The following is a 72,089-nucleotide window of genomic DNA, read 5'->3' as shown; positions in this document are numbered from 1 at the left end:
ATATTCTTTTGCGAGAAACACCGAGATAAACTTACTAATATATCAAAGAAAGCAAAATTATTCTTCATATATTCTTTATTCTTCTATATATCAAAAAACATCATATTACATGCACCATACCATTACATTAAGTTTAATTTAGAATTTAAAGGTACTGACTTGAAAATGTCGCTAACAATGTTAGTACAATTCTACCTACACGCTCCAAATATTCATAAAGATACTACCGATTAATTGCATCGTCGTAAAATTCTTTCAGATTTCTCCATAAATTATCGTAATTAGAATTTACTCATTAACTTTCAACAACTCGAACGTTCCCCACTTTCTTATATCTTAATCAACATCTCCGAATCGTTCCTAAATCCACGAACGAATCAGTCGATCATTTGTCAGACGATCTCCAGGCAACTTATTTTTGGAACAAACTGTTCCTGCGCCCTTGAATGGCAATAAATATAGGAACAACCCTCGGAGATGCTTCCATCTAGCAATTTCCCTCTCCTTTCTCTCCCGGGCAAGTTTATCGCCCCTTTTGTCCTATTCGTCGTTCGCGATGCGCTCTGTCGTCGAATCGCTGCTGAACCCATCCTAGAAAGTTTCTCCATTATATATATATGTATATATATAGAAGAAACTTTATCCGCCAACGAATCAGATTGATATCACTCGAGCTAGATACGTGGAAGTTGTAAGAGTGAGTCAACTAGCCAAACGTCCGCCCGATAGCACAGCGTTTCAACGTTATCGGAGCTTTTGAATGTTTTTAGAGCATAAAACATCGCTGTTTCTTCTGTGACATAGGTATTCTTCAAGCAGTCGTTTCGAGTGAAATTGGCGAATAAATTTGCACGATTTGTTTACATACAGACGTGGAATCTAGCGTGAATTTTTAGAAGTAAGACAATTTCTTGCAGTTATTATTTTCAACTTAAATAAATTTTTATCGACCAAAAAAAAAAATTCCATTTGAATGTGGATTTAATCCAATTTCAAAAATTATATTACCATTTTCCGTACCATTTTTTTAAATTAGATTATTACTTATAATTTTTGACATTGAAATTGCTTCATTAAGTCCAATAACTTTTTATTTAAAATATTTAAATTTTTATTATATAATTAATTAATATAATTTTGTTATTTATATTTATAATATTATTTACATTAATCATAGAATGAATAATAGGATATTTATATTGAATGCACGCGTTGGGACTGTTTCATTATTATAAATTATTTTCTAAAATTTTTTAACTATAAATAATATCATTTATATTACATTATTATACGTACACTTACATATAAATATTGAATAAATATCAGATTAATCTCGTTTAATAATTCCAAACGTAATTGACGTTTTATCGATTAAAAGATACAAAATAGTAAATGAATGTTAGTGAATCTATAGTATTTAAGAATGAAATAATACAGTACTTAAGGACTATAATATAACACTTAACATGAGTATTTCATTTTTGCCCAAGGCACCACGTTCTATTTCACTCGATGATCATGAAATTTCCAGTTTAGTAAATAACTCAATTTTTACAAATATTTAAAAATTCTTGACAATTATCAGTCCAACTTTTTTTTTTTATCGAACCAAACAAATTACAACGTAAATCAAACACAGTCTTATAAACAATCGAATAATTTCAAGAATTTTCGTTTCGGACAAAATTGGCAAACAAAATTAATCTACACAGACAGACGTGAAACTTGCGAAGGCAATTGTGACAATCCTTTCGTTAAAAATAGATATTACAAAACTAGTAAATTTTAATGCATGTATCAAAAACTTAATGATTCTATCAAATTATTTTATGAATCCCTTTTGCAACAATTGAATAACCAAGAGTCCCCGCCTATTCTTGTCCCGAAAGTAATCTGCTAGATCGACACGTGCCCGTTTCCCATTCCAGGAGCAGAGCCATCGGCTCTGAAGCTGCAAGGTAGCCCTCGCAAACAAGAGAAACATTCTGCAGAGGAGGATGCGGCGATCTATAGAGAGCAGTTGCCGGGAGCAGAGCAACGAGGAGGACAGATTTTATGGGGGGAGGGGGATTGTTCGGGAGGCTGGGAATCGTACTGACGGAGGTCGTAAAAAAACTGGGCGCCCTCTCCAGGATACGACGGGGATAGGATATGTTTTGCCAAAAGCTGGGAAGCGCCGCGACGGCGCTAGGAGGTCTGGCGCCAATGTCCCGGGCTCTGCCAGTTCCTGTCAATTCCAACTGGCTTTCATTCCACGGACTCGTCCCAAAAACTACATCGCCGACGAGCGTCCCCTTTATTTTCACTGAATTTTACTACCGTAGCTATCGTTCAAACATTATACGTTGAATACGTTGAAATTATCAACGAAATTATCGAGAACTTGAAACGAACAATTTCTAACTTGTATATAATCTTAATTTAATTTTTAACATCGGTAAAAATCTACTTGACTTGTGTCGAATATCTTGCAACTTACTTCAAACTTGACCAACGTAATCGTTGAAGTAACTGTTTAAGTAAATTTTACGAAACTGAAACTTGAATTTGAAATAAAACTGAATTTAATTAAATTTATAATATTATATGAAATTTAATTGAAATTATAATATTTAATTAAATTTTTTATATTCACGTTACAATTTATGATTGTCAATGATATCTATTCTAGAGAAACTGAATCATTTTGCCAGTATAACAATGTCGTAACGAGGATTCATTTATCTATAACATCTTTTCAAATTTATCATCGAGTGTATTCGTGACGAAGTCTCTCGGAAGAACCATAATTCTTTCCTCGTCGTGGCGATACGCGTGACGTTTAACAATACAGGAGGATTAACTGCGGGCAAAGGGTAAGATCGAGAAGAATCTTACGCGCAGTCGAGGGGAAACTTGCCAAAGTTTTCGCATGAGGGGTTGGTTCCTTTCGCGTTCTACTGCATGAGTTTATCTCCGCTCTGAACGGAGATGATTTATGAGCGAGATGACAGCAAACGGTGGACATAAATCCAGGAATAAATTCATTTTTGTGAAAGGTTTCGATCGTCTCCGAGGATTAAATTATGGTTTACCCTATCGGTCGTTATTACGCGAAAAGTTTGTATCACGCAAGCCAGAGAAACAAATTCCTTCCTTTGAAGTTTGCAACAATTCATTTACCTCCGTTTGCAACAATTCATTTACCTCCGTTTGCTTGAAAATTGTTTTAAAGAAGTTTCCTACGTGAATTCGATAGCCAGTGAAAAGAAAGGAAGAGAAGTATTCATTTTGTATGTTTCTGATCATTCGTGAATAAATATAGATGATATTTTGTTGTGGACAAAAGTACACTATACAGGATCCTATAAAATATGGTTCGATTAACTTTCTTCTCTTTTTATTATAAGAATATATATTATATAATTGTATATATAATATATATTATTATATATAAAAATATATAAAATATATATAATAATTTTTTATATTATAAGAATAAACATTCTCAATCTATATTTTGTTCATGTTCTATTTCTTATTTCAATTGATTACAATAAGCAACCACGTGAATAAAATGAGACACGGTCACATACTCATTCAAAAATGCTATCTACGTACAATATTAAATAATACTTTATATAAATATATAATGTACATATAATTCTATGTATCAATAGAAAGATTTGTAAAGAATTAACATAAGAGGTAACTTAAATCATATTGTAAACTGAAAGTATTTTTAAAATTAAAATTAAAGATAATTAAAGATAATAAATATAGTTAATATTAAAAGTTGCTAATATAATGTAATTGTTAATATAATAACTTTAACATTGACTAGTAACAAACTAATTAAAATACTGACAATCTAATGTTAAAAGTTAACATGTTAAAAATTAACATTTGACAATATTTAAAATAAGAAATGCTCTGAAAATTTTGAATGGAAATGTACATACATGTTTGCTAATAACTGCTCGATTTTCAAATCATTCACATGATATTCGCAAATACGTAATAATTAATAACAAAAATCACGTTTTGTACACTCGTAAAATCATATGAATAAAAGTTTGAAAATTTTAATGAAAGCTGTTTTGATCAGTTAAACTTTTGATGAAAAAAATTATGTTATCCAAAAATTCTTATGATTTTTTAATAAGTACAGAAGTAATTAAATAATGTTCAGCATAATGATTTCTAATGACAAAAAATACATACGTGTAATATAAGAGAATGCATAAGATATTCAAAACATATTGCTTTCTACAATAAACTAATTTTCTATTCAAGTGCTAACTTCTTTTTCACAAAGAAATTAATTTAAAATATACAACAAATTTTTTAATTATAAAAATGTAATTATTGCATAAAAATCCGTAGTCTACTTATTATTTTCTTTTAAACGTGTTCCAAAACTGAACTGCGGATTTTTAAATGTTCTTGAACATATAATTAACGAAATGGAAGTTTAATAGAAAATTGTTTCTTCTACATATTCTCTTCTTTGGATACTTTTGTCTATTATGATAACGCGTACTTTTACACCTTCAAATTTCCCATAAATGCATGAAAATCCAATTTTAGTCTACCTCCAATTGTTCATAACGATTACAATTTTCAACACATGCAAAAATACACGTGACTCTCATTAATGCTTCACGCATTAACTTGTAATATTCAAGCAATTCATTCGTATTTAGATGTTTCTACCTCATATAGTTTACGATTTTCTCGCCGTCGGGAGAGAGGGAATACAGATACATTACAAGCCCCTAAAAGAGTACAATGGAACGAGCCCTTGCGAGCTCAGTCGAGGATGATTTGACAAATTTCCGATCGTATACATGGGGGATACGCACCGAGAGCAAAGAGCGAAGCGTGTGCGGCTATCGAAATCACCATAAAAAAGTCACCCGCGTCTAACGCGGGAACCGTGAATCGTAAATTCGAAAAGAATTTATGCATAGAACGATCACTGAGTACTCGAGCAGAGGCCATGATTTATAGCACAATATCGGATGCTTGATAGAAATTCTGTAATTTTAATATCCTCGGATATGAATTTCTCCATTTATTCTTTAATGCTCGATAAAGAGTTCAAGTGATCTGTCGATTATGGTGGTCAAGTATAAATAAGTTATCATATTAATAATATACGAGCATACTTCAAGCTGAAGCCAAAAATTTGACAATGGTGTTGACAATTGGCACACTTGCGTAACACGTCAAAGAAAATTTATAGAATCACAAGAAAACGCTGTAACTTTTTAATCAATAATTTGATAATTAAATTTTTCAAGGAAAAATTTGGATTCTTCAACTCAAAAATCTAGCAGTTTAAACAAAGTTTTAGATTGTATTAGTTGTAAATGTCAATTGTTAGACAATGATATTAGATTTCTCAGTGCTTCTCGGATTAACAATGAAATTAAATTAGCTTGAAAACTTCAAAATCGAGTAATTTAAAATTCCAAATTGTTAGAGATTTCAAAATCTAATTAATAAAAATTAATAATAATCAGGGTTATACATTATTCAAATGATATTATATATGAATAACAATATCATCTTATTTAACGTAATTATTATTTGAAATAACTAGGTATGCGTTATTTAAACATAAATACATGATCTTCAGATTATTTCATTATTTGGCTTTCAAACGAAATAACCTTTCACTTTACGCTTGAATAAATCTTCATTTCTCAAATACTTTCTAACTCTCGTACATTGTCAGCATCGCAGACATAGATTTCAGATAATCTCATGTCAAATTAACTCAAAATAAGAAATTATTTATTACACAAGTTATTTCGAAAATAACAATAATAATAATTCGTCGTATAAAATGTGTCCAAGCCTGATAATGAAGAAGAACACAGAAAATGTAAACGTTGTGTCCTTCGACGAGATGTAACTGGAATCCCATGAAACAGCGAGCGTGCGCATTTTCTATAGAACGATTAGCGTAGCGACTTCCGGCGGACACGTACGTCACTCGTTTTTCCCCTACGAACGACGAGTTTCCGGAAAAAGCGTGACGGCGCGTCTCGCTGACAAATGACAAGTCGTGATTCTCGATTCGTCAAAACGGATGTGACGACGTATCACCGGCTTTTCCCGTCGCCCCCCCCCCCCCCCCCCCCCCCCCCCCCCGCCCCTATCTCTTTTCCACCTCCCACCGTAAATGTTTCTTCCCTTGTAGATTCGCCCTCCCTTTTCGTACATAGTCGCTGTTTTCGCTCGACTGACTTTTCAGATTCCATGGAATCATCGTTCCCTCGGCCCCAGCCGTATAAAAATTGCTGGCGGAACCGGATACCGGAAGCGCGACGGGGCACCACCCCTCGTGAGTCGACGAAACTCCAAGAACCATGGAACGAGCTCTCCCTCGAGTTCTACTCCGATATTTGTATCCGTAGGATACAGAGAAGAATCGCATCGAAGTGTAATTAATTCGAATGCCCCTGCGCCGGTAGGCGGATCGTCGTAAATATCCACGAGTTTCGGATAATTAACTTTTATTAATTTCGTTGTTCGTCGGCACGTGTGTAAGTCGATCGTTCGTTTGCTTCGCGGTATCTTTGGTAAATAAGATTCGAACATTTAGATGAATAAGATATATTAGTCTTGTAAAGGTATCATTTGTGCATAATAGAGAGTGTCCAAATTGCGAGAGCTTATTCTAAGGGGGCTAAAAGAAGAAGAAAATGTTTCACGAAGCTTGCGAATTAACGTTTTGTTGAGGAGATATAAACAAATAATGATAAATAGTTGCTCAGTATTTTTGAATCTCGTTTCATCGATGAGAAACTGAATTTATTGCTCCATCTTAGTATCTTGTTGCATTTCAATAACTGCATTTTTAATACGCTGCATAAGATTTACATATGAAGTCACTTTGATCGAGTAAACCTTTTGTTTCAATGTGTGGTTCAATGTGTGTCCCATAGGTAAAAGTCGAGCGGTGTAAGGTCAACACTCATTTCCAATTATGAAACAGGCTCGTGCAAAGGAAAAGAATGACTGAAATACTGAAACTCGATAAAAGTACCAAGTATTTTTGATTATATCTTTGTAATAAAGCGTTAATTCGCAAACTTCATATAACATTCTTTTCTTCTTTTTTCTTCTTTTTCTTCTTCTAGAATAAGCTAGAATAAGCTCTCGCAGTTTGGCGGGAAAAACCTGGGACACCGTGTATAATTCTCAATCAATACTACTGAATTGTGAATTATCTCGATAAGTCTCAATAATTTTTATTAATTTCATTATCTATTGCACATGCGTAATTCAATCATGTTTGCTCCTTGATATTTTTCGTAAATAAAATCTGAACATTTTCTGTTCATTGTGTACAACATTATATATTATTATTGTATTTAATTTTCAAAAAATTTTTATAAATTTTATCTGCTGTGCTCGTCCATGAAGTTCGAACATTTTTTTTTCATCGCATGATATTTCATTTGCATATAATACTACAAATATTATAAACTACAATTCTTAGTTGTAGTATCGCAAATTATCATTGTAATTGTATATTTTTAATTACAATAGTTCTTAAGAATTTTTACAAATTTCGTCTGCTCGACATGTACAATTTGACATTTATATTGATGGATATTTTGTTTGTCTCATGATATTTCATTTGTGTATACATATAATAGATTTAACATCTATTAAATCTCAGTTGATATTCCTGCTAAATTATTCAAAAGTACTCTAATTTAGAGGACTCGTTAATAGAACTGTGAATTTGAAATTTTTCATACATGTATCAACTTAAAATTTTTATGCAATATTGTTTTACATTAATCAATATTGTTTCATATTAAGTTATTGTATATTAATTATAATGACTGTTTCAAAAAGTTGTCATGATTCATGTGATTTTATTCATTCAAAGTGATAAAAACAAAAAATAATTTTAATCTACGCGATTCAAATACTACTCTAAATACTAAAATTAAGCAGAAAAAAAACTGTTGCAAATATTGGTATAATGAGGATATATAATATTTTAAATATACGTAAAATTTCAAAGAAATGGGATCATTCATTTTTGAGAAATCAACGAAATCTCGAATACGCTTGATGTTTTATGTTACAGTTTCAAAATATATATGTACATATATTACTTTAACCTACTATTAGAATAAAAGATATTCTTCTATTCCATAAAAAATTTCAAATTTCAACGATTCAATAATTAACTAAACAACTGAATACTAATTCATTCATTATTTGTTTTGTAACCGTTGTAATTTATTTTGTCTAATTTAACGTAAATTCATAATGTAAAATAAAATCTAAAATATTAGTCTTATAAAAATATAATCCTTCAGAAAAAATATAAAAGGGAAAATCGAATTTTTTATTTCCTTCTTAATGGAAATATCCCTTTAATTTTAATATACTTAATTTCATTCAATATTACATATTTCACGATATCATAAGATTGTTACATATTTTTCTATCAATATTGTTCAATATTGAAGCTTTTTGAATATATCGCTGTGTACATTCAAATTTTTGCAGGACTATAAACCGATTTATTATAGATGCTCGTTATTTCCATGACCATTGTCTTAAAACATCGACCGACGCGTCATACAACTTGAAATGACACACAAAATGGAACCCCTGGGGTTAATTAAATCAGCAGGAATTGTCGCATCATTTCTATACGCGCCATTAAAATTATAAACTCGAATTAGCACACGTGTCGCTCGTAATTTGGCTTGTTACATTAACCCCCTCGTATAATGCGTCGCGTCAAATGTTTTAACGCAAGAAATTCCCCTAGCGGCCACCAAAATGAAATATTACGAACACCATAATCTGTCAAACACAAGTTGAAATCGTATGGAAATCTAATAAAATTTTACTTTATATATCTTACAATCACACTATGATAATCAAATTTATAAAAATTATATCTATGTTGTTTATTTCACAATTTATATAATTTCATATAAAATAATCTACCAAGCACAAGTTTAAATCTAACAGAATTATCTTACAATCATTATGATAATTTAATTTTAAAAATTGTTTCCTTATCATCTATGCTTCTTATTCTATAATTAAAATAACTTCTATATAATTAATATAAAAATAATTTCTATAAATTCATAACTAGAATAATCTGTCAAACACAAGTTGAAGTCGTATGGAAATCTAATAAAATTTTACTCTGTATATCTTACAATCACTATGATAATCAAATTTATAAAAATTATATCTGTGTTCTTTATTTCACAATTTCGTATAAAATAATCTACCAAGCACAAGTTTAAATCTAACAGAATTATCTTACAATCATTATGATAATTTAATTTTAAAAATTGTTTCCTTATCATCTATGCTCCTTATTCTATAATTAAAATAACTTCTATATAATTAATATAAAAATAATTTCTATAAATTCATAACTAGAATAATCTGTCAAACACAAGTTGGAGTCGTATGGAAATCTAATAAAATTTTACTCTGTACATCTTACAATCACTATGATAATCAAATTTATAAAAATTATATCTGTGTTCTTTATTTCACAATTTCATATAAAATAATCTACCAAGCACAAGTTTAAATCTAACAGAATTATCTTACAATCATTATGATATTTTAAAAATTGTTTCCTTATCATCTATGCTTCTTATTCTATAATTAAAATAACTTCTATATAATTAATATAAAAACAATTTCTATAAATTCATAACTAGAATATTCTGTCAAATACAAGTTGAAATCGCAACGAAATCTAACAAAACTATCTTACAACTAGTATTATAATTAAATTTGCAAAAATTATCTCTTTATATTCTACAAGTAAAATAATTTCAACAGTTTTTTCTTCAAATAAAAAACAATTATTATATGTTTAATTTCTTGTGAACGAAGTAAATGTTCAATAATATTAACACATTCGCAATCAGAAATCGAACGTGATTTTAAAATTTGTAGCTGGTTACGAAGAGTGTGATTTTATGTTTTCAAATTTTTACTTGATAGCTACGTATATTATTTAAAAATTTCATAATTGACGCAGCTAACAGAAATCTACGATATGTTTCTTCATACTTTTGGAATTATTATTAAATGCTGCGTAAAATTTGTAGAAACGTTATTAAGTTTTACTTTAGTGTAAGACTATTAGGAATAATTATTTTCGAAAAGTTTGTTTAACTTCACTTTTCCCGGTCATTTCCTTTTAATTTTTTAAATTTATAATATTTAACTTTCTTTTTAATCTTAAAAAGCAAGTGATTACAATATTAAACAAACAATATTTTTTATATCTGTAAGGTTCTTTATATCTAAACTTTATTGATTCTTGTGCAAAATAAAAAAATTGCATAAATAGACACGGTCTACTCATCATTGTTTGAAGCATATCCAAATATATATATATAACGAAAAAAAAGAATGAACAAGGAAAAGAAAAGAATCACCTAAAGTCGATGAATTTTAAAACACGCAATGAGTCATATGCAGTGAAAAATAAGGGAGATTAACATGAACTAAATGACACGATGAGTTACACGTAACGATATACGTTGCACTATGATGCACCGTACGTACGCGTACGCGATCACTTGTAATTCAATATTCGCAGCCCGTGAACTCGTTCATTACTTAAGTCCACACCCGGTACGGTGCATCCCTTTGCTCGTATATCCATGTTCACTCTACCAGGACTAATGCACCGTGTGGCCAAATGCTCGATGCGATTTAAATGCTAGGGGGTAGTCAAGTATCTCGTCTACGGTAGTTAACACCCTCGACACGATTTGCCCGAGGATCTCCTTCTCCCTTTTTTCTCTCCAGGGACTTGTTAACCGATAGTTTATTCGGAATTTATATCTACTATCGTTTATTTGCATTTTTTTTTTTAGCTGTTTCAACACACTCGTTGCCGACGGTTCTGATCTGCGAAATTATTTTTCCAATTAAAATGGTTTCATTAAAATGCCTACATATTTATTTGTGTTGCATCAATTAGAAACAATTATTTTGTCTTGGTTATAATAAAATATATTATGTATACTGAAATATACTATTATTAGATATTATTAAATATACTATTATTAATATGTTATTATTATTGAAGATTATTTTGAAAAGCGATTAAAAAATTTTGCCCTCCTTGAAATTTTAGATGAAATTCCTTAAATTAATTTTTGATCACCGAATATAATTGATGATCACCGAATTTTTGATCAGGCGAATATGTCAATTGTGTATATTTATATACTATTATAGTATTATATTTTGTATATATTTGTATACTATTATAATATTATATTTTGTATATATTTATATACTATTATAATATTATATTTTGTATATAATTTTCATTTGTTGATTGTATATATTTATACAGATTATTCGCATTTTATTATTTATCCGTATTTTTGCACTACCAAATTTTTAATAAATGTGTAAAATTTGCAATCTAACGCTGAATAGACAGTGTTTCATGCATTTATTAATAAAACATTTGAAAATGCAAATATACACGAAAATGTACATATACATTTTTCATGTACGTGCAAAAAATATTTTATTGAAATGTATTTATTAGAATATTGAAATATATTTATTAGAAAGTATAGAAAGTATAATACTGCTTTTAATATTTAATAACTAAAATAACTTTTTACTTAGGTTTCATTTCTTAAACGTCTATAAACAGATCTTTGAAATTTTTCGAACCTCTTTAAATTTGTATACTTAGATAAATCGCTATTCGAAATTTAAAACTCTTGATAAGTCTTGGATCTTGATAGATCTTGAATCTTTCGAAAGAGTTTCGAAAATTTCAATCATCTTGTAAATCTTGAAAGTCTTGATCATATTTTGAAAATCTTCCGAGTTGTGATGAGTGAATTATGTAAGTTCATATCTTTAAAAGTGTAATTTAAAAAATGAAATCTCGGTAGAAAATTGATTTATGTACGAATTACGTACATCGTAGAAAATACTATACTTTGAATATTTTATACATTTCTTGTATTGTATGCATTCTGTGCAATTTTACGGTTTAGAATTATCTCTTTGTGCTAAAAATTTCTTATAAATATATATAAATCCGCTATGATTATTATTCAGTATTTTACAAGCGTCCAATTTACTTTAAGTTTTAAACGTGATTGAAATCGTAAAATCTATTAAAGAGAATCCAGAAAATTCAAGTTATCGCAAATATATTTATTCACATTATTTGTTTTTACAGTTTGCAGTACATATTAAGTGTTAATATCTAAAGAAATAAATCACAAATATTGATATCGTAAATGTCAATTTATGATAACTTGAACTTTCTGGACTTTCTTGGATATTTTATGTCAACGAGACTGTCTGAAGCAAAGTAATCAAAAAGCTTGTAAGACACGTAATGTTCATCATGCTATCAAGCTTTATCGCAACTCTGAAGACTTTCAAAGTATTCAACACTTTCAATCAAAACTTCAAGAGTTTTAAACTTCGTATCAATCAAATTTAAACAAATTTTACTCGAACTAAAGACAAAAAATAAAAATTTGAAATAATTAACTGCTTCAATTACTTTATTATTTTTTGGATAATTCTTTTTTTTCTTATTTATTTGGATAATAAGAAATAAGGATAACAGAAATTGATTACTAATTTGTATATCTGAAGTTAATATTAATTGATTTGTAAATTTGTTAATTATGCGAGGTGCGCATAAGGTGGAAAAACACTGTAAATTATTTTCAAATAATTATCCATTTTAGTCAACTTTTGTCAAAATCCATTTTCTTGGAAACGAAGCTTCAATTTAGAAAAATTATATTTTCACTTATCTTTGCACTCGAAATAATTTATTATCGATTATTTAATGTTATCTAACCAGAAATTAACTAAATTCATGTATAGCTAACAAATTTCCCCAATTTTCTCGAGGACAAAGTTTTAAACGATAAAATATTGATTTACTTTTCTACATAGTACATCAATAGTCTGTATATCAATAAAAGTTCTCTACGATAAATGTTCAAATATTTTCGAAAGTGATTGTACAACTTGGAAATTAGTAGCTTTTAGTCACAGACTAACTCTTAATTATAAGGAAAATTTGCAGAACGCTGAAATCGCTAAAACTATAAATTTAATACTAAAAGTAAGTATGCACATATTTTTTATTTAAAACAGAACAATAATTTAGGAAATTTATGAAAACTATAACTAAAATAGCTTTTTCATAAATTTCCTTTAAATAAATTTTCAATCTTAACTTAATTTTTGCGAATTTCAGCAATGTTAGATCTAATATGCGATGTTTCGTCTACATTAATAAATTCGTATTATTAACGAATTAACAGATTCGTTGAGTAGATTAATCAATAAGTAAATTACATCTTTCAAAAAAAAAAAAAAAAAATACAGATAGAAAAGAAGATCTTATAACATGAATTTACATTCAATTATAACTTCTCAATATAGCCCCTGAGTATCAGTATTTATTTAAATTAGACAACGCTAACAAAGAAACACTTATTTAAATTAGATAACACTAGCGAAGAAACAAATTACGAATTGCAAAACAATTCGCGTTCCCAATGCCATTTTAAACCGCGATACTAATCCCGAATTCATTGCTATTTAATAATTTATTACATGTTGAGCGACATGGAGCATTTTGTCAATTGCTCGCTGAGAATAACCTATTATCCAAAGGATCGTATAGCAACAATTTCCAATTTAATATTTAGAATTTATTATATAATGCTTCATATATACAATGATTGATGGACATGGAATTAAATTGCTATATATCAACATTAATACTATTTTTACGACCATCGATTGGCGGAAATGTCTATTTTGAAACGAAAATTAGAGGGGTGGAATTTACGTATTTTTTAAAGAGCCTTGAACTTTATCGAATTGAGAAAATCGGCAGATAAAGAAAATAAGAAAAAAAAAAGAAAATAATATCAATTCTTTTTTTTTCGTAATCTCGTGGGACACCGGTTAAGAACCACTGCCAATGGATAAACAACCATCGATCTTTTCGAAAACGTTAGATTGAACACGAATATTCGAAAGCTCAATAGACCGAGCGCGTACGAATAACGGAAATTCGATCACGCCATTGGCCCGCATTTTCGCGAGTTTCCGCGTCCAATTTGTAGGATATATAGCTGGTATAACGGTGTATCCGGCCCCTCGGATCGTTCCTGCACCCCATAAATATCCAGAGACCACATAAACTGACCATTCGGAGTGGCTGGCGTCCATCAACGTGCGCCGAAATTCTCGTGAAAGCACCCCCGTCGCGTCGCGTCGGGAGAATCACGTGTCCATGAAAGACAAAGGTTACTTACCCTTGCGGCGAGCTGCACAGGATACGCCTCCACGCACAAGGGGTTACCACGGCTGGCCAGTGTACACAAACTACCCTTGACAGGGCCGAATAAAGAGGACGATCCTCGACAGATTACTGCCTAAGTAGCTCGATACTCTCCTCTTAAGTGCTCGCCACTTTGTTTTCTTCGTTTGTTTCTTTTGCAACGATTGCCAGAGACTACTGGAACAGAACATTTCTATGATTAACATTGATAACAGTATAAGGATAATAGATTATACAGGGTGGTACCATCGGGCAGGTGATGATTCTAAGATTGGAAGGAATAACATTTTTTGGTATGTATTTGGTTTGGTATAACCCTGTATATGTACAGTGTGAAGAAAGCGATTTAATTAATAAAAATAATGAATGTCTCAAAGTTTCGTACATCTCTGTTTCAAGCTTATGTGTATTGCATAAAGTATTTTGACATTTCAATAACACTGTAACATCAACAAGTTTGAAACAAATCTAACGTCTAGAATATTTAAACATATAGGATATTCAAACTTTGCCAGTGTGTTCTATAGGTTTAATATGAACTAAAATGTTGTGTAACGGAAGCTTCATTAAAATTATGTAACAAATCAATGCTTTGTTAAAGAGTATCAAATGCAACAAATACATACTCTTTCCCTTAATTTAATACAAGATAAGATATAAAAATCCATATAATATTCATAGTCATAACATGTGGTAATATGTTTACTATCTTTGTACATAATTCTAGTACTATACTACTTGAGGAGATATGCTCATGATGAATTTTAAAAGCAAAAGTTTATAATATAAATATTTCTGAATTATTTACAAATCACAATAAATTCCATTGATATGAATTTTGCATTGTTAAAAGTGGATGACTTCAAAGTACATGTATTGCTTTGTTTCATATTTGTGTTATAACTTTTTAATTAAGCATTTTACAGAGTTTTATTTTAGTCTTATAAATTTATTATTTACTATATTTTAGTCTTATAAAACACATTGACAAACTTTAAACACCGAATCTCTAGACTAAATCTCTTTGTATTTTTAGAAATCATAAAAATATTTGAAAAATATTATATATTATATCAGATATATCACCATATTATGTCAAGATACCTCAGTATTCAGTGAAATCACCTTATATACATATTTAATATAAATGTTCGTGATGCATGATAATTTTTTTATTAAATATATGTTTATAAATAAATATCTTGCACAGGTTCAGATTAACTTCAAATTTTATTAATAAACAATTATAAGAACCATATCTGATTACAATGTTAGTGAAATTTTGAAATATTTTGTATAACACACGTTATATTACATACAATATATTCTTTTATAGCAAATGTTCGAATACTTTCATAATCCACATACTGATCTTTTAATTTTTGTAATTCACACAATTTTTTGCCAATTTTTGCTAATTTTACTTTTACTATCAAAGAAATTAAAAGCTAACTAATGAAGATAAACATTGGAAATTATGATACGAAAAGATAAGAAAGAAAAATGTCTAAAACCCTTCTTGCTGAAGAAAGACAATTAATAATAATTAAAATCGAATTCAGCGTCCGAGGACACCCCTGTAAGTCGAGCAAAAACATCGTTGATCTATGCTCCTTGTGAAAGATTATAAATGTCATCGCTGTAGTCTTCCTTCTTGCTCGATAAATTCTTATTGTTCGATCTTATTGTTTATCCGGTGAACTTTGACAAATAGTGTTCCATCGTATTTCTGATTCCGTGGAAGATTAATATCTTTTCTTTGTTACGGAATATTTCTTTCAAGAGATGGAAGAAATATGCGATAATAGATTATATGTTGACAATGGTAAATTAATTAAGTATCGCATCAAAATAAAATGAATATGTTTTAATATTTCGATAAAGGAAAAGCTTATGATTAGTAGAATACAATATAATACAAGGACTACAAACATAGAAAGCTAATAATTAGATTTTTATACATTTTTTGAAGGTAAAAATGTACAGAATACAGATAACATGCAAAAATATATAAAATATGTAAAATAGAATATTGGTTAAAAAATAATATTTTAGAAATATCATGAAACAAATTCCTATTTGAATTTTAAATTTTTTTAAATTCATAAAAATATAAATTTGTATACATAAATAACCGTAGTTTACTAATAATGATTTTATGTTCTCTGAACTGAAGCAAATAACAATTAATTTGATGGAACCTTTTTTGCGAAATTTTACATATTGCACATACATACATGTAGTGCAACAAATACAATAGAAAAGTATGCAGTTATTTGTGAGAACGTAAATAAGCAGTGCTTTACAATATATTTCTTCTTTTAATTTTTGTATTGTACTGTAACAAATGAATTTATTATTTTATTATCATATTATGATAATGGTTATACGATTAAAAAATTCAATCATTTCTCGAGCATAGTTGTTCTATACTTATATTATAATTATTCTATATTTGTTCTTCTTTATTGATAACTTTGAGATAACTAAAATAATGTTTGTTGCATCCATTACTAGCAAAGTAAAGCTTCTCAAAATTATTAATAAAGAAGAATAAGTATAGAACAACTATAATATAGTATGAACAAATCTAATATTAACAAATATATTACAAATATACGCTATTAATAAATAATTTTAATTCTGATAATTGTCTATTAATCTTCTGACAAGTATTATTTTTATTATTCCCGATTTTTGGGTATTAAGATATTTTACCATTTATCAATTTTCTTGACTTTTGGGATGCTTAGATATAATGTCAAATATCTGGAGATATTTCATGATAATTGAGTGAAAAGAAAGATATTCAATTTGTGGCAGACAGTTCAAGTTCTTGATATAAAAATTATTCAAAATCTTAGGAGTTTTGAAACTAAGAAACTGGATAAACATTCAATTCCATCAACTAACGAAAGAAAAGCTTATGGATAAAATAAAATTTAGAATGCTTTGGAAAGAATACAAAATTCAATAGAGTCTAGAGTGCAAGCATTGGATTATAAAGAAAACTTTTTCTTTCCAATATTTTCTGGAACAGACAACAGTTTGATGAAACCAATGTTCATATTATTCTGATGTGATTGTCTATCTGTCGTCATTTTATACAATCTCTTCAATTCATTGAAGATCAATTGATTCCAATCTGTCACGTGTGACAAAGATGCCAATGAATATTTGTGTCGTCCAAAACTATTTTAAACAATGTATAACTGAATTATAAATCTAATAGATGTTCTAGAAAAATGAATGTCCCAATAAAATATAATTAATATTAATAAAGGAATTAATAAAAATTTAATTATTAAATTTAATATTAATTGCGCTTATAATGAATTACAAATTTTGCCAATGATGTTACAACAAAAAAGGAGACAAAATTAATATTTAATTATATTTCACATAATTCTGCATTAAAATTTACGTTATCTATCTATCACATTTCTTTCAATCCTTTGCACATTCATCGCCATAACGCACGTAAATCTGCCAATTAATATTTATCCATTCATTTACATCGACACCTCACTCACGACATATTACTCAACGCATTCGTTAATCGAATAAATTGTGCGTTAATCGTCACTGCGTGATCCAATATTTAACCAAAATGAACAGATACATATACGAATAAAATTAGGGGTCCGATCGTCATAGGGGTTGATCTTGAGCAGGAGAAACGATAACACGATCTCAACAAAATGCAGGCCCCCCTCCGAATATACGAATATGACTTTCAATCAGGCCACCCCGAAAGCGCGGGCTTTTAATCAATCGAACCGATAGACACGTTTCAGCAATTCGATCAACCAAATCGCTCGTTGAATTACGTCCCCGACGATCCTAAATCATCCTCTCCTCGGGACCGGTTACATAAATCGCACACTTCGTGTATTGGTTTACGTGAACGCCTCGCTTTCATACGTAATGTACCTATGTACAGGGTGTTTCAAAATGTTTTCTGGGAAAAACTCCCTGAACGACTTCACGCGTGAAAGATAAAGCACGTGTATATCTATAGACGAATGCTATGGGAAAAATTAATTCAAAGTATCAGATTGGTGAATATGAATTATAAATATTGTTTATTTGAAATTTTAATTCGACGAGGCAATATTAAATCTTATCCTTGTACGTATAATTTCTTGTATGTATAAAAATGAATGTTCCTCTTCGAAAAACAGTATTTCATATATAATGTATATAAATAGTATTTCATTTGTAGGATAAGAAAATAAAATAAGTTATTCTTCGTTTAAAGGAAAATAGATTATTCTTATCGTTATTATTTACTATTACAGATAATATTCATTTGTCGAATTATAAAGTAAAAAAGCTATTTCCTTTTAATGCAATTTTTTAAAATTAAAAGGATTAAATACACGATGTTAAAAAGCAACAGTGTTATTAAAGTTTCATCTGAATATGCGTCAATTATATTACCATTATAAAAAGTATATAAAAGTATATATTATATAATATTACATATTATGTAATATTACAGTAATAGTACAGATTATACATTACCGTATATATTATGTAATATTACAGTAATAGTACAGGTATATAATATATGTTATAACACCATTTTAAAAAGTATTAAGAAAAAGATAAACTCATAGCGTTGATAACAATTAACCTGCACTAATACTAAGCTAGATAATATACTAACATGGTTCAGTTTAGAACATAGTATTTAATTTAAGTAAAAATAGTCATCAGTTTTGAAACGTTTCTTTTTGAACCACCATGTATATATATTTATATGAATCTATTAGACAACGGCCACGACCCTTACAAATGCACACACGTGACAGAATGTATTTCGATTTGTCATGGCCGGTGTCTCTGCGATTCGCACTATCGATGATTGGACACGCAGAACTGAGTTTCTGATTTATTAGGGCAAATCGCGCGCACGACGCGATTCCCTCGTTTTCAAGGGAAAAATGAAATTTAAATGGAGTCTGACTTACAGCCGAATCATGAATTCGATTTCTGTATTATATTATATTATCTTTAATAAATTAAAGCATTCTATAAATTTCGATATTTTGATAGGTGACCTATATCAAAGTATTTTCGTATTTATTTCCAGAACTTTGTCACACAGTCGGTCATTGTAAATTTCAAATATTTATAAAAATATTTTAAACAATTTATAAACATGAATAAGTTACACAAATTCTAGAAATGTAAGACGATGTTTCGTATATTTGTTGATCGGAGAGCATAAATAAATCCAAAGAAAAAAGCAGAGCCTGCCAATTATTATAGGTATATTAAAATATACGTTGTTATTATTATTATTATTATTATTATTATTATTATACGTTTTATTCGCTTTACTGTACTCCCGCTGAAAAGAGTTAATATAATCTTCAATTCAAATATTTTTCTAAGAAAAAAGAATTAATTTTAAAGAATTAAGTTTATTAAATATGATTAATAAAATTTCATTATCATTTAAGACAATAATATTTGTTGAATAAAATATTTGTTCACTAGAAGAAATCGGTATTTTTTCTTGGAACCTTAACATATGCTAAAGATATGATAATTGTATAAAGATAATTGTATCCTTTTCCAATTCATTTATACATACCTTTAAACAAATGTAGGAAACACTTAATACTTTAAAAATGAATTTTGGAATTCAAAAAAATTCTTCTTTTGTTTTAAATATTTGAAATTTGATAAATGACTTCTGTGATTGATTTTACACATTAATTTTGATATTTATGAATCTCAATTTTGTTTCTTCTCCTTATTTTCTCTCTGTGTATCCTTTCTTTATCGCAAAAAGAAAAGAAAAATTTACTGTTTCTTTTTCTCTTTCCTTTCATCCTTTTCCCCTTTATTTATCCTTTTTATCCTTCTTCTGTCTCTTCCCTTTTCCCTCCTATTTCAAAATTTAGAATAATATTGTTAAATGTTCTCTAAAATATTCCATCAGTATTGACAAAATAAAAACAAAGCATTACAATGCAGAAACTAGATTCGTTCATACTTTTTCATACAAAATAAATTTGATTATGTTTATAAATGCTTGTGAAGTGCTTGTGTTCTCCCTGATGCATTTTTTGTAAAGTCTATCATTCTATCGAGCACGACACACCATTATATCATAGCGAGGGTAACTTTTGCTTACACAGTAAAGTGCTGCTAATTTTTCTCTAAACTGTTATCTCAAGGGAGGTTTGTTTTTTCATCTTTCCTTTCCGATGAATATCCATTTCGTTATGACAACAATCTTTATTCAACATTCGACGAGGCAATAGTTTTCAAAAGAATTTAAAACTTATATAAAAAAAAATAAATTTATAAACTTATAAACTTACAAACTTAAAATAAACTTGTATATATATATATATATATAAGAAAATAAAACTTTATTAAAATGGAAATTAATTCTGAATTCATGTCATTCAGTCATTAAGACAAAAATTCAGAATTCAGATTACTTAATCCTGGAACTTTCAATTCGATTTAATTTCATTGCTAATCTTTAGAATATAAAGTACAAAATGAAATTAAATAGTTGACACTTTTGTAATATAATATAAATTATTATAATCATCTGTGATCCCACGATATCATACAGATTAGTATAATTTTAATTACTTTTAAACAATTAGAGTGAAGAGCATAACTGAATCAACAACGATGGCAAATTATTATTTGAAACTGTTATAACTCCGTAAAAAAAAATCATATAAATAATCCACTGTTTTATTTTTAAGCGTAAAGTCTCTTTGACAACTCTAAATTCACAACTTCTCAAAGATGTTTCTACATCATGTAGCAAGTAGGAAAATTAAGATTCTTAAAAATCGTAAAAATTCAAAATTTCTAAAATTCTAAAATCATTGAAAAATTTTATTTTGATTAGGTCCATTGTGACATTTTCTTCACAACGATCCCTTACGATCTTTTTTTCATCATTTTATTCAACTTCGAAGTTCATAGTTAGACGGTGAAATGTTAGATTTTATTGAATTTTTGTTGTTTAATTTTAATATTAAATGTTCAATAAAACAGTGAAAAAATATCACACAGCAAGTCTCAAAGAGTCAAGAGGAGGCTTTCAATCTTCAAGATCATGGTAAATCTAATCTTGAAAAAAATTTTTCCACTGAACCATTGGGTTCGTAAAATTTTCGAAGGAAAACAAAATTTTTTACTTATCCCCCTCGAAATTATCTAAGAGCTTATTTAGAAAAAACAAACTCAGAATTTTCAAAGTACAGATCTTATACTCTAAAATGGATTGTTATGTAATTTTCTATTACTATATAACAATGTAAGATATCAACAATTTTTGATTCGCTATTGATTCAATTATGTTCTTTACTATACACCAACACACTAAGAGATTCCATAAAACTTCAGTTGCAATTATTTTTCAAACAGACAAAAGTAGAATATTCACCAGAAAGTGGTACATTTCTCAAAAAAAAAAAAAAAGGAAGATTCGTTCGTCGAAAAGTTCACTAATAAAAATCATAGTAATTAGATGAAGAGAGGACAAGAGAAAGGCGAGGTTCAAACAAACGTTGCGGGGTGGAAAAGTATAATAACCATACCGTTGATCATTTCCACAAATTCTCCCCATTAATTCGCGAAAGCATTGAAGCGTCCTCGGCAATTTTAATAACTCATGGTCATCGCATAACGCCGCCAGTTTCCCCGCCAGCCATAAAACACTTTACAACTTTACCAATAAAAAAGTTTCAACAGTTCAACCCTCGTTCAAGGGGATCAATATCGGCGAGCTTGCGATTGGATCGTACCCGCGCCAATCGAGGCTGTTCGCCGCAACAAGGGTTGAATTCTGCGGATTCTGCGCCACTAGATAGCCGTTCTTATTGGTCACGTTTTCGCCAAAGGGGCTGGTACACCGCGACAGGGTGAAATGTTCCCAGAAATGGACGTCCCGAATTTCCAATTTTTACCCCATCCCCTGCACCGTTTTCTTGAACGCGCAATATCTACAAGTACTTCGACATCTCGATGGCCTTCTCTGATATTTTATCTTCTTTTTTTCTTTTTTTTTTTTGTAGTTGAAATAGTCCGTAAAGGAATATATGTCGTTGCCTCCTTTTTGTACGTAGAAGACGCAGCAGAACTTTGGCCAACTAGATTTGATACTAGACTCTTCCTTTGTACTTCGAGGTGTTGCTTTTTAGTTAAAAATTAGACGACCGTGGAAATTATCCATTATAGCAATCGAATAAAAATTATCTATTATAGAATAAGAATATCTATTATAGAAATTGAATGAAATATTTAGAATAATAGATTCACAGCTTTTCCGACGGTGCTTCACACGGGGCGGAAAAATTGATATAAACTATATGAAATTCAAATGTATTGAATCATTAAAAATTATATTTGTTGACAATATCATAAATCTAATACAATGTTTTTTCAAAATATTTGAAGGATTGTTATATTATAATAATTTTTTGTTAAATATATTTGATGACAATATCATAAATCTAATATAATATGTTTTTTTTAAATTATTTGAAGGATTATTATATTATAATAATTTTTTGTTAAATATAATAATATATTTGATGACGATATCATAAATCTAATATAATATGTTTTTTTTAAATTATTTGAAAGATTGTTATATTATAATAATTTTTTTCATAATTGTCCCCTTTCCTTTCTGCAAAATATATAGGTACTTTATGATTCTTTTTCAATAACTTGTGAATTTTCATTATTAATTCAATACTATTTATTATTTACTATTTACTATTTATCATACAGTCTAAGTTTAACATTATGATTTTTAAAATGTTATTCTAAAAATTTCTTCTTAAGGGCGATGATAAAATATATGATTGGAATGGCAAAATTCTTAAGGTCTCTGCTCAATTTTAAATTAATCAAAAATTAGGTCATAGAAATGTTTTATATGTTAAAAAAAATATTGAATAAAATATCTATTAGAATATTGGATGTTAATCAAAAATTAAATAGTCATAATCTAATCAATTAAACACAAAATTAAATAAAATATAACAATATTGAATTTTATTATCGGTTTTTAGAAGCTTATCTATTTTTGTATCTCAATGTAATAATAAACAGATAAAATATAATATAAATATAATATATCGTATGTTATCAATTTCTAGCCTTATCTATTTTTGTATTTCATTTGTATGACCAGTTCAAATTATGCGATTTTTTTAATCGACCCGGATCCATCTCACGCATGCTGCTTTAGTTTAGTTTATTTATCTATTCTGCCATTTGTAGTCCAGTAAAATGAACATTGACTACATTGTTCATAGTTTTAGTATTGCCATTTAGTAATAAAGAAAAGATCAATTGAACCCAATTGAAAGTATGGCAATAAGTAAAGGTTGCTTTTAACAAAATTACCAAATCGGCCAAGAAAACATCGTCTGAATTGTAAGTGTAAGAATTCTAAATTTATGTAAGCTTATGTAAAAATATATGCCTACACATCTGCAGATGCCTTGAGTAAACATTTTTATCAACTACCGCGTCACAGATATAAATGCACATGTTAAAAATAAGAATAAAATAAGATCGTGCTTTCAGTCGGATATAAACCGGATTTCGTGAAAATGAACACAATGCACTTGTCGTATTGCAGATATGCATTAGTTCCTCTCATTTCCCAAAAGTAGCAACTTCAGTTTTCATTGAATTATTCGCAAGATTTCACCGCGACCCATATTCTCTTCCTCGCCTCGTTGGTCGTTGATCGTTACAAAGTGCTTGAGCATGCACGAATGAATAAAAGATAGAATATCCGGGCTTATAAATCTCAATTTCCGCGGTCTAAAATTTATGTGGCTTGGCTACCGAAGCTTTTAAAATTCTGCAATTTCTGTCACAAGGATGTCAATGAATATCAAGATCCAGAACAGGGGTTTTCAACCAAGTGGTTATTTTCACGGTTTTAAGAGAAAAATTGCGACTTTATCGTATATTATATTCGTTAGAATTTGATTAGAATATGGATATAAAAATAGTCACTGATTTCTCATTATGACTTGGAATTAAATACCTTTAAACACAAATTAACAGAGTGTATCGATTCGGGTGGTACAAGGATAGCATTGTACAACCGGGCGATGAGTGGATACCATGTGAAAAATATATTCAATGTAAATCAATGCAATATTATTTATAATCAGATTATAAATAATATTACATTGATTTATTCTTGTGTTTACAATCACATGACATTACAATGTCATACTTAAACTGAGTTTCTTGCCTTCTGAGTGCGTTTTTATCTATTAGTACCGTTGAAATTATCGCAATAATATATGATATAGTAACCGCATGTACATATATATATATATATATATATAGATATTGCATTGAGACTTTCACTGACATGTAATATTAAACAATATCGATCACAATACGTCAAAACATAAATGTATAGTGTGATCTACTAGACCAGTGATGTACAATCTTTTGCATATAGAAGACGAAAGCATGGTAAATACATAAATTTAAATTTATCGTAAATAAAGCTTCAAATAAAAAAATCGTTACTCTACATTTTTGATTTATTTTTTCATAGAAAAATCCACACATTGTACTGTTTGAACCGATACATCCTGTATAAAATACTACTGAATTTTTATTTAATAAAATAAATATTAATATACAATAGTAATATCCTACAATAAGAGACATTTCTTTGTTTTTTTTATTATTATTATTTGTTTTGTAAATATAACATCCTGATACATGTATGTTAGAAAATATGTATGTAAGTAAAATAAGTTGAGAACCACTAATCTAGAATAACCAAAAGACTAAATTAAATGATATATAAATATTAGTTATTTAATTTAAAATATATTTTAATAAAGAAAGAAAAAATAATAAAAACATTAATGGAGAAAGAAAATTATAATTCAAAATTAAAATTATTATTAATATTATTAGAATAATAATATTACGATATATTGTTTGCAATTAAAATAATATATTGTTTGTAAAATAATACCACAATAAAATATGTGTTATTGCATTTTGTCTATGTATTTTATCTGATTATTGAATTTGTCATTTCATAAAAAATGCTAATTTTTAGAAAAATTATTTTATGATATTAAATAAATTTGATTTACTGCCTAATAAATAGAACAATTTTTGAAATTAGTAACAAAGTGGTTTTATACTAATAAAACAATTCAAATTACATAGTTTTAAGTGATCATCAGTTCTATTTTTACTCATAAAGGTTCATTGTTCTACTGTCTCATTACTATCTTATAATATGGTTACGTACATACATAATACATAATAATTTACGTTTCTCAACAGTTCATTTTTTATTTTCTCTATCACACATTATTTTTAATCTTTAGATATCTTGACAGCTATATAATATTAAAGTGGTTTTTAATATTATTATTAATGTTTCAAAATTACACATATACAGATATTAATGAAAATTTTCTACCTATTAAATATACTACCTAATAATATATATATGTATATGTATACATAGTTAATAGGTAGAAAATTTTCATTAATATATATATATATATATATGTATATATATACATAGTTAATAGGTAAAAAATTTTCATTAATATATATATATATATATATATGTATGTATGTATACATAGTCAATAAGTAAACAATTTTCATTAATATCTGTATATGTGTAACTTTGAAACATTAATAACAATATTAAAAAGTATTTTAATACTATATAGCTGTCAAGATGTCTAAAAGTTAAAAATAATGTGTTATACAGAAAATAAAAAATGAACTATTAAGAAACATAAATTAGCATATGGTTATAAGATAGTAATGAGAGAGTAGGACAATGAATTTTTATGAGTAAAAATGGAACTGATGATCATTTAAAACTATCTAATTTGAATTGTTTATGTATGTATGTATGTATGTATGTACATGTTACTTACGTTTCAAATAAATTTTGTTTCTAAATTTCTAGTGTTCAGAAACATTAAAATATATGCAACATTCTAATTTTCTATAATAATAATACCATCTCGTCTTATTAAGGGATTGGATAATATGAAACATGACATTTTGGTTGTGAAGAAAATAAAAACGTAATTATTTATACAAAAGTTATTTGACAAAATTTAACATGATATAATGTATGTTTCAAAACTTTACACAAAAATTACATACCCATATTCAATTCTTCAAAAATTCATCAAAAAGCACAATAAAATCGTTGCACACTTTACATCGCTCATTTTATCATACTTCGATTGATCGAAGATTCAATCATCTCGAAATAATCGATATAATCGATCGATACTTAATGTTCAAATGATCGCAAGTATCCTTTAAATATCCTTTGAATTTCAACTTGTTTATTAAATTTCAGTTTGTTTATTTTTTCAATTAGTAATTTTATTACTAGATATATTTCATTATACATTTACAATCTTCAATAAACTTTTACAAATGCAATAAGATTGACAGGATAATTCAAATCGTTCCTGTCTACGCTGCTACTCGATATACCATATACGCTTACAAAGTACGTATTAACAAAAGTGTTCTTATTCTAGATCTTCAAGAATGTAATGATTGTTCGACGTCACTTTTCCACTTTGAATTCGATAGAGCTATAACTAGCGTTCCTTATTTTTAAGTATCTGTCACGTTAGAAACGTAAAACTTAGCTATACGCTCAATCATTTAAAGGAATGTAGTACCAGATCGACAAACATCGTAAGCGATGAGAATTGGATTATTTCTTAGGAAAAAATTGTCTCAGCTTTCGATACTCGATATGCCAATTATCAATACAAAATTTGTATATAAATATTTATATATAATTTTTAATATTACAATAAATCAATATGTAAAAAAAAAAAATTATTTTTTAAATGAAACTAATTTGAAAAAAAGGACGAAATATTTCTAATGATAAAAAAATATATATCATACACAACCACCATCTAAGCACGACAAAATTTGTCGAATTTAAAGATCACGCGCCTACTTTCTGCCACTTTATGTATATTTATGTCTATGGTTTACAATGACAAGAAATATATGACGCATTGAGTTATATTCAGAATGACTACAGAATGACTTCAGAATTATACAAAGCTGAGCATAAGTTTTTTTTTTTTATATCTCAGGAGAATTGATTGCTCCTTATTATATCGCAGTAAATCTACCGTGAATGAAGAATGTATTTATTGTACAGATGTTCAGCAAAAAATGCATACAAATACCATTAACAAATGATAAAAATATTGAGTCAGTACGCAAAGGTAGAAATTTATTTTTATATCCTTACTTTTGCACTGTAGGATTGAAAACAAACATTAGTACAACTTCTTTGCCTGGGCTTCTTTATTGTCTCTGTAAACAAAGAGATAATTTAATTCAATTTATATTCAAACACACACATATCATAAAGTAAATATTTAATAAAGTCACAAAATAAAGTAAATATTTACCGGTACATGCTATATGCTAACAAAATGATCATCTGGATTGCCACAAACAGTAAGAACATTGTTGTTGTTAAGCAGTTCATTGTTGGACAATCTGATCCTCCATTACTTATTTTAGTATTTATTTGGCTGATATCCCTCTTTAGTGTATTAAGTCCATCTCGCATTTCCGAAACAAGCGAATGATAATCATATCCCATCGGCTGCACCTAAAAAATTCATTTTTAATGAGATACGTTAAGCAAATACTAACAAAATTAAACTTCAATAAAGACCTGAGCGGTTGGACTTCGAGCCTGATTGTTAAGAATAGTATCAGTCTTGGAGTATACTTCGTTTACAAAAGACTTAATTTCTCTTGCTGTATTTAATATATTATTTTGATTGTTTAACAAAGCATCGACTTCTTGTCGACGAATCGTGTCGATCAATTGTACTTGTTGTCCTGGTTGACCTCCCATTTGTACACCTATTTATTTTATATAATTTGAATTTCTCATTCAACTTTATGTTTATCTATTGAGAATTTATCACCAACTTACCACCAACTTGAAGTTGAGATATTAAACTTAAAGATCTTTCTTGTCTTCCTACTATCTCGTCTAATTTTCTGTTCAGTTCGCGCAGAGCATCAAACATTTGACTTTGACCAGCGAAAATTTGTCGCAATTCTCTTTGATTATCAGTTTCGAAATATTCCATAAATTCTTCTTTTTCGCGTTGTTCATTTGGATGATCTCTGGTAAGTAAAATTATTTTGAGAACATACTTTATAATTGAAATATATTGTTGTAATATTCTTTACCTGCGATATTCTTCCTTTTGTTGCTCTAACTTTTTCTGGTAATCCATATACTCCTGACTAAGTTTTTGTTGTTCCTCAAGAGATACTTTTTGCCCATCTGGCCGAAATTGACCAGGAGGATATAAAGAATGTGTTAAGAAATGTGAAACATCGTGATCATCAGCCAAACCACCTGAAGGACATTATAGAAAGTCGTAGTTATATTGAAATAAAGATTAACTTATCTTTATTTATCTTTCCAACAATAAGTACCGGTAGCAGCAGAAACACCAAAGTATCCTCCTTTTGGTAAACCAACATTTTCAACTCGGAAACACATTTCATAATCTTGTTCACTGTTTGTCATACCATTATGGAATAACACCTTTAATTAGAATAAAAAATTGTCTGATAAGTACAGCAACAAATAAGAATACAAATATATAAATATACTTTAAAAATTATAAATATACTTACTGTTAAAGTGTTCTGGTAATATTCAATTTTCGCTCTTGTTGCAAATGGTTTATTGCGAAAGTCTCTTAAACAACCAGCGGATAACTGTGTTGTGCCATCACTGTATCAAATTCAAGATGAATCAATCATTAAAAATATTAACCGACACTAAAGAAAATATAATAAGAAATGTAACTCACTTAGTATGATCAAAGCTTTCTGTGCCTTCATTGAGGACTGCCATGATATAAGGATTATTGTGTTTATTGTCATTGTCAAAGGAGTCAAAGAAGATGCCAAGACCTTTCCACTGATCAGAACTGCCAAAGACAGTGCCATTGTAAGCACCTTTTGCAGCAGTGTACCAAAATGCTAAACCATCTGCTCCAATTCTTCCTCTTCCTGTTATTCTGAATATAAGTTCAACTTCCCACCAATCAAAGGTAACAGGTTGTTTCACCCATATTGCACCTAAATATTATTTCAAATTCTTGTTTAATACAAAATAACAATGAAAAACAAATATTATACCAATTTTTATTAATACAGGAGTATTTACATACATTACAGTACAGAAGGAGTATTTTGTATTGCACATATGTTTGCTATATTAGCATTGAATGTTACTTAATAAATATCGCATTGCAGTTTAAAATATATTTATTTACATTTACAGAGACAATTTTAATTATAATTTAACATAAATTATACAAGAAAATAAAGCTTAAAATAATAATTAAAATAAAATTAATTTTTCACATACCTTTTTGGCTTTTTAATGATGGAGCTACTCTAACATTTTCTGCACTAGCAATCGCATCTGAAATATGGATAATATTTGTTGTAAATAATTAAATAACAAAAGATTACTTATAAAATAAAGTATAATAAATTTAAGTGTCGTGTCATAGACTCATGTCATAAAATTATAATATTGAATTATAAAATTGAATTCCTACATATGAAAAGACATTTCGAATAATTGATTATCCTTCAAATTTTAAATTATACTAATTTCGAGTGTAAATAAAAACACGTACCTGTCGTGACAGTTTCATCAAATTTTATCAGATAAATTTTATCGTTTCGACACGTGATTACATTTAAAAGGAAATGATCCGATGAAAATCGACAATTCTAAACAAAGTGATAGCGCATTTCATTTAAATAATCAAAAAGCCGACTATAAAAAAGAAACATACGGCAGTATTTTATAACGCGCGTAATTGGTTAGGTTTCTACTTTACTCACTTCCTCCGTATTCCCAGAAAGGCACGCTCCCATCTTTTTGTGCAAGATACGGTGGCTTAAATGAATATTTATACTCGAATTTCCGATGAGGTGTCTCGCCGAAAGCCGCACAAATTAAACAAAATATTTGAAAAATTAAAAGCCACCTCACCTCGGCAGCCATCTTCATTTCGAATGTTAAATCGAAAGTAGATTGCCCGTGGTCGGCTCTGTAACCAACAAAGACGATTGGCAGTACCTTCTAAACTCTTCTGCTGATTGGTGTATTACCAATGACGTGTCAATTTTGTAGCCACATTTCGATTTTGCCATCCACTACTTCATTCTGCTATTTCAGTAGCACCTAACTTTTTATTTATTTAACCTTTTATTTTTACGACTGTTCAGTTCAATGGAATAATAAACAATGGATAGTTTATTAATTCTTTAGTATGAAATTCGTACATCGAACTTACATTCTTTCATTATTTATTTATGACGTGTCTCATGAATAAATATGGCGTTATCACGAATAAAGTAACAAATAGATTACGTTATGTATATATTTAGAATTGTACAAGAAGGTAGACACTTTGAACAGTACGTTGTAGTATATACATATGTATATTTAGAAATTATAATAACGCATTCATATTTAATTAATTATATAAAAAAACCATTATTTGCTAATAAAAAAAAAAACTTCCGAAATTGTTGAAGTAATACTAATTTTTATATTCGATCTTATTTTTAAATTTAATATTTGTGATAAATACCGCATCTATAATTTGTAAGCTTTTCAGCTTTACTTTTTATTTAAATAACATATAGAAGAAAAGTCTATGTATGTATTTCCATTTTTTTTTTTCGTGTAAAAAATTGTTGAAACGTGTAAAAGTCGAATATTTTTCTCAGCTAATTTCAGAACGCATGAGCCGTTTGACGTATATATAGGTATAACAAACGTTCATTCGTCTCCAATGGAAATACGTTCAAGATGGCGTCACTCATTGACAACTATGAGCAACAATACGCCGTTTTGACAGCTGACATTACAGCAAAAATTGGTAGAATAAGAACACAAAGCGGCAGTAAGTACGAGAAAAACAGAATCGTAGTGATCTTTTTATTGTGAAGCGCAAATCGTTTGCTTTTAAAGTGAACACTATCTATGCTCTGGCATTATTAAACAACAATAATCGATACACGTGACGTAATTTACAGATGAGAAAAAAGTCTTCATTCAAGATGTGGACAGGCAGATCGAAGAGGCTCAGGAATTGGTAAAATTCTTTTCCATCTTGGTGTCATTTTAATGCCATCGAAGTTTTAGATTGCAAAAAATTTCGGAAATTTGTATCTTCGATTTTGGGGTTAGAATTAATGTTTTATTTTTATTCTCATTACGCGCATGAAAACGAGCGAAACGAGAGGATTATGTTTCAATCACTTTGTTTATATGAGAACTAAATAACTTCATAAAATTGTGACAATTTCTATTACTCCTGATTAATTTATTTGCAGCTTGAGCAAATGGAGTTGGAAGTCCGTGGGATGAATGGTACAGCTCGCGACCGCTTACGCGGTCGAGTGGAAAGTCATCGAGCAGAATTGAAACGATTAGCACAAGAATTTCAATCAGCCAAAAAGGCAAGGGATGAAAGTATCGAAATAAGTAGGGAAGATTCATGGGATAATAATATTACAGAGGATCAAAAGAGGAGGTTATTAGATGCGTCTGAACAAATAGAACGTTCAGGAAGAACATTACAGAATGGATATCGAATGGTATTGGAAACAGAAGAAATTGGTTCTCAAGTATTAAAAGAACTACACGAGCAAAGAGAAACAATTCAAAAAGGAAGAACAAGAGTAAGGATATCATATACTGCAGTTTTACATGATAAACATTATTATTATACTGCTAATGTAATTTATTTGTTTTAGTTACGAGAAACAGATGCAGAGTTGGGCCGTGGTTCACGTTTACTTTCATCAATGATCTTTAGAAACATTCAACAAAGAATTATTTTAGCAGTAGTAGCATTAACGCTTATAATTGTTGCTTGCATTGTCATATATTATAGCTTTAAATCTAAAAGCTAAAGACGAGAATAGAAGGAACATTTTGTTTGGAAAATATCGGCTTAAAAGCCATATTTAATATTCACTCAATTTCAGGTATTACGATTATTAAATACAATGTTTGTTAGGGGATTATTAAATTATACATGAAGGAATGTTACATATCATATATTTTATTAATATCTTTCATTAATCTTTTCATTGGTTTGGAGAATGTGGTATCATAAGTTAAGCATTCTGTGCTTACTAATGTTAATCACAGTTTCGTATCGGTTTAATATAGATCTCACGTTATTATACAAGAAGAAACGCTTAAATATGACAGAATGCCGCCAAACAGTGAAAGAGAAGTTCTAACATACTATTAATAATTATAAAAAGTTCATCTATCCATCGCTGTTGTTAGTAAGCACTGTTCACAAGCGGAATTTATTAAAATATTCCCAAGTATTTAAAATTAGCTACACTACTTTTTAAGTTGCCCAGTTTTGCAATCTATTTATTACGTTAATCTCAAGTTCGTTTTACATATCGCACATATGTTCGATTGCATTTTACGAAAATAAATGATATACACGTTTCAAAATATTCTACTTTGTACTAAATTATAATTCAAAGTTCGTTTAATTATTGTTATCGATAAAAATGTACATCTATGTATGCCGTTATGTATATCGTAAAAGCGGTAATAATCTGTATCAAAATACGAGGATAGGGACGAAGAAATCTGTAAATATACACGCGACAAGTATCGAAGGATGATTATAGTCAAAAGAAAACGAGACGCGCCTAATTATAATACATTTTATTATAATGTTATCAATTACTTAATAGCCTAAACGGTGCTTTCATTTCGTTTCTGTTGCGCCGCCGTGTAATTGTGAAGAAAATGATATAATAAAAATATCGCGGCGTTACGAGTACTCGATGGAGGAAGTGATTTCTTTGTGAATGCGACGCAAATGCGTGTCGATCCTTCTTCACGTTGCTGTTCCCGATGCTAATGAAGATAGAATTTAAGTCAGTGTTCAGTCTGATCAGTCCAAATGTCGATAGAGATCCTCTATCTGAGGTTTGAAATACTCTTTCAACTGTGGTCGCTTCATTTTCAATGTTGGAGTAGTAAGAAGGCCGTTTTGCACGGAGAACGGATCGGGATGCAAGTAAATGTCTTTTACCTGATATCAACAAAAAATGACAAGCGTTGTGTATAATTTTCAAACAATAAAAATTGCTTGGAATTTTTTTTCATTCTGCGACAATGTTCAGAGTTTTTTTATCTTTTGCGCTTCTATTCTACGAAAGTAACGAATGACGTAATTACGTTGAAAAATCGTGAATACTTTTAATTAAAGAATATCTTGATTTATATTTCAAAGAAAATAAAACTTTCTTTATCTTCTTTTATGCGTCGGAGGAACAAGTGGAAACAAAAACTGTTTTTAAAACTGTCGGATGATTATTCTCACCTGTTCGAAAGATTTGAGACCAGCTTCTTTTCCCCACGAAAGCATATCGTCCATGATCAATTGTTTGACTTGCGAATTAGCACATAATACGCTGAGCGTACCTGGTATACCGTTCTCTACAGCCCAACATTTCACAACATCTACATCTGGTATTACTATTCCCACAACACAAGATTTTAGGGATTCTCCGTGGACGAATACTTGATGAACGTATTGACTGCGTAAATAAATACTCTCGATTTTCTCTGGAACTATGTACTCTCCTTGCGAAAGCTTGAACGTGTGTTTCCTTCGGTCGATTATTTTAAGCGTTCCGTTCTGTAAGATGGGAGAATGTTATTAATTCTTACTAACTAGAAGAAATAATTAAACATTAATATGATGATAATAAGTGTTCCGTTTGTTAAAAAAAAAAAAGAAAAGTAAATTGAATTTAAGTTTGAGTTGTTTGATATCTTTCTTAATGGAAAAAAAATGAATGTAATATATAAATTGTATACATCAATTTTATATAATGAAAAATATATATATATATATATATATAATAAGGTCAGGTGTTATAAAAATATGTTGAAATATATGTTTTTCTCTTACAGGTAACCACATGCCAACGTCACCGGTATGATGCCAACCAAATTCATCGATAACTTCGATAGTTCTTTCGGGATCTTTGAAATATCCTACGAACACGTTGGTGCCTTTTACGCACACTTCGCCTTGATTCTTCTTTGCAAAGTAATCCATTTCTGGAACGTCCACCAATTTAATGCAGCAACAGGGGACTGGTGGACCTACGTGTTCTGGCACATGATCACCCTATAATAACGACGAATAAATATAGATAAATTCAAATTCTCGTTATTAGATAACAGAAATATTTTTAACATTTTTATTTTTAATATTGTATGCTTTTCAACTGAAGATTCATTGCAAGAGCAAATGCTTTGTAACATTCAGTGCAAATATTGTTGAGTTGTTGTGTAACGTGTTATGTAAACCGAATAAATTCTCAAATAAATATATCTATAAAAAAAAAAAAATGTAACGAAAATGAATATTTCGTATTTTTTAAATGCAACAATAAGTCTGCTATTTAAACTACATTGAACTGAAATGAAAATCACACAAATATCTTGTCTATTGCGCATCGAATATGTCATTATCTATTCGTACATTATATTAGAATGCAGTGAAAAATGCATATTTTATACAAAATGATTCCTTATCGTCTTAAAACTAACTGAGGAATTATTTATTTTGTGCTACACATTATGCGGTATATCGCAATACATGATGACACTATACATTATAATATATTAACAATCCTCAAATTTTAATATCTAAAGCTTAACTCGTTTACGAAAGGAACGTGCGATTTTCGAAATCGATGATTGCACAGAATGATACAACGTTTTACAGTAGTTACAGACACTTATAGATATATTTACACAGCCGATTGTGGTGGTTCACCAACTGACGTGTTCACCACGTGCTTTGGCGCGTGGTTGCAACATTTTTTCTTACTAGTCAGCCCCGACAGCAATATACCTATGTCTGCGTATAAATAATAGCTGGTTTCATCTAGCTACATACATCGATACTTGCAAATATGCCAAGAATAGTAACCACGCGTGTTGCTCGAGTTAGTCAGTTTTTCGATCAAAATCGAATGATCTCGTCGTATGTTCGTCATTGTTCTTCGATTCTTTTTTTTTTTTTTTTTTTTGCATTTAGAAAAGAAAGAATTGTTTTTAATCAATTTTTTCAGTTAAATTAAATTGCTATGTATTATTTACAGATCGAACGCTGCAAGAATCTTACATGTAAATCTTTGAATAATTTATTCTTTCTTTTTTTTAATACAGAATAGTTTGTTTTTCCAGCTCACTGAAAACTACAGTCCATGATTTAAGCTCAACGGGTGCACAAGCGATTTTTATTCACGGAACGTTTATTGACCGGCTCTTTCGTCAGAGAGATACACAACTACACACACATGTACGTATCCATTTTAAATTGAAAAGTCTGTTAACATATACCACGTTTACATTTTCCGCTTTACATTTCACTTATTGTACGCGCATATAAAACTGCTCGAGTAAGAAACAATTGAATGATACATGTACTCGAACGTAACTCAGAATCTTCGAATCAACGTTTACTTATTGTTCAATTAGTTCATTCAATTATTATTCAAACTAGTTCTTGATCTAAAATTATTCGAGTAAGAAATAGTTAAACGACAAGTATTTACTCAAACGTAATTCAATGCTCACGAACTAACATTGATACGTTATGATATGGAAGAGAATTATCAGATTGTCGCATGTGAAATTTCCAGAGTTTAGAGATTGAAGATGTTGGGTTGGATGTTGATTTAAAGCTTGAAACTGGCCAAATTTAGCACAACCGATGTTTTATCGATGTTACATAATCTACTAAATCGAACCATGAATGATCACCGAATTTCAATAAACTTTTTTAGAGAACTTTGGAACTTTGAGTTAACGAAAGTAAAAGTTAGTCATAGTATTGATACAAATTCTCGAAAAGCTACATTAAGAGAGCAGACAATCTGCTGTTCATTGAAAAGTTTAGAAAACTCAAATATGAACAATGGACCATAAGATTATCGACTGTGATAGATTAAATATTTTAATTATAATAATTATAAAATTATTTCACAATGGTCAAAATATGTTAAATCTGTCAAATCAAAGTTTGGTTAATATTACTCTTAAGAAAATTTATAGATATTAAAATTTACGTTACAATTTCGCTATTGTATCTGCAGCAATAAATAATAATTATTATTATTCAAACGAGATTGAACACGTTGATATTTTCTAAATTAGCGCGCATCGTATATTTGAATAATGGCACTTTACTGTCAGGGTTAATAGCAGGTCATTCTCTGAAGATCGCTAAACAGCATGTGTTGATGCTAAAATTAACACTCTTTTATTGTTAGCCTCGTTTATCTTATTTACGTCAAGTCAGATGATAAATTCGTCTAAATTATAGTTTTATGTTTCACGGCCTATCTAAATAGTTAACAAATTTATCTTTCGTTACCGCGAAAGAAATAAATTATTTGTTTCTAGTATTATTAACACTTTGGAGATTGATTAGTCAACGCATGAATTAGTCAAGAAAAGAAAAAGAAAAGAAATCACGTAAAATTAATCTTTTAAGGCACAGGATTTTAAAACAACACGATATAAATAATCTGCATGTTCCACCATGCAGATTTAAATATCAAAAAAAGAGTTAATTGGTACCATTGGGAGAGAAAGGCCATTATAATTTAGAATTAAATAAGCTACTTCGTTTTGGAATTAAAATAAAATTAATTTTAAAATATTTCTAAAAATAAAAAAGAATATTAATAGATGACAAATATATGATTTATAATGCTAATAATCTAACATAAATCATGTTATAGTTACGATTTGTACCTATAAATCAACAGTTACGAGTTGAGAGTTAAATTTTAAATATTCCATTGAGAGAAATCTGAATTTTCCATAAATGCATCGACATTAACATTCTAAAACTAGTTAGCACTCGGATCATTCTGACCTGAACAGTGAGGGTGATCGGTGCAGCGCACTCAGTCTGGCCGTATCCCTCGACGATCAAACAACCGAGAGCGCATCTGGTGAAGGTGAGTACATTCCCCGCCAATGGGGCTGATCCGACGACCATCAACCTCAGTCTTCCTCCCGTCGATTTCTTGATCTTTCCAAAGATCAATTTATCCCACACACTGTTATTTCTGATGATTCCTTTCTTGATCTCCGCCTCCTTCGCCCGCATACCTAGGCTGAATACCAGCCTTTTCAAGCACGAGCTTTGAAGTTCAGATTGGACCTACACAAAATGTCGATTGATGACTATTTCTGCTATATTTAACGTAGCGGTGATCGAGCGATCCAGCTTGGTGGGCTGTATTCACGCGAAGAACGCTGGCAACCAACGAACGAACGAACTGCAATAGAACTCCGTTTATCGGAATGAAACTTTAGTATCGGTGTCAAAAATCGGTATGTTCCTAGAGAGTAATGGAATGCTTTCGGCTTAACATGCCAAAACAACGTCGTATGTAGAGATCGTCATGACACATTTGTAACTTAAGATACTTCTTCGAAATATTGAAGATTGATCTTCTTACTGTTAAGACAGACTTGTTTACGAAGGAGTTCAATTTCTGGCTTGTACGGCTTGTTACGGTTTATTTGGAACCTATTTTCGAAATACTTATTTTTAAAGCTCAGCCGTGCGTGAGTGGATGATTTAGCCGAGGAAAAGCTGTTTACTGGCATCGATGAATTACGTGATCGGGTGATGAGGCTTTCAAAGTTCTCGGTTGAGTAGTTTGTCAGTTTTATGTGATAAGAGATGTTTACAGGAGTTTTGTATCGATTTTACATTTGGGAAATTTTTTGTCTCTATTTGATATAATATAATACAATAATAATATAATTGATTAATACAATATATTATATTATATATATTATAATATAATATAATTTAATATATCAAAAATTAATTAATGAAAGAAGTACTAAATAATTAATATGTTTTCTATGCAGATGTCATTGTTTTTTCTTGGAATCGAAAATGAAAATATCCTATAAATATTAAATATGTTAAAAAAAACTAATAGGAAGAATGTTAAATAATTAATGCACACATTTTCCAGGTAATTACTATCGTCTTTTTTCCAGAATCGAAAGAAAATATTCTCAAAATAAATACATTAAAGAATTAAAAAAAAATTGACACACAAAATATTATCTTAATATCTTTTTTTTTTTTTAGAATGAAAATATTTTTTTTAAATGAAAATATTCTAGTTAGTGTACATGCATTAGTTGATAGAGCGGATTTTCAGATTTTTAGCATTAATCTATGTCTTTAAATAATAAATCATACCACGATTATTTTTGTAAATATGTTTATATCATGTGTTCTTGCAGAGATTATGCGTTAGAGCAATAATCTCTTTACTAAACTTTAAAATTACTTCGTTAAATAATAGATAGGAGTACATCATTGTTCGTGATGTTTTACATAAATTCACGTTGATATACTGTTGTCGTTTCAGGTATTAAATTTGACATTAATATCTAGTACATATAATTTCCTGAATATACTCAATACTTTATAATGAAGTTTTGTTAAATTTAACCAATTGAAAACCAACGTTACATTTGCAATTTCTTTTAATCAATTTATATTATAAAGTTCTATTTTTAATATTGAAAGGAAATTCCAAGAATTCGCTTAATATTTATTCATTTATTACGTCTTCTACCTAAACTTTATAATTCTATAAAATTTAAAGAAATTGAAGTAATTAGAATATTAGTGTTTGCTCCTTAATGAGTTTACATCTCGGAAATTTTTCTACTAAATTTTATATTTATTTTTGCATTTGCATTTAATTTAATTATCTTTAATACACATCAAAATATTCTACATATAAATCATTATAATTTAAATGACAGCATTTAATATAAATAGATTTATATAATTTATGTTTAAACAGAAATCAATATTAATTTTGACAAAAGCACTTGTATCTTTTAAGCAATTGCAAAAAAAGAAAGTCTAAAATCTATCGTATTGATTGTCTAGTGCTAAAATTGAAAAAAAAAACCCGTGAGAGAAGAAGAAACACGCGAAGCATGTACATCAATATCAGGAATTTAATTTATTATGTAAACCGAAAATGCGCGAAAGCCATTCACTGGGATTTCAGGATCACGGTGGGAAATGAAATTGCTTCCACATGTTTCGTCGTGCTATCTCTGTCATTCTCGATCTACATTTGTTAGTGCTGTCTTTTAATGCGCTGTATTGCGTAACATTGACCCTATTAAATCTAATACCAGATATATGTATATATACACGCGCGTGTACATTTCATATTCAGTGATGCAGCATCGCTAAAATATTTTCACATTTTCATTTTAAAGAGGAAAGAAATTTTTTTTAGAAAAATGCTCAAAGCATAAAAGCTATGCTCAATTATTCTTGGCTTACGCCAAAATTTTTACTTTACTTTATAACAGCGATAAGACGAATACTATTTTCTCGTTTTCACATAGTTCTCGAGTTAGTTCTCGGAAGAAGCTTGTGATTTTTGGAAAAGGAACGAAAGTAATAAGTCTTGTCTAACGGAGTTTGAAATTTCATAAATCGTCAAAAATTAAACATTTGAAAACGAAATCTAAACAAGGATCACTTAACACATTGACTCGATAATATATCATTTATTAATATATGTTTCTCATAAGTCTTTCACATTTGATCTCGGAAACTTATAAATCGCCGGGCTGAATCATCATAGCGTGTTATGTATATTTCATGCTTTATTTACAATCAAGCAATGGTCATTTTCTACCAAAGAAACGTGAAGTGAAATGTAATGTTATTTCTCATTTAATTTATTATTTCCTCAAACTATAAATAGAAGCTCAATAAATATCTTCGAAATGCTCAAATTGTAATCTCGATGTTTTGAATATAATCAATGAATTTCTGTACTGTAAAAAAAAAAAATGTATTTGTTAGAAAAAATTACTTATTCTGAGAAACAAAAACGTAAATAATTTTTATCTTTAAATGTGACTAATTCGAATTTCTGTGGTATAAAAAAAACATACAAAAGTAATTACAAAAATTGGGAACAAAATATTTACTAGAAGAAGTTATAATTTTGTTTTTAAATTTTGCAACACTTAAACAGCAGTATAAATCCACGTACACATATATTAATAACGAAACAAATCTTTTTTGAATAAAGTAACATAATTCAAGAAACAAATGTTGCAGAGACAGTCTTATAAAAATTGTTGCAATCATTAAACAAATTATTGCATTAAAAAATGTTGTTTAATTATAAAAATCTTGTTCATTTCGACGTTCATCTTATGATATTCTCATTATGAATTTTGCCTTATTATTATGAATAAATGCATATTGATGAGATAAAAAGTATATTACTTTGATTTGTGCTGTTTCTTAATATTAACAAATTAATATCTGTTCAAAACCAATGTTTCCTGTTTAAAAAAAAAAACATGTGTTTCTCACAAGTGTGCGATATGAATATTCACGTCATCACAAAGATAATTTTAAACGTTCTTTCGTTCGTTCGCTACTATACGTATAATCAACATTTTACATTGAAACATTTTCACAATGTTTTAAAACACGCGTAAAATGGAGATTAAAATTTTTTCATCGCAATGAATATATCGATATCTGAAAATAGATCGGCGAAAGAAGTTTATTGTTTCAACGATGATCGCAGATATATATGTACATGTGCAGACGTTCGCGCGAAACGAACGGGTCTGGATAATTTCGCTAATGCAACTGTCCATCAAACTCGAACAGTGGTGAACGCGAACCGTGAAATTCATCAAAATTATTTTTGGCCACCGACGTGAAATTCGTTAAGTGAAACTTCGTTAAGCGTTATACAAGACAGCCGATACCTTGCCTATCGATAAATTATCCGGGAATAAATTGCTTAGCGTGCATCCTTGCACTTTGACGCTTCGTTAAGCGTAAAAATATCACTCCACTCATATATTACCACTCGGTTCGAGACGAACCGAGTCACGAGCGAATTCCGCGACTTCCGTAGAACGCGATTTTCTACGGGTCCCAGCCGTCCTTGCACCTCGATGAGCGCACTCGAAAATATCTTTTCGCCTTCCGATTCTCCGGTAATTTTGATCGCCAAGAATATCACTTGAACACTCGCCACTGCCACCCAAATGGTAAACAGAAAATTTCCTAAACACGTTCACGCCGAGAATTTTGTTTATAGGATAATTCATAGAAGATTTGTTTCGTTCAAATGGGAAACAGCAGACGTGTGATTACGAAGTTATCGAAAAAATGTTTCGGCAAAAATTGCTTGGCGCAAAAAAAAAAAAAAGACATCGTGTACGACGCGAATCGTATTTGCAAATTGTTTCTTCTTTTTTAAGTCAATTTTATATTTCTTTATTTTCTATTACGAAAGAAAATTTTTTTTTTATTTTCTTTTATTTACCTTATTTTTTTAATTTTTCTTCATTTTCTTTTACGATATATTTTTATATAAAATATATAATAAATATAATAATATATATAAATATATATATAAATATGATAAAAAATATATAATATATAAAATAAAGTATATAATAAATATAATAAAAAATATATAAAATATATAATAAATATAAAATTTTATATAAAATATATAATAAAATGTAATATTTTTACGATATATATTTACTTACTTTATTTTTCTTTCACCATATAATTTTAAATGCATTAATCGATTTATCTTAGCACTTCGTATAAGAAAGTATTAACCTGCATTTCATTTATATTTAATATAAACATAAGAATGTCTCTTATCTTTCCTTGTTTTTTATATGATAAGTTTCGAAAAATTAAAGCTGAAATATTCTTTCTAGGTTAATAGTTTTTCGACATAAGTATTTTTTTTCTTTTTATAGGAAATGCACAGATAAATCGATTAATGCATGCAGAATTATATAATTCCATTAAGAAAATAGAGTCAATCTTGGAAATTTTTTTCACGACTCTACCTACGAAAATATCATTAATAATATATAATGTTTCTCTCTGTATCAACATTTATAAAAATTATAAAAATTTTTTTTTCATAATTTCAATTCTTTGTGAGATGTTACACCGTATTTACTTAAACGAAACACACTGTATATTTACGGCGAATAGAACTCTTTATTTAATGGTGTAGTATATTCTACGTGAAATGTGTTGAAAAATGTTATATTGTAAAAAAAATGAAAAATGTAAAAAAATTGTCGACATTTTAAACTGCTGTAATTTTGTGTGTGAAAATCATACAGTAATGTAGCTGGGCTCGTTTCAAAGCCTCTATTTTTACAACATCGAGTCCGTTTTCTTTCAAAATATTTTTACATCGTTTTGAAGAGGATATAAACAAAGATGTTTGTTTTTTTTTTTTTTCTTAGTGATCCACCGTTTTGAAGAGGATATAAACAAAGATGTTTGTGTTCTTTTTTTCTTAGCGATCCACCTTAGTGATCTTAAAGATTAAAGTCTCTCCTTTACAATAAACTCTTAAGATTTGTTGTACAATTTTTCTTCATGAGATTACAAAAATTTAAGGTATCAACAATTTTCAAGCGCACGAATACTTTTTACATCCATTGTGTTTCGTGATAAGTAGATTGGATTTTTATGCATCTATAGAAAAAAAGTTAAAAGTACAAAATTAAATATAATATGGAAATATGAATCACGTAGAAAATCAATGAGAAATTCGAATCACGTGACAGTGCACTGCTTAATATTATTTGCAAAAAATGATTACTGTAATTAAATAAAAAAGCTGTTAAATAAATGTCAATATATTAATAATTTTGGCAATTGTGCATATTTTTTCTATAATATTCGATATAATTATTTGTTACATTAGTAAACAATTCGAATAAATAAAATTTGCATTTTCGTTACGTAGAATACTTCAAAATAATAAAAAAAAGCTATGTTAATTTAATTGATATCGTTAAATGGGCACTTGCAGCAATTTTTGCGACATTTTAAATCATTAATTATTAAATAAAAAAATACGTATAAATATTCATAGTACTTCCTAAAATATTTGAAATGTTAGAAGCAATTTTCCACCAAGGCTAATTACATTTTCAAAAATATGAATTTGCATGAAAGCTCCGAAGCTCAGTGATAAGTAATAAATATAAATATAAATCTCTTCCTTGAAGAGTTACAGCTGTCTCGAGGTATTTTAAGTTACTAAATCGCTGTTTTATTTATATAACCGTTCTTACTCGCTCGATTTATGAAAATAATTACAAACGCAAAGGGCAAATCTAATCTAATAACTAATGATCCACTCTGATTAATATTCACTTAATCACAAAAGTGGAGAAATTAACAAAACAGTGTTGCTTGTATTTTTTAATCAGTTCAAAGTGATAGTCAGAAGATTCGAAAGTGCCGAATAAGCCTTTGTGAAATCAAAAATTTTTATAAAGCATCTTATAAAATATTTTTCAACTGTTGTTTAAACTATCGTGACAAACGATACAATGATGACACTAGCTAAAATGTTATTATCACTGAATAGCCCTGTGGTTAACTACCGAACTACCATTACCTGTATTAATCATTTACAAAATCAAACTTCAACTTTAATTAACATCGTTAATCATTGTGTTTGAAAATCATTGTGTTTCATGGCAAGTTACCTTACGCTCTGTACGAACAATCTTCAAACGTAAATTCAGATTTAAACTGTGCAAATACAGATAGATACAGTTGGCACACGTTATTTACCAACGTTAGATGGCGAATAGAACGAGTCGAGAACAGGAAGGCACGAGAAGCTTGATTGAGAAATCAAGTGAATTTCATAAATGGGTGTACTCACCTTGTCGTACATTCGATTCAACAGCCGCGGCACCGCTGGCATCACGGTAGGCCTTAACGCTTTCATATCCTCGGGCAACCTTTTGATGTCACCGCTGTAAAAGCCCACGGACGCGCCCACCATGTACATGCCATTCTCGCAGCACCGTTCCAACATGTGTGCCAGGGGCAAAAAGCTGATCATCGTGTCCTTGTACGAGGGCTTGTGCTCGCCTAATTGTGTCAGAACCGCGCTTATCCCCGCCATCACGTTCTGATGCGTTAACATCACGCCTTTCGGGTTGCCCGTGGTCCCGGATGTGTAACATATCGTGCACAGATCCGTCATCTTTGGCGGCACTTCCGGATGGTTTTTCTGGGCGCCTAAACGCTCCACGTCGTCGAACTTGAGCAACTCGACGCCGCGGTTCTTCGCCCTTTGGATCGTCGCTTGCCTCGTCTCTTTTATCACCACCATTTTCCTCAGACATCTGAAGCAGCAGATCAGAATTTAACTGAAGTAACGGAGTGATAAGTAAAATTCACTTCACACACGATAGTTTCTTTCATCTTGCTTACTTTGACATCTTTGTTATTCTCTACCGAAGAAAAAAAAAAAAAAATGTTTTTCAGGACACAAAGTTTCGAACAACAAATATTGTTTTTTCCGAGTTTTTTTTTAAATCGCGATGAACATATTCATTTATGTTATTTCGTAATTGAGAAAAAGGCACTTCAAACTGAATAAACTAGAAAATATCATAGTAACTTGAAGATTGTTTTTATTTCTGTTTCGAATATTCATTTTGCAAAAAATTTTTGATACGCCTCGCATTAGCTTTTGATATATTTTTGAACGCGATACATAAAAGACAATGTTGCAAGAAAACTCGACAAAAAAAAAAAAATGATTTTATTGAAAAAAAATCACAAACCACAGTATTTTATGTTTGAATAACTTTGTCATCTTTTTTGTGTGAAATGTCGAGGTGAGCAAGATAAAAGAAACATTTTATTACTGCTGATTCACGTTGCTTTAAATTCAGATTCCTGTGTCGCTTTTACTGATTGCCACTAAAATAAGTTGTTATATTAATTAGACATTAGAAGCCATAAAAATTTAGGTTCCACATTGTTTAATTTTTAATTTGATTTAATTTTATTGCTAACTTTTTCGACAGAAAAAATATAAGAATAAAATTAAATTTTTATAACGTAATAATAAATAAATTAATAATGTAATCATTTGCGACATTACGAAACTAATTGAAACTGAATAAAAGTAGAAGAAATTGAGACAACTTTATAAACTTTATTTTACAAAGTGAAGAAAAAAAATATAAAAATAATGAATGTGTTAATGGCGAGGGGAAAAAATTGTAGCTGTTTTATAAATTAGTTTACAACATTAGTTTACACATTAGTTTGCAACATTAGCATGAACTTGTGATAAAAAAAAGTCATGCTAGTCTACCGTGCCAGAATGTTTCAGGACATTGCACGGAAATGTTTAAATCTGTCTCCAATACCACACCAGATTTGTAAATTGTGTCGCGCACCAATGTTGTAGAAAATGCGTTTATATTCATTCATGGCACGCTGCCACTGCTACAAACCAACTATCACATTCTCTTGTAATCAGAATTGTAATTTGTATTACTGTTTGGTTAAAGGTTTGTTAAAACATCTTTTTTAACCCCTGTTCAGCCGATACTGATTCATTTTGACCCGATGCAACACTATGTAATAAAATAACATAACGTGGTATAATACAATTATAAAATATTTTTATTTTTTATTGTAATCATTGTTAGATGATGTTTCGTATCTAAAAACTAATTTAAAAAGTCGATACAACGAGAACGTTGACACGGGTCAATTGGCTGTTCGTGGATTAATACAAAGAGCACTCGATGAAATCATACTTTCCAAACGATATCAATGTCACATTCTTGAGGAAGCTTACATTCAACAAAAATTACACTTTCCAAATTCCGGTAAAAGTGATATTACGCATGTACCTCGGTGCCTTGTCGAGCAGCAAATTACACTTCTTGTCATTTTCACAGACAACCAGATTGATCTCAGCCTGGTTGATGATAAAGGCACAGGCATCAGGGCCTAACGTGTCGTACAGAGGCACTACCGCCAAAGAGTACGTGTAGCATGCCTGCTCGGTGAGAATCCATTCTGGGCAGTTCTGACTGTAAAGACCCACGAGCGCGTGCGATCCTGGCATCAGCCCCAAAGACACTAGGCCAGAACCGAAATTCTTCGCCCTGAGCAGGGTTTCGTTGTAATGAAGCCACTGGTATGGTTTATTTGGTCCATCTCGCCAGCCAAGACAGGGGCCATTGTCTGAGTGTCAAGAAGACCAGCCAATGACTAATACGAAAGGCAGCTCGTTCGTATTTGCGATAATGAAAATTTATTAACATCTAACGGAACGAGCCCTCACTTAAAAGCTGTAGCAATCGTTTAATTCTCGGCAAAAAATTTTTGTAGTTGAGCGAGTTGTAAAACGTTTTATTTTAACATTGAAACTACCGACAAACTCGAGTGTAAAACTTGTATCAGAAACATGAAAGCACAAAGAAGAGGAGGAAATCCATAACGCTGTAATATAGTACTGTAGTATAATATACTTTAATCGATTAATTAATACAAGCTTTCTTTATATTTTATTGCTTGTAAGTTTGTAAGTTTCTAAGATTTTTATGGGATTTTTATGAATGGATCATTTTCGGTAAATGTTAATAAAATATAATTATTTCAGTTGTTAAATATATAGAATGATCAAAACCGAAACGTAGATTATTATAAGTCGAAAAAGCGTAATACGAACGTAATACGAACCTCTGTATTTACATATTTCAATTTGCCAAGGTGGGTTGAATATTTATGGATTGAACACGTAAAAGACACAGTAAAAGACTTGTTCTATTTATATTAGAATATTAAAAACCCACTATACATGTTAAAAAAAAAAAAAAATCCATTATGCTCCAAAGAGTTGAAAAAAAAAAAAAAAAAAATACCAAAAACGAAATCATCTGCGACAAGCTGAAACTTACTGGACACCTTGGCGCCTTTGCGGAAACCGTCGTACAAGGTCCTCGTGTCCTCGTACAAGAAGCTCACGAACTTTCCCTCCTTGCTGTCCTTATAAAACCTCGACACTTTGATCAGGTCAGTACCCTGCAAAACACACACGTTTGCGCACGTGAAGCCCGACGTACGTTTTTCGTCATTATATAACGGAATGCCAAGTGCAAATCTAAGAATATCGGACACGCCGTACGACGGGGCACGTAGGCACACGTTCGAAGAACTACCCTCCCTCAACTTGGAGATTACGATTCACCTACAAAGAGCGAGAAAGAAAGAGAAAGAAAGAGAGAAAGAGAGAGAGAGAGATCATCTTTCAATGCCTCCTTTCGTTCTCCTGCTTTCCTCTTCACCTTTCTTCCTTCATTTCTAGCATTCAATGTCGCCAAGTCGCTTGTGCAACAAGTCTGCCCACCCACACGCGCGCGTGTTTCGAGATCGAACAGACTGGCCCGTGGATTTCGTCAGACCCTTCTACGGTCTAATGTCTCGCCACGAAGACAAACGAGTAATACGAGCAGTCGTTCATCAATTTACGATTTCCTACGATCTGACCCGACATCCCGTAAGACGATCAGCTAATAACAGCTAACGAAAAATCGGGGGACCAAGAGAACACTCCACCTTGATTGTGTCGGACTGATCGTTGAGGTCGATCGGTGGTCGAAGCGGCGGAGGGGAGAAACAACTGGACGTCATAATCTCGAGACGATTGGGAAATCGCTGCACAGATGATGCCCGGTTGCGCGCGAACGGCCGCGGGCCGACGTCCTGCTCCTTTTCAGTCGAAGATGTTGCCCGGGACGCGCGCACCGATCACTCGAAACGAGACTCGACGATGGCCCGTACCCGGCCACCGTGTCCACACAACCACCTCTTCGCTCTGTCCGCAGCTCACCTCTCGATCACTTTTGCTTGTCAGAAGCACTACTGCTGCCTCAGCTCCACCGAGAGGAGCGGCTGCTATCAGTGGCTCGCACATAAGACTAGCCGCTCGTCCAACCTCTCTACGACGATCTTCGACTATATTTAAATATAGTGGACTGCTGGTGGAGCGAGCGTCGTCCTCGACAGCCGCCGAACTTGTTGGATGATCGCCAGCCGTGAAAAAAATCGATCAACTCGTCAGACTCGGACGTCGAACGAGCTGGCTGAAAGCGTTCGGTAGAAATTCTTTTAGCGAACGATGACAGCCCGCTTACTGAACGCCATCAGCGAGGGTGTCGTTGCGTTTGCGATTTGTTCGAGCACTGCTTATTGTTAGAAAGAATGACGTAGATTAGAAAGATTGATGTAGATGTAGATTAGTCGTTGAACGTCATCCTGGATCTATAACTTCCAACAAATCGCTTGCGCTGAATTCCTAGAGGATTTAGCAAGGATTAGGATTGATTTATGACCTGTTGCGACTACAATGTGTGAAAGTTGATACGATTCTCTGTTCTGTACGTTTTAGAAATACTGACAGGATTTTTATGCATTTATGGGGAATTTTAAAAATTGAAATTTTGAAATATAAAGTCGAATGATATGGAAAAGTATAGACAGAGTGTAGAATGTTCTCTATAACATTTCGTACGTAAAACAATTTTATATATTCAAAAATGTAAATTTGCACAAATATCCACAGTTATTTCTGTTGCGTGAAAGATAAATTAGAGAATTATTGCGATTTTCTATGTTTTAAATATATTACATTTGGTAATACTAAAATACTAAAGTAAGCAAAACAACCATTTCGTAGTTTAGTTTTCTATCACAGAAATTTTATCGATTTACAATGACGCATTTTTAGAGATTTCAATAGTTTTCTGTCAAATATTTGAATAAAAACTTGTGTTTTTTGTTGGATAAAAAATTTTCTCCCATTTTATGTATATTTCCATTATGTATATTCTCATTTTATAATTTCTCTGATACACTTTAGTACCTTGATAGGTCTAATCTTCAGCCGTCGTTTCAAATGATACTTTGAAATCTTTCCAAAATCAACGTTGGAAGATATGAGCTATCTCATTTGGTAAAAGGAAAATCTTATTGTTAGTATAAATACACTTTGAACTGTCTATTTATCCACAAACAAAATCCCGTCATCAGAACCAATCAAGGAATGTTACACCTATAGGATGTCATGTAACTGGTGATACAATCACAGTTGGTGTAACAATCAAAAATAATTATATATAAAAACATGAAAAAACATTTTTTCGTTTTGTTCGTGAAAATTTGTCAACTGTACTCGAGTTCAACTGACTTGCACATATAAAAAAATACTAAAAGATATAGAATAAAAAATAAACTTCAAATATTTAATTAACAATATCTTGGTTATCTGGGGTTTCTATCTAATAAACGTTTGTATTTCATAATTCGTTCCTGTTTCAAATTCTTTCAAAGGGTTAATACATTGATCCCGTCACGGGCGGCCTCGTCGCCATTCTTTTAATGTTACAATAGAGACAGGGAGGGGGCTGCATATGGCGCTTTGTCCTCGCATAGACAATGTAATGGCTTCAAGTCACAGCCAGCAATGGTTGGCACCCCCATTGTTTGTGATATCATTATATAAGTGAATTAAATAAATAAATATATATACAAAAATAATTAACTACTGCTGACCAGGTGATTAGAGTATTATCGTAATAATGTGGCCGGGCCTAGTGGCCTCGCTCCCGGCATGGTGGCCATGACCGGTAGGACGCCGCGTGCGCTTAAATTCGCGAGGTTATTAAATTCAGAGGACGAGCGCGGCTCGGGTCGCTTCAGCTTAATATTGCATGGTCCGGGGCCGTGTGGATATTATTATTTCCACACGGGCCCAGGACCGGCATCTCGAGCGCCGTAGGGGCCCCGGAGGGGGGCGTCCCCGCTTCTACAAGATGATATTGCCGGGTTCCCGTGTTACGTGTTCGACGTAAACGTCACGGGACCACGCAATCGTCTCCGAGACGATCAGCCGTCTCATCAGGCCGGCGTATCCGGATGAGACACGTTCGATTGTACAGTACCGTCTGAGGCTGACAATTGTTACTATACATACATACAAAGTCAGGAGCATAACAGAGCCCTTGTGAAAGCAAAAATTGAAAAGAATAATAAAAAAATAAAAAGCTTACAGAAAACACATATTCACATATTTCTCTTGCGTTTGTATTTTGAATTTAAAAGCCCACATCAAAGTTCTTTTATTTATCACTCAAATTTTTACAAATTTGTAGAAATAAATTTCCTTATTTCTACAAATTTGTAATTTATCTTACAGAATCACTAGCTCTGCGATCAGCAATTGTTTGCAGTCTATAATAATGTTGTGTACCTCGATCTCCAGGGTCACTCAACACGTCTGCTACCACTAAAATAATCTTAGGACTATGATGATCCTAGTTTTTGGTAACTACCGACACAGTCACACGCTCTCATCATCAGTGGCAAAGAGTCTTTGATGTCGTAGGAATATGATTCGCTGTCACTGCCGAAACGTCGTCAACGTAATGGTCCGTGTGCCATTCGTCGACAGTGCTTCGACAACTGTATCCCATTGACCATCATAGTGACAGCGGACGTGTCAAGGAGCGACATCGAGCTTTAATTTCGAAACTATGAGTATGTAATTTGTTATTTTTTTATCGAAACACTGTCGACGGCTGACATACGGACCAACATGTTAAACTGACAGTGATAACGTGTCAACGTCAAAACTTCAACACCGAAAATTTTTCCAACGCTCCAACTTAAAAAATAACACGTGCACAGATTTACAGCCGATCACGAAACGTCGTAAGGAGTACTTTACTTTACTATTGGCTCTTAACTAAGAAAAACATTGATCTTCCGTTTCCTAGTGTTATAAAAAAATAAGAACATAACGCAATTTATATTTTGGACATTCGAGTGCTAAGTTAGAAACTACATATTCGTACAAAGACTTTATAAGCTGAATTTTCGTCCGTTAAGTCTCTTTTACTCGATTAGCTATAAATTGTACAGGGTGTCCATAAAGTCTCTTTACAATTTCAAAAATTTATTACAAAGGCAAATGAAAAGATAGATAAGTGGAGATTATTACAAAATGAGACGTATACATTTAAGTTTTCTCTGCTTCATTTAATACACCTCTATATGAGCACCATTAGTTCGATAAAGCGAGGAGGAGTGGTCGACCAAAAACATCGATCCTGTAACAAATCGAGTACCGTCTTGATGTGCTTATATAGAGGTGTATTAAATTAGGTAAAAAAAAACTTAAATATATACGTCACATTTTGTAATAATTTCCACTTATCTGTCTTTTCATTTGCCTTTGTAATAAATTTTTGAAATTGTAAAGAGACTTTACAACCTCTTGTACAACCTCTATAACTCCCTTGTAATTCAACTTTATCGAAGTTCGACTGTATTTTGGTTATCCATTTTGGTTATCACTAGTTACCTGCATGACATTTCGTGTATTTCAAATTTGGACAGACACGCACCACTATAATTCTCAGCGCATGATCAAACTCTCGAGGTCTGGAAGTCGAGTGGCAGTCTGTCGATGATAAGGACATTCCAGCGGCAATTTCGAATCTCTCCTTCTCATTGGCAGTTATTTAAAAGCGGTCCTTCAACCTCGCCCACCGGTCAAGGATTCGTTGGCAGTTCGATGCTAAGTCTGATCGACTTCGCTTCGAAATCCTCCATCGATTTTTCACTCCATCGCGTCTCCACAAAAATCTCTGAAACTATCATCAAAATTGCTTAGCACTTTCTGATGATGAATCCTTCTCAATACATCTTCTTACTCTTCGTTGGGACCTTCTGCGTTTACGGATTATGGAAAACAAGTTCCCTTTCCTGGCAAACTTCAACCGTGCACGCAAAGGCATCAATCCAGTTCGATCTCTCCATCCCAGCCTCTTCTCCGTCTGTTTTCCGTCGGTTCTCCAACAAAACTAACCGGAAAATCATCGACAAAGGTCACAGGAAGTATCGAGGAGTCGTATCCAAGTATATGTTGGAGCTGTACCATCGCGGATCAGATGTCGACATAGTTCGAGCGTTAGAGCCGATCCGCGTGTCAGGCCCAACGAAAGACGGGGCCAGGATTCTAGTATTCTCAGTGCCTCACTCTGACCCAGGCGAAGCTCTGGAGATAGCAGAGCTACTTGGCGTAGCTGGGTCCATTCTCAGAGTGCGTTTGGACTATGTGGATGATCCTGGAAGCTGCCGGTCAAGAAAGGATGAGAGTTGGAGGGCCTTCAACGTTACATCTGCGGTGGCCACAAGGATTGGTAGTGTTGTCAGATTTCGAGTGTACGGTAGAGTTGGTTACCATCCTTATGGGGACGGTCCAATCTTGCTAATGAGCTACACCAAAATGAGGAAAAAGCGTCCAAGGCGTTCCATTGAGGAAGAGGAGACGGACGAAAGCGACGGCCCTCGAAGAAGAAGAAAGAATTCATGCAGGCGACGTTCTCTTTACGTGGACTTCGCGTTGATCGCGTATGACGAATGGGTCGTTGCTCCGCCCGGTTACGAGGCTTATCAATGTTCTGGGAAGTGTTTCTATCCGTTCGGTGATCATCTCAGTCCTACGAAACACGCGATTGTGCAGACATTGGTGCATGGTGCTCTCCAGGGTGTCGAAGGTGGTAGCAAACCAGTTGGGAGAGCTTGCTGCGTGCCGACGAGACTAGCGCCTACTAGTCTCCTTTATCTGGACGCCAGCGGGACTTTGACTTATCAATACGGGTACGAGGACATGGTTGTCGCCGAGTGTGGCTGTCGTTGAGGTGCTTAAAACTAGAGATGGATTCGAAACTAATTTTACAATTCTAATTTAAATTTAATCTCGAATCCAAAACTTTGCAAGATTTCGAAACACTCGAAATAAAGATGAATAAGATGAATTTCCTGTTTTAAGAATTGGTGTGTCAACGCTTTTACATGAATTTTTGCTAGCCGCAGTTAAACAAAATACAAACAGAAATATCTGATCGCGATTTTTGTCTAAGAACATCAAATTCGTTCGAATTCTTTTCGGATCTAATCTATTTTTTCTTATGTACTCAATAGTTTTTTTTAGAATATGATAAGTAACAAGATACTTTTTTTTTTTTAAATAATTTTTGTAGATTTGGATATTTTACATTATTATTGCAGAACGATCGATTACATATTTTTAAAAACAAAGCTCGAGTTCGCGAAGTATTTAGTACCGAGTATTTGAGATATACAATCAAACATTCTTCATTCACGCTGCAAATGATTCTTTATTCAATAATTTTATACTTTTTTCTTATTTGAGTTTCGAATCACTAAAAAGGTTTCTTGGGTTTCGAGAAGTTTCAAATAATCCATCCCTAATGAAACTAATAAAAACAAACACTTTCGTGTTTTAATTCTTCTTCAATAAAAATATGATTGATATAATTAATATGAATAAAATATGATAAATAATACAAGAAATAACTAAAATATATATATATATATATATATAAAATTTAAAAAATATAAAAATAAAATGTTTTAATAAAATAAATGTATATTTTTTGCTATAACAAAAAATGTGAAGACGTAGCGATGGTTGCATAGAAATAATTGCAGACATAAACGATTGATGAACGCTCGAGTATAGACCAGATTTTAATATCGGTTTGTTCAGTACTTTTGTCATTTCTGAGTTATTATTTTAGTAACAGAAATTTCCGATATAATTTAATACTTCTGAAAGATGAAGTGCTGTATTTTCCCGGTACTCTAAAATAGTTTTTGCATTACTGACTGCTATAAATAAAGTGTAACAAACCCGCATATTTCATGATAAATGTAACATATAATATATATTTTCGATATTCTGTAACATATAAAATATAACACATATTTAAGATATTTTAATAACAAAATATACCGTTAAAATTTTTCCCTTGAACAGAGAGTATATATATTGCCTACTAGCTATTATATTACATAGGTATATTATAATTCATTCTTTCCAAAGATATGTATAGATACTTATAGTTTTGAACATAATTATAACAAGCAAAAATCCAAAACAAATGATCGTAATGTTAGACAAAACTAGAGAAAATCAAATCACGACATAAAATTGACTTATACGTGAGAGGGTTTATGCGAATCTTGCATATAATTGAATACAAATTTTATTGTCAATAAAAGAATTTGCAAATCTAATTATTTATTCTTTCTTCGCAGTTTATTTCTTTCTATTTTTTTATCACTGTGTCAATTTGATACCAAAGGTCGAATTAAGTTAAAATGAAGGGCAGATGAGGATTAGAATAAATTCTTAAAAATGAGAAGTAAATATATTTCTTAAATTGTTACATTTCGATCAATTTATTCCATCGATTTGTGTTTCGACCAGATTTTAACATCGGTTTATTCCGAATAAATTGAACGAATAAGTTAAAATATCTTTATTTGGTCTAGAAAATATATAGCTTTCGCAATTTTCGTTCCTTTTGATTTATTCTATATCGTCTCTCATTTCTTTCTCTATATATATATCATAAAATATAATACCTTTCAACATATAATATTCTCTGAACTGGCAATATATGAATAAAAATATTTCTGATACAAAACATGCATTATACAAGTTTTATAAATTATAAAAAAGTTATTATATATTATAGAAAAGTAAGTAACTTGATATGTCTTTAATCCTTTATAATCTATTGAATTTAATCATTTGCTAATATCAATTTTCAAATAATATTTTGTATATCATAGATATTCTGAGTAAAATTTTTAAAAATCATTTTATTTTTTATGCTTAGCGTATTATATATTTAATATATCCTAGCTATCTATATCAAAAAAGTATAAATATTCAATTGTATTATTTAATCATTCAACCATAAAAAATTAAATGACCATGTTGGTAAAACTGGAATGACTTGGAGCGATTTTCACCGGAATAAAATTTTCTTTCATCTGAGAATTGTCAATATATCAAATACTTACGTATGTAGTATCTAAAGAAAAATGCACTCTCCTCATTTAACACGTAGTTCCCTTATTTCGATGCACCAGACACGCATGGAAGGAGAAATTAAATCTTCATAAACTCTATAAAATTCTCACGACAAACGTAAACAAACAGTTTTCGATGATTAACTGAACATCTTCGAACACATCTCGTTGTTTTTTCTGTTTAACAGATAAGATCTTCCAGGATTGTAGAGTTTCATCCTCCTAGTTTTTCTCAGCCTATGCCTACTTCCGGGTATTCTTTCCACCTTGTACACTTGGTACTTTACCACGTTCTCTGGTTGGCTAAGTCTCATGCACAGAGCCACTGGTCCAGAGAAATCCACGTCGGTAGCCAGCTCTAATTTTGGTTCCATCGTCATGGAGAACTCAGCCATGCTCTGTACGAAGTCAGATCGTACCTTTGTTCCTCCCTGGATCATGATACCAGCCTTTAGATCCACCAGCGACTGAGCGTTTCTGGACCATAGGCTCAGCTGGATCTGTCCAGCCAAATCGAAACTAACCGCACCTTGGACATCGACTTCCGCTATAATTCCCGAGGCCAATGGAATGTACTCGTTGTAATTATGGAGAGTAGCCAGGGCCTGATATGCTGGAGTTCGTTCGGATGCTGTCCCAGACCAGACATGTCCCATGAGTTCCCCTTGACCAGAGAAGAAAACGAAAGGTCTAATACCGACGCCTAGGAAATCGAGCTCCATTCCTGCGGTAGCTGGTTCGTCATCCTGAGTATCCTCTTCTTGATTGGAAGTCGAAACGAAGCTTCCTAAACCTCCAGCGAACAGACCAAGAGAGAATAACGCTTTTTCATGATTCTCAGCTTGGAGAACTACGTCGACTGTTCCACGCTTCAGTAAGCCCGAGTGAATCTCTTGGACGGTTACTAAGGACCCGTTACTATCTACCGATCTTAGGAAGTTCCTCTCGAACGCCGTGCTAAGACCTTTTTGCGCATATACGTTGTAATTAATGATATCTATTCCACTGGTACTCAAAACTTTATTCAGCTTATTAGCAAATTGAGGATCCTTTTCAGAGAGTTGTTCCAAACGTTGACTGAGATACTTCCTAACCTCGTAGGCAGGATCTGTGCTTGCTAAATATTTCACCAAGTATCTAATATCTTCTTCCGTTGAATTCATCTTTAGAATAATATCCAAGGCTATAGTCCTGGAACTACTGTCTCTCCTAGGTCCGCCTATCTCGTAAAACACTTGGTTGGCTGCTGTTATTACTTCAGGAGTTAATGAATCTTTGGGTAGCTCTGCTAGAGCCTTCCAAGCGGCAACATTGAGGGCTTTGCTCTCACTCGTTGCAAATTTTAACAGCGTCGGGATCGCAGTCTTGGTTCTTAAATTTCTCAGAGCCCTGAGGAATCTCAATTTGCATTCTTCCCCTGTGCAACTATCGAGACCGAGTTCCAAGCTTTCTCTTGTCTTTTCGATAGCACCTGAAGACTCTAAATGACGTGCAATCGCTGCTGCAGTTAAAGCTATCGTTTCTGCCACTTTATCGTTCGGATTTGTTTCTTCCGATCGCTTGAGAATATTTTTGGCGATGTCTGCGTTTGGCGTTGGAGACAAGGAGAGTGCCCAAAAGTATCTTTCGGTTTCGTCTCCTATTTCATCTTGTAGAAGAATCTTCATGGCTGCTTGATGACTTGCTAGGGTTGAGGCCGCACCAAAAATGTCCAACAGCTGAAGTTTTAGTTGACGATATCGTGGGCTTTTCAGAAGCTTCAGTAATTCATCTGGGGTAGCTGATTTCACTAGAGGTACTAATTTGAGGAACGCCGAGGCAGATTTCCCTGTACCCACAGCATTGTTCTCCAAACTGCTACGATACTCCTCGATAGTTTGTTCGATCTGATGTAATACAAAGATAAATGTGAATTTTTATTTCTAATTGATTATTTCTTATGATTTTAATTTTTTATCTTACAAATCTCTCAATATTTTTAATTGTCGTTACAAAAAATGAAGTAGTTTATATATCTAAAAATTATATACTTTTCTTATAAATGCATATTTGTGCCACTAAATGAAAAATTATCGGTATTTTAAACGCTTACAAATTTATAAAGAACATGATTACATAAAATCTTTATTTTGGCCCGAGTTTGCTCTCTTCAAAGATGTTTTCATTTTAATTTCAACCAACAAAAATTTTGAAAATTTTGATGATTTTGAATTAGATACATATCTATATTTTAAGAGATGCTTTTAAGAATCTAAATACGTAAAAATATCATATGAAATATCACATATCTTTGTTATAGATAATTGAAGAAAATGTTCAATGTGCTTATAATATAATATTATTGCATGCTTCTGCACTCGCTCTCAAATTCTGAGTTCTTTTTTGTAGATGGTGTACATTATTCAGCTCAATTGAATATACAATAGATTTCAATTAAAATAAAAATCACATCAAAAATTTGTTTAACTCATATTTATAGATATTTTTTGTAAACATTAGATTGAGCGTACTAATATGTGCAATTTGAAAACTAAAATAAGATTCATGTGACATATTTTATTTTATTGTGTAAATTCTTTATTTAAGAATCATTTCGTAGAGTATGACGTGTCTTTCATTTCCTGTCTCATTCATTTGTCATTGATTACTCGTAAGAAAACAAAGACCAGGAAACGCTCGACAAATAAACTTGCTGACTGACGGAGATAATTTTCCGGCTTACGGTCAACTATTGATTTTGGCGAAAGATTAGTTTTTATGTTGATATAAAATGTTTATAAAGTGGTGAGAACCAATTAATTAAATTAGAATAAATTAATTCTGGTACTATCTTGAACAGAAGTTGGCAACTTTTTCATTCAAAAAAGGTAATATTTATAAATACATATTTAGAAGTTTAACTATGCATAACTAATTGGTCAATACTTTTTTAGTGTCAATTTATTGCATTTTGCTATAATTGAGATTAAATGTTTTGCTAAATTCAACGCACCATTTCTTATATATAATGCATCATTTCTTATATATAATGAATATGATACTTCGTAAAATCTATACAAATGTTTCAATGTAACTAGAAACACAAGTATCAATCATTCTAACATCTAAAAAATAAATAAACATACTTTGTTAGTATTAATATAGCACCTATAACAACGGTTCTTAAATTTTTTACACCATATATGATTTCCATCATATGTACATATATTATCCTTCCTCCTCTTAGATGTACAATTTTTGCATTTCAAATAAAAAATCAAAAAACCTTCTATTTTAGGATATTACTTTATATACTTATATTTACTTTATTAACTAAAGATTCAATAGTATTTCATATATAACTAATTTATATAACTGCATTTAATTCTAATGAAGATTACTGAGTTAACGAGAAACCTGTGATTGTTTTTTTCTTTTTTTGCACGGTAATGTAATTCTTTCATTAAAATAGTGAAATTTTCCTTTTTCAATTGGGCGCCCTTCATCTAACTTATATACAGAACAAAACATTCCCTTAAATTAACATTAGCAATTAATTAATTTAAGAAATTCCCCTTTTTGCCCTTCTAGGATTCTAGGATTACTATAAAAATGTACATTCTGTAAGAAAACTGAAAAAAAAAAGAAAAAGAAGAACAAACTAACCGTCGGACATCCGTTGTCAGGGCACGAGAACGGTTCCAATTGTAGCTCGATGCTCGTTTCTCTACATCTAGGTTGTACAGCAGCGACAGCTTGTTGCAAGGTATCAGCTAGCACAGTTTTCGTGCTAAGTGTGCCAGGCAGCAATTCCAGTGTCCTTTTCGATGTAATGATAGTACCGACTTCCGATCTGGCATTCAGTGACATTCGATGTCTCTCCTCATCGCGAATCAAGCTAGGCAAAAGCTGTGGCGTGAGCTCATACGTTGAATTTCGAGTGCTCGCAAGCTTCGCGCTGAACAACGGATTCGAGTGTCGTTTCTTTGGTAGTAGAGTACTTTTTTCGCAGGATGTTTTTCGTTTCCCTATTGTTTTCGGTCCCAGGGAATGGTACGTTACAAAGCAGAAACCGGAAGCGTCTCGTTCTTCGATGTCATTATCAAACACTCTATATTGCAGCAAACTCGCCACCCCACGTTTAATGTTCGCCGAAGAGAGGCTCTCTGCGGTATCCATGAAGATTGAACGCACCTCACCGTCTCTCCAGACTATCAGGAAAGGTCTCTCTGCAAGCGTGTTTATTCTGGAGGAGTGTTCGACAAATCCTTCGGGTTCCGGAGCTCTTCGGGATTTAATCCATAGTTGCGGTTGCAGAAACTGTGCAAGATTAAAGAATTGATTTTTATTTGTCACGATTTGGACTGCTATTTGTAGAAAACAATCAAATGATAATAGACAAAAATCGGAATATGATCTTGTCTCTTGTACTTTTCTTATAAAATGTTATACTATTTTGCAACACATAAATACAGAGGTGAGGCTCTGTAATAATAGTTCTAATATAACGTTTAACGTTTTTAACGCAACATTTTCTAACGTAAAATATGTAGTTTTGATATTTCTGATATGAAAATGTGCCGTTAGAATTGCAAATAATATTCGTTTAGCAGACAATGTTTCCTTAAACAGGCAATATTGTCTCCTAATTATTATACTATAATTATCTATTTATACTATATTATTATTTATATTATTATATTATTTATATTATAATTATGCATCATCGTTTCGAAAATGTACATAGGTATTTGTAGTTTTAAATATATATATATATTTGAAGCTTTGCAACTGATTAAGGGAAAACCAAAATAAGCAAACCATCCAGAAAATTTCAAAATTTTAGTTTCTCAACCAAAATTTACGATATTTTTTTCTTCCATTCGATTAATTTAGAGCTCTAAGCTATGTTTTTCGCATAATACAAGCTACATATATTCCATTCGGTATCTCGAAACATGTAACTTCAACCTTATCAGAAAAGGTTATCATAGTTTCATATTGGTAATATACATATCACTCATTTCTTGATTAGAAATGCTACAGAAATTTTGTTTTGCATCTAGTAACTCAATTATATCGTTTTATATACATTCGAGATACTGATAGATAAATTGATTCATTGCATATGTGCATTTTTTCATGTGAATATTGAAAAAGATGAAGTTGTAGAAAATCTCTTCGATTTCGATGATTTTTGAATATGTTGTAGACATCAACATGTTAAACAAGTTTTTTTTTTTGTATAACTGATGATTGAATCTAGTTTTCGAGGTATTTGCAAAGAACTGTTGACACCACTACAATAAATTTTGCCTATAATTATGCGTCCATAACAGCGTATGTACATGTATAATATAATATAATATAATAGCTGAATATAATACTGAGTTAATTCAAATAGCCGTATTTAGGTACAAGATGGTTTGGCAAACGACTTTCGAAAAAAAGCTCAATATTTAACAATCAGGTATCGAAATATAAACTATTATATCTTCAGTTTCAATACAATTCTTTACAAAAAAGATTTCCTTACAATATACATAGATAAACTATTTATGCTACTTAACATTAATAATTTGATTTAAGTAAAAGATACACTCTCTTGATTTAACACGGCAGAATAAACCAATTCAAACTTAAGATTCTGATTTTTTCAGAATCACTCAATTAAAAATGAAAAAACAATTAGCCGTGAAACAAACCAGCAACACTTATGTAAAATAATTATTTTTCGAACAAACTTGGTAAAAGTTGTCATTTTCTATTAAAGAAAAACAAGCAGTTCATAGCAGTTATTGTTTCATAGCAGTTATTGTTTAGATTCATAAGTATAATACAAAGATAAAGAGAGCAATGATTGATGTACCAGCTATGCTTATGTGTATCACAGATGTACATATTGCAAAATTTAATGGGCTAGTACCGACAATCTTTAGCGAATATTATCTTAGAAAGGTGAATATTTAGGTTTGAAATGTTGATTTTTATAATATATTTAGAAATCATCAAAACAGTATTTTTATAATTTTACCACTGAAAAATATAAACTGATCATTGTGTTACTGATAATATATAATTTGATAACTACTCTGTACTCTGTTTTGAACACGAAAAAATTTTATGATAACGTATTTACTTGAAATATCAAATGAAATAAATATCAAATTCTAAATAAAAACTTTCATACATACTACTAACAATATGTGTTAATAGCAAAAGAAATTTCAAAAATATGTATCTCTTCATTCACACACAAATAATACTCTAATCTTAAAGTGTTCGTATTTTCTAAAAATAAAAGTTATTGTAGAATTCCATTTATCTGAACCATTGAGTCATAAGTGAGCTATATTCCACTTAAAGCTTACAAAGCTTACAATACACAATAATAGTATTGTATTGTAATGAGTTCATTGATTCTCCTCACGACTTCTTCAAATAGAACCTCACATCCAACAATAGAGAAATTCCGTTTGAACAGAAATTCACTCAATCGAACATTGGTTAAAAGTTTCGTTCAAATAAATGGAAATCAAACAATATTCTTACCTGGATTTTCAGCAAGAAGCTACTCGAATCGTCCGGTCTCTGCCAGACGGCGGTCACGTCCAATTCGCCGGTTAATCGGAAGCCAACGTCCCCGCTGGATTTCGACGGAGCTGCCTCGCTAAACAGCAAGGTCGTCGTCAGCTTATATTTCAACCCGCTTCCCAGATCCCAGCCTCTAGTGGCTCCAGCCATCGCTGCAAAAATTACGCACACCTTTAAGTACATGATCGACAAAGTAGCAGAGGCAGCGTGAATCTATTCTTCCGTTCTGCCTCTGACGAAGAGCTCGACCGAAGAATTTGATCGAGGACACGAACACGACGCACAGTAATTTTGGTATGCGACCCGGCAGGAGTCACCGATCGACTGACAAACATTGTTACCGTGGAATGGTTCGTTCGGCTATAAGCCGATGGGACACACTGGATAGCAATTGCCTGTGTAAGTTGATCCTACGTATTCTGTTATGAATGTGTATGGGTATCGTTCGCATGTGGTTAGATACGTGCATGTAGGATGTTGGATTACAGAGCGATTACGGAGTTATGGAATATAGCAATATATACATTTTTTTTTCTTTTTTTTTCGTTCAGTGATGCGACAGAGACGTAGAGAGCAAGAGGAAATACCAATGTTAATATTAGTTCGAATTTGCGCACGTTGGTAAATATATGAATAGTTTCTATGCGAAGATTTAACGTCTTTAGTAATAGTAGAATAATTTAGAAATAGAATAACGTATGTAGGCACTTTTTCTCATTTATGACGTAAATATAATTCTATCAATTGATGCGAAGATTGCACCTGAACTTGCCAGCCTATTATGATTCGTAATTATTATCATGCATTATTTAATGTTTGTTCCCACAGCAAAATAATATCTTTGAAAACAGGTAAGATCTACGATTTTAATTACATATATGTTCGCAAAAACATTTAATACGCGTCAGTGTTGGCACTTCATTGTGTTATAATTGCAGTATAACAAAAGTAAACACATTCATACAATTGTATATACAAGGTGACTCAAATATATAAGGAAAAATTTTTTAAATTTGTGATTAGAAAGTGAGGAAGTATGAACAATGAAACGAATTTAATTTTATGAAAAAAATATTTACAAATTGGAAGTTCAAAAATTTATAATACTTCTTCATTAAACAAGTCAAACACACATAGCATATTCTCTTCTAATCGTCATCAGCAAAATTAAACGATCAAATTACGTACGATATCACATATAAATACTTAGACAGTTCAAATATAAATTGCAATAATTCAAATAAATCTTTTTAATGTAATTATAATATATAATTAATAGAATATCAATTAATATAAATAAAAACGAAGTAATTGAAAATGGTTGATTAATTTTACAGAGATACGTTAGTTGAGAGATTTAACAATGTTGAGATATTAGAACAATTGAAATATGTCAATTTTTAGTCAAAAAGTTTCTAAATTTTGTCTAAATTATGAAATGTCAGCTATTTATTAGAAATGAATATAGAAATCGAAAAATATATTCTTTACATTAAATTAAACAGAGCATTTGAGTTACAATAAAATTGAAAGATTTCTGTTATAATAAAATGTAGAAAATTAAAAATATTTGTCGAGCATAATTATAGAAATAAAATAAAATAAAAATATTAAAAAATTCGATGAAATTATTCTAGATATCCAATTGCTTATGTACGATATATTACTTTAAAAATAATAAACGCGTTTCATTTAAAAAATTATTATTTTTATAAAATGATCTGTTACTAGGTTATTTTTTAACCAAACACTTCCATAATTATAGAATTAATAATTTTAATAAATATAAATTGATCTGATCTAGTTTAGTTCTTGTAAATGTAATTATAATATAATTTATTTTTAATGAAAATGATACTAAATTTTAACAAAAACGATAGATCTATGAATAAAGAAATCACATATTATTTACATGCAAAAATTAATGACTCGTTCTTCTCGATTTCATAATAATTAAATTATGCTTATGTTCAATACTCAATTATATTTATAATATTTATACTCATGTACTAACTCATTTTTGCAACATAAACATACACAATAAAAATACAAAAATAAACGAAAGATAATTTTGTAAACATTCATGTAATAAAGCTAGGAAATAAAATAATGAAATAGAACGAGCTACTTCAATTTCCTAAAACTTCACAAACTGTTAAGGTTAACATTTTATATTACAGACGTTCATATTTTTGAATCGTCTGGTATACAGGCACGTACCTACACAAAATCGTCACAATTTCGAACGATCTGAAAACGATGAAGTTTGCCAATATGCCGTTTACGAGATACATGCATGTGCAGACACGAGATTTGCTTATGTACGCACATAATCACACATCACTACATACTCCAACGATAGGCACCGTTAATTCATCAAGTCCCTGCTACACGACAAAGAAACGGAAATAATACACTCTCCGTTCTTGCAATTAAACAAAGGAGAAATTGCGGATACCTATTTAATCTTTAAATAAAAATAACCGTCTTTACGTAAAAATATTAATAAAAATTCATTTTGATTTATTAAAATAAAATTAATTGCTTACTACCTTGTCTTGATATTTGATTTCACTAAAGTAAAATTTATACATTTTCTGTTTTGAGTAAAATTAGCCAAATGGAATGAGATTCAATTGTGAATACCTAACCACTAATAGGTTACCTAGAGAATTATTCCGTCAAAACAGGCTACAATTCTTTCTTATTCTATAAATCCCCATAGTTCTATAGTTCCCCATAGTCTTTAGCTTTTATTAAGGAATTTAATTAAATCGCAGGAAGTAAATTATAAACAGAAAAATTATATTTATTCTTTATTTTATTTTAGTTTTTTTTTTTTTAGTAAATTTAAAATAGAAAAATGTTCATTTACCTGGTGCCATTTGACAGTAGGAACCTGAAAAACAAAAAATTCCGATTAGAACTTCATTTTTACAGAATTAAAAAAATCATTTAAACATTTAAAAATGGAAGGAATAAAAGTTTAATGAATTTTAAAAGAATTAATTTTTAAAATTTTTAAAAGAAAAAATCTATTTACTCTAAAGCCGAATGTACATTAGTTAAATTAGTTACTTTGTTGCTGATTATTATAGAATTCGATCTGAGTTAGAAAATATATCCAATGTTTCGAAGACTGTATCTTTGGTTAACCAAACAAAAGTACAAAATGAAATACTAAAAAAGAACTGAGGATACACATACATTGAAGAAAGAAAGAAATTATTCCACATGATTCATCGGATTCTATTTAGAAATAAGATAAAACCTTGTTCTTTGTTCAATTCTACAGTTTAAGCTTTGTATGAATATTTATGTGTATCTCATTTTCATTCAAAAAGCCATTAATTATTTAAATGAACTATCATCAAATGCCATATTTCATTTTATTGTGCTTTAGATATGTAGATATTTTCGTAAATTACGGAATACTTTATTTAAGGAATGCTTTACTTAGTAAATATGTATGTATACTTTATTAATTACTTTACTTAGTAAATATAATGTACGTGTAATTATGAAAATAAAAAAAATTAATTTTACATAGAAATTTGCTTTACCACTAATAATAAATATAATAATTTCTCTATTTTGGATATTTTTACGTACATTATATAAATTCTATAGATTTTTGAAACTTCAAATTTTCCAAAAATGCATAAACAACAATGACTGTTATCAATAATTTTTATTATTATTGTAACTTTAACAATATATAAGTTAAACACATTAATAATTTGTTCAATGTAATTATATTAATTATTCAAGAAATATATTTCTTAAGGTTATAACTGCCATAAATGACGATTCGTTTAACTGGGTAAAGTAAAGCAAAAACATTTTAGAAATGAATTTTTAAACTATTGAAAATATTCGTATATAAGCGACAGTAAATATATTTATGTATGATATTTTTTCTCCATAAATAATATCCTTTAACTTATACATATATATATATATATATTTATATAAACTGCTTTAATAATTTGACACTGAATAAACTAGAGTAAATATAACAATAACATATAACAATACAAATACTTTTATAACATATAACAATATAAATACTTTTATATATATTAAAATTCGTTTTAATAATCTGAAATCGAACCTATAATATCTCTGAGGTATGCCTCTATAGTTATAAAAACTTTGAAGCAATGTATTAAAGCAATGTATTAAACATGAAGTACATTTCCTGTTTTGAACGTCATTGACACAATAATTTACTTCTAATTGCTTAACAATGAAATCAAATAAAGATAAATGACTAAATAAACATGTGTACCCTTATCATGATCTATGTATAATACGGTCCAATTTCTCAATTGCACTTAGAAATGTAGTTATCTGTACAAATATCCGAATAATCTTGAGCACTTATAAGTTAATCTTATGATTCAATGAAGTACTTTTCCCTTCCTCGACGGATTGTTAAACGACGGACAAATGGAACTACGAGATGATTTAAAAATCAGCGAGAGAAACGACGTCGCGCGGGAAAATGCAGAAGATTGGAACGCGAAAACAGTCGAGCCAACTGGTAAGTCAGTAACTTACCGAAGAGTACCAGAAAGTAGACGAGGGAAACGGTGAGCGTCGTGAGCGGCGTTTCCGAGTAGGCCATTCTTCGCTCATTCCTTACGGACGACCTTCCTCGCGTTCTGCCTTGCACCGTGCTTGTCCTCTTCTCCTTCTGCCAGTAAATACGTGCAATTAGACAAAGCAGGCTTGCGCTATCAAACCCCGCAACCATTTCTGACATGCCCCTCCATTCCAAGCGGAACCATTCTCCTTCCATTACCAATCCCCTCCGCTAAACCTGCTATTATGATGGAGAGAGAGGAAAAAGGAACATTTGGGGATATTTGGTGATCTGATTTTACGCGCGGTGCATTCGAAAAGAAAAATACGTTTTGTTTTGACATTGGATATTGGATACTTAATTTAAGAATTAATTACTGTGTTCATGTAGAAGAATTAATTACTGTGTTCATGTAGAGAAATTAAGACGGCATTAATATGTAATTGTTATTAAACAATATTATCAATTGTAACTTATATACAAACGATAGTGCACATCATGTACCGCCTATTTGAATAAATTATTCCTAACTAGCGTAATAGATTGTATGTGTACAGTGTCATGTTTTAACAATTTTTCGTAATAAATGGAATATCATAATGAATTCTGCGAACAAAAAATGATTTTTGAAAGAAATATTATTCTTGGCTTGAAAAAAAGTATCTGTAAGTATTAAAAAATTAATTAAGAAGTATTTATTGGTCTATATAAAATATTTATTCATTTAAATAAGAAAAAATATCCGTATTACATGAAAAGGGCAATATTAATAGAATATTATCGAACAAATGAAATAAAGTATTTCGGAAAGGAATTTCTAAGATGAAATATATTCAATTTCCGGGAAGATAGCATAGAGATCTTGAAAGTTATCTACATAGTTATCTACATAGTTCAAACGAGGTCAAAGTACTAGAGTTTAACATTGACACGCACAAAATTACTATAGCAAACATTTGAAAGTCGTTCAGTCCTTTTGGAATAAATTCCTTTTAGATGTGTGACATTTTTTCGACGATTAAATTTAATGGACTAAAAATTTGATTAAAATTCATAAAATTTATAATTATACAACTTTGAAAATAATTTCATGCTGAAATTACTTATAATTATATTTCAAAAAAAAGGAACAAAGAGCATTTAATCATTTGTAAGTATTTGCTTTGCACTGACTCAGTTTCAACAAGTTAAGTTAATAAGTTGAGGAAATATTATTATTAATTGTATTATTTCTAAAAACTGAACAATTTTTGATCTAGATAAAATACACAAATCTAAAATATATTGTAAATTATATTCAAAATACATACCTTTTGTAGTTAAAACCATTAATCTTCATTTTCCATAATCAGATTCCACAATAAAATTTTTGAACAAGATCATTTTTATATTAAGTTTAGAAGTAAAAATTGATTTTCTAGTTGCAATAACTCAGTGATAAAACAAATTCAATTTTGTATATAATGGCCAACTAAGTTGAACAAACAATGAATATTCTTCATAAAACTGATAGAATATAGGCATCGCTATTTAAACAAGTAAAATTTGTCAAAAATGACGATATGTCCAAACCTATAAATAACGTTTTATATCCAAATGATTTAGAAACGTTCTTATCAATTTAAACGACCTTTACTCCAAGAATCACTCCATTGCTTTTTCAACTGACTTTCAACTTCATTCTTTGGCCCCCAAAACAGTTGTATATCCACAATAAAACTCGTCAAATCAGTTTAATTTTGAAATTGGAAAAACTAAATAAATAATACATATTTATTTTATAAATCGTTTATTACACTACAAACTTTCAATAAAGGAAGAATGCCCGAAACTTAATTAAGAAGACATAATAAAAAGAGTTCACAGATTAATCTTATAAATGACTTTTTTTAAAATTTAATCAATCGATGAAGACTATAACGATCAACGTCATTAGTTCTCAACGCGCAAGTTTATTGTTAGAATAACTAGGATAAATTATTTCTACTAATTGCAGTTTTTACATTTATTACTCGATAAGCTTTTATAAAAATGCGTTGAATAATCAAAAAGAAGTGATTACAGTTTACAGTCAAACAAAATAAAAATAAATCATATTATTAAAAACAAAAAAATGAAATCTTTGTTCAACAAAGACGATATTTTATAATAAATATAAGCACTATTACTATCTAGCGTTAAAAAAATGTTGGTACTAATTGAAAATTATATAATGAAAAATAATTTTTTGGTTTCTAAGCGTTTCTTTATAATAAGTACTTAGAGTTCTGTTCTTAGTTAATAATTAACAGACAAATGATCTTTTTTCTATATCACAGCGGAGCAATCTCTCTTATTCTTTTTTTTGTACAATTCCTTATAATATTAAACCATGCTTTATATCATTATAAATATATATATCATTTCGGCAATAAATTTTATTAATGTATTTATTGTTATGTAATATGCACAAATTTTCTAACTTTCTTTAGTTATCATTTTTATAAAAAATATGTTGTTCAGTAAAGTTCTATTTAATCTAACATTACATATTAATATTATATATTATAATAATATAAACTCAAAATACTTAAAAAGAAATTTTAAAGAAAACAATCTATGCAAATATTTGAACTCTTTGTACATCAGTCAGACTAGAGATTATGTCTTTTTACTTCTTAATTTCATAAGATGTCCTGAAAATTAAATTATATGTATATTTATATATATATAAATAAAATATTTAAATGTAATTCATGATTAATAAAAATTAAGATAAAATAATTACGTGTTTTTTGCATTTCCGAAGAAACAGAATTTTCCTTTGGAATAAATTTGTTGGAATATGTTTTACATCTTTTAGCAGGAGGCAGAATTGATCTATTTCTTTCTTCATAATTCTCGTTTTCTGTAATAAAATATGTTTATTTAAACATTGCATTTAAAAAAATAAAATATTAATTCATTTAAAAAGAAAAAAATTATCATCACCAGAAAATTTTACGTTCCTAATGGATCTCTTCTTACTGCTATTATTTTCATCTATATCCATTTTTTCACAATTATTAATATTGATTTTAAAAGAATGTTTCCTTGTTTTCTTCTCTAAAGGAGAGTCATTTTCTTTATGTTCTAGTTCTTGAGCATACACTTTTCTGTAAGATTTTCTTTCATTTATAGGTTTGTTCGTTGAAATAATAGTTCTATTTCTCAACATTTTTATACTTTCATCACAACTGCTAATTTCATTTTTATTACTTGTAGGAACATGTTTTTGTGATAATGTATTTAAATTTAAAATACTTTTATCTTTCTTAATTGGTGTGGAAGTATTTATATTTAAAGACACACTTTGATCTAATGTTACACCATTTTCATCTTGAGAATTTTGTTTTCTCATGCTTCTTTGTGGTATGTTGAAATCTTTATTTGTTTCTTGTAATGGTATTGCTGCTTGTACCTGCACAGATGTTATTTTATTATCTTGTGAATTTTGTTTCACATCATATTCATATTCATTAGGACTAGTATTGTCAAACAACTTTCTTTTTGTTCCAATTTTTACTTCATCAGAACTATTAAGATCAAAATTATCTATTCTCAACAATGTTGCAGCTAAATTTAATCTTATCTGTGTTTCTTCATCAGTTGGTATTTCATTTAAAGTTATATGATCATCAAAATTGACCTTATTTGTTGACTTTATACGATATTTTGTCTCAAATGGATTCTTTGGTTGTTTTAATATACTTCTCCCTGGTGTTTGATTAGAATTAATATATGATATTGAATCATCTAACTGAACTTCCGGTGTTTTAGATATTGTTGTTATTGGGTAACTATCTTTTAATAGACATGATTTTCTATGTTTTGTAAGTTCATTTTCATTAAAGCCAACAAACATGGACTTTATTTTATGCTCTATATTAGGACTTATATTCCTTTGGTATTTATTATTTAGTTTACTGGTTAGGTGTTGATTAGATTCCTTATTCCTCCTAATTGTTTCTGTCATTTTCTTTTTTTGTTTTCCTACAATATCTCCAATTTTTTTTGTAAATGATCTATTAACGAGCGTACCCTCTTCTTTCCAATCTTGTGAACGAAGTTTCTCCAGTTTTTCAAATTGCAAGTCACAATTTCTTATGTCCGTATACATCATATCCCAGAATCCTTGCAAATCTTTACATGTAACTAACATTTCTCCTCTTCCTATTTCACAATGAGTGATCAATGTACGAAATCTTTCAAATTTTTTATACATTAGCAAATTTGTTTGTTCAATCGTTTTAGTTATTTCATATTGACCAACTTCAGTAGTTTCTGGCTCTGTCTGAATTTTCGTCCATTTATCACATAATTCAACTAATCTACTCATTTCTCTATGCAAAATAAAGTGAAAATATTGTGCTGTACGTTCCTCTTCTTCGACTGAAATATTTAAATTTTTCATGACAGTGTCCTTTGTAGGAATATCCTCGTCGTTTGAAGAACGACCGAAACTTAAACTATGTTTTAATTGTTGTTCCTTTCGAGCATTAGATTTTCCACGACTAGAAACTATATAAGGTGAAAATAGAATTGGTATAGACGAAGAATTCGACTCTGCTGATATAGAAGATTCATTTTTACTTGAAGAAAAACTTGCTTCTCTGTCACTAATATTATGCATTTCACTGTTATTAGCCATTATTTTGCTTTCATTACTATTATTTCTAAAGAAGTTTTAATATCTCGTTCACACGTCTGTAATGAAATAAACAATTAGAAACGGTGATTTCGAGTATCAATAATAGAAAAATTTTGTTAAATATAACATATAATTGTATTGAAGTACGTACTGTCAAATTATATATGATAAGATCACTAGATTAATAAAGCTTGTTACGTCCCATTCATAACCTTTACTTTCAGCCCAACTGTCTCGTTGAAAAGTATATTCCTTGTGAAAGTTCTGTCATAAAGGAAAACTCGGAAATGACTAGCGACCTCTATTTTCAACGTGAGTGGAAAGGCGGTTGTTTAGAAAAAAAGGCGCTTTTTTACATCGTATCGCCGTGCTATTTTCCCAAATCCAATCCAAGTTACAATGTTGTGAGTTAAAAAATTCTTATATGCATATATGCATATATTTATTATTATTTATTATTATATAAGCCGTTTATTTTGAAAGTGACATAAGTCATTTTTAAATCGAGATATTATGTTTTAACGTGCCTAGAAAAATTGATGCCAACTTCCGAGATTTGCTTACATTTATTATCTTGGATACTTATATTTTTCTCAGTATAAATAATTTCGCACAAACATTAAGGAATCGTCATTTTTCATTACTATAAAATGACTTATGCGTTTATTTCAGAATAAACGATTCACATATATTAATTTATTATATATACAATATATTTTAATTTAACTATAGCCATTTGTTAGTGTACATAGTGAGTTTATTATTTAATAGAAAGAGACATTATATATTATTTATCATATTTATTTACGAAATATAATTTATGTCAGTTTCAAGAAAAATCGAAGT

At 30.4% G+C, this 72,089-nt stretch overlaps 6 protein-coding genes across 9 annotated transcripts; 2 read left to right on the top strand and 4 right to left on the bottom strand.

Annotated features, from left to right (window-relative positions):
• Positions 1–26,459: 26,459 nt before the first annotated feature.
• On the bottom strand, positions 26,460–30,833 carry LOC122535237 (protein ERGIC-53). 2 transcript variants are annotated; one of them, XM_043666596.1, is made up of 10 exons: positions 30,341–30,833; positions 29,853–29,909; positions 29,290–29,560; positions 29,111–29,210; positions 28,907–29,018; positions 28,655–28,826; positions 28,392–28,588; positions 28,125–28,318; positions 27,853–28,052; positions 26,460–27,754 (listed from the first exon to the last, which is right to left on the bottom strand). In XM_043666596.1, exons 1-10 carry the CDS (start codon positions 30,507–30,509, stop codon positions 27,718–27,720), a joined length of 1,509 nt encoding a protein of 502 aa, XP_043522531.1. In that variant the 5' UTR covers positions 30,510–30,833; the 3' UTR covers positions 26,460–27,717. The 2 variants fall into 2 exon arrangements, with proteins under 2 accessions (XP_043522531.1, XP_043522530.1); XM_043666595.1 differs by having other exon boundaries at positions 27,853–28,058; positions 30,341–30,830.
• Positions 30,834–31,249: 416 nt separating this feature from the next.
• LOC122535239 (vesicle transport through interaction with t-SNAREs homolog 1A) lies at positions 31,250–34,605 on the top strand. The gene is made up of 5 exons (XM_043666598.1): positions 31,250–31,410; positions 31,544–31,602; positions 31,844–32,191; positions 32,267–32,500; positions 34,470–34,605. The coding sequence occupies exons 1-4, from the start codon at positions 31,317–31,319 to the stop codon at positions 32,423–32,425; spliced, it is 660 nt and encodes a 219-aa protein (XP_043522533.1). The 5' UTR covers positions 31,250–31,316; the 3' UTR covers positions 32,426–32,500; positions 34,470–34,605.
• On the bottom strand, positions 32,560–48,776 carry LOC122535236 (long-chain-fatty-acid--CoA ligase 1). 2 transcript variants are annotated; one of them, XM_043666593.1, is made up of 8 exons: positions 48,335–48,776; positions 47,403–47,526; positions 46,350–46,686; positions 44,351–44,819; positions 37,456–37,746; positions 34,468–34,689; positions 33,874–34,191; positions 32,560–33,582 (listed from the first exon to the last, which is right to left on the bottom strand). In XM_043666593.1, exons 1-8 carry the CDS (start codon positions 48,416–48,418, stop codon positions 33,442–33,444), a joined length of 1,986 nt encoding a protein of 661 aa, XP_043522528.1. In that variant the 5' UTR covers positions 48,419–48,776; the 3' UTR covers positions 32,560–33,441. The 2 variants fall into 2 exon arrangements, with proteins under 2 accessions (XP_043522528.1, XP_043522529.1); XM_043666594.1 differs by having other exon boundaries at positions 48,061–48,453.
• Positions 48,777–51,873: 3,097 nt separating this feature from the next.
• Positions 51,874–53,452, top strand: LOC122535238 (bone morphogenetic protein 6-like). Its single transcript, XM_043666597.1, has one exon. The coding sequence runs from the start codon at positions 52,187–52,189 to the stop codon at positions 53,204–53,206; it is 1,020 nt and encodes a 339-aa protein (XP_043522532.1). The 5' UTR covers positions 51,874–52,186; the 3' UTR covers positions 53,207–53,452.
• Positions 53,453–53,928: 476 nt separating this feature from the next.
• On the bottom strand, positions 53,929–66,877 carry LOC122535241 (microsomal triglyceride transfer protein large subunit). 2 transcript variants are annotated; one of them, XM_043666599.1, is made up of 5 exons: positions 66,550–66,877; positions 64,862–64,885; positions 61,945–62,138; positions 59,059–59,712; positions 53,929–57,299 (listed from the first exon to the last, which is right to left on the bottom strand). In XM_043666599.1, exons 1-5 carry the CDS (start codon positions 66,788–66,790, stop codon positions 55,554–55,556), a joined length of 2,859 nt encoding a protein of 952 aa, XP_043522534.1. In that variant the 5' UTR covers positions 66,791–66,877; the 3' UTR covers positions 53,929–55,553. The 2 variants fall into 2 exon arrangements, with proteins under 2 accessions (XP_043522534.1, XP_043522535.1); XM_043666600.1 differs by lacking the exon at positions 66,550–66,877 and adding an exon at positions 66,278–66,439.
• A 1,074-nt stretch (positions 66,878–67,951) lies between these two features.
• Positions 67,952–71,276, bottom strand: LOC122535242 (the record flags this gene model as incomplete). The annotated part of the gene is made up of 3 exons (XM_043666601.1): positions 67,952–69,249; positions 69,342–69,461; positions 69,545–71,276. Coding segments are annotated over 3 exons (1,887 nt in total), but the record flags the coding sequence as incomplete, so codon positions are not given.
• Between the last annotated feature and the right edge of the window lie 813 nt (positions 71,277–72,089).

This window comes from Frieseomelitta varia, unplaced genomic scaffold (genome assembly GCF_011392965.1).
Source record: "Frieseomelitta varia isolate USP_RPSP 00005682 unplaced genomic scaffold, Fvar_1.2 scaffold_686, whole genome shotgun sequence".
Lineage (NCBI taxonomy): Eukaryota > Metazoa > Arthropoda > Insecta > Hymenoptera > Apidae > Frieseomelitta > Frieseomelitta varia.
This window is presented reverse-complemented; position numbering and strand designations above follow the sequence as displayed.

Excerpts from the sequence above, each read along its gene's own strand:
- LOC122535237 (XM_043666595.1), bottom strand. The coding sequence starts at position 30,509 with ATGAAGATGGCTGCCGAGGTGAGGTGGCTTTTAATTTTTCAAATATTT. Across the intron at positions 29,561-29,852 it reads ATCATTAAAAAGCCAAAAAG|GTGCAATATGGGTGAAACAA; the intron begins GTATGTGAAAAA and ends AATAATATTTAG. Across the intron at positions 28,059-28,124 it reads CTCGAAGTCCAACCGCTCAG|GTGCAGCCGATGGGATATGA; the intron begins GTCTTTATTGAA and ends TGAATTTTTTAG.
- LOC122535239 (XM_043666598.1), top strand. The coding sequence starts at position 31,317 with ATGGCGTCACTCATTGACAACTATGAGCAACAATACGCCGTTTTGACA. Across the intron at positions 31,411-31,543 it reads AATAAGAACACAAAGCGGCA|ATGAGAAAAAAGTCTTCATT; the intron begins GTAAGTACGAGA and ends CGTAATTTACAG. Across the intron at positions 31,603-31,843 it reads TCGAAGAGGCTCAGGAATTG|CTTGAGCAAATGGAGTTGGA; the intron begins GTAAAATTCTTT and ends ATTTATTTGCAG.
- LOC122535236 (XM_043666593.1), bottom strand. The coding sequence starts at position 48,418 with ATGTGCGAGCCACTGATAGCAGCCGCTCCTCTCGGTGGAGCTGAGGCA. Across the intron at positions 47,527-48,334 it reads CAAGCAAAAGTGATCGAGAG|GGTACTGACCTGATCAAAGT; the intron begins GTGAGCTGCGGA and ends TGTGTTTTGCAG. Across the intron at positions 33,583-33,873 it reads GTCTCAAATCTTTCGAACAG|GTAAAAGACATTTACTTGCA; the intron begins GTGAGAATAATC and ends TGTTGATATCAG.
- LOC122535238 (XM_043666597.1), top strand. The coding sequence starts at position 52,187 with ATGATGAATCCTTCTCAATACATCTTCTTACTCTTCGTTGGGACCTTC.
- LOC122535241 (XM_043666599.1), bottom strand. The coding sequence starts at position 66,790 with ATGGAAGGAGAATGGTTCCGCTTGGAATGGAGGGGCATGTCAGAAATG. Across the intron at positions 64,886-66,549 it reads CTACTTTCTGGTACTCTTCG|GTTCCTACTGTCAAATGGCA; the intron begins GTAAGTTACTGA and ends TTTGTTTTTCAG. Across the intron at positions 59,713-61,944 it reads GCTTCTTGCTGAAAATCCAG|TTTCTGCAACCGCAACTATG; the intron begins GTAAGAATATTG and ends AATCTTGCACAG.